Source organism: Sarcophilus harrisii, chromosome 3 (assembly GCF_902635505.1).
Source record: "Sarcophilus harrisii chromosome 3, mSarHar1.11, whole genome shotgun sequence".
Lineage (NCBI taxonomy): Eukaryota > Metazoa > Chordata > Mammalia > Dasyuromorphia > Dasyuridae > Sarcophilus > Sarcophilus harrisii.
Genome location: NC_045428.1, coordinates 574,698,305 through 574,770,216, shown reverse-complemented (window position 1 = coordinate 574,770,216; position 71,912 = coordinate 574,698,305). Strand labels below are relative to the sequence as shown.

The following is a 71,912-nucleotide window of genomic DNA, read 5'->3' as shown; positions in this document are numbered from 1 at the left end:
TTCCTTTCTCTAACTTCTGCCTATTGTTCAACTGGACGCCATCTTGTTTCCTACTACTCTAGTTGCAGATGCAATTTCTTCTATACTAGTATAAAGTGAGTAGATAAAAGAGCTGAGGGACAGGAGAGAAGACAAAAAAAAAAAAAAAGTCAGCAGGTAGAGTGAGCCTGAATAGGCCATGACATCCATACTCAACACTTCAAGGTCCAGAATTCTTTTTTCCCCCCTCATACTTCAGATTTTTTTGGGTAAAAATAAGAGTTCCAATACCCTCTTTCCCCAGTGCTGGCTAGAATCCTATTCCTTAGCCACTTCTTTCTATGTTCACCAAACCAAAGAAGTTCATTTTGTTTTTTTAGCTTTTTATTTTCAAAATACATGCACAAATAATTTCCAATATTCACCCGTGTAAAACTTTGTGTTCTAAATTTTTTTATCCCTCCTTCCTCAACCCCTTCCTTAGACAGCAAATAATCTAATGTATGTTAAACATATGCAATTCTTTTATACATATTTCCACAATTATTATGCTGTGTAAGAAAAATCAATCAAAAAGGGAGAAATACAAAATGTAAACAACAACAACAAAAAGGTGAAAATTCTATGTTGTGATCCACATTCAGTTCCCACAGTCCTCTCTCTGGGTATAGAGACTCTCTCCATCACAAGACCATTGGAACTGGTCTGAATTGTCTCATTGTTGAAAGAGCCACATCCATCAGAGCTGATCATCATATAACTTTCTTGTTGTTCTGTACAATGATCTCCTGGTCCTGCTCATTTCACTCAGCATCAGTTCATGGAACTCTCCAGGCCTTTCTGAAATCATCCTGTTGGTCATTTTGTAGAACAATAATATTCCATGACATTCATATACCATAACTTAGTCAACCATTCTCCAACTGTCGGGCATCCACTCATTTCTAGTTTCTTGCCACTACAAAAAGGTCTGCCAGAAACATTTTTGCACACATGCATCCTTTTCCCTCTTTTCCGATCTCTTTGTGATTACAGGCCCTGTAGAGACACTGCTGGATCAAAGGGTATGCACACTTTGATAGCCCTTTGGGCATAGTTCCAAATCGCTCTCCAGAATGGTTGGATCCCTTCACCACTCCACCAATGATGTATTAGTGTCCCGATTTTCCCATATTCCCTCCAACTTTCATCATTATCTTTTCCTGTCATCTTAGCCAATCTCAAAGGTGTGTAGTGGGTACCTCAGAGTTGTCATAATTCGTATTTCTCTGATGTAGAACATTTTTTTCATATGACTAGAAATGGTTGGGGAATGACCTGTAAGGAAATTCATTTTCCTGGTCATCCAATGACATGGAAAAAAAACAAAGAAGGCTTGAGATATCACTGGAAAAGTGTAGAGTATCCTTCTTAAAAGTCATGTAAAAGAGTGAACATGAAGCATTCTCTCATTTTCAAATTATTTTCCATGTGGAGGGGGAGGCATCATATATATTGATATCACTGTTCAATAGTATTATCACCTTAGGGCAGATTTGCACTGGGAAATACCACACAGTTGCCAGCCACTGGATTAAATGGACGGATAGCCTGTTTGTCAAATTTGTAAATAACAAGGCTGGGAGGGAGGGATGGTTCCCTGAATTCAGTGCACTTTTAAGGGCCAGAATTCTTGCCATTAATCAATCCTGAACATGTACAATAAGTGTTTCCTGAAATCTAAATGAGGAACCAAAGGTGTTATTGCTTGAGCTTTCCCCATTGTAGCACTCGGTTCTAGGGAGGAATACAAAGACATTTCACTACCCTGAACCCCAGTTTCCTCATTTGTAAAATGCAGATCCCAATCACAAATGTGCAATTGGGGGCCAAATTACATGAGACTTAATTGGAAGCATTGGAGAAGAGATAACTTAGTAAGGGGGAAAGATGGGGGGAATGGTAATGTCTTCAAATATTTCAAGGACTATGATATGGAGGAGGGATTAGCTTTGTTCTGCCTGACCCTACAAGGCAGAACCAAGAGCCAGGGATGAAAGTCACAAAAAGGTGTGAATGAAATAAGCATCTATTAAGCACCTACTTTGTGCCAAGCAGTGTGTCAAGCTCTTTATATTTGACTCACACAACATCCTTATGAGGTAAGTGCTATTAGTATCTCATTTTTTTTTACAACTGGGGAAACTAAGGCTGAGAAAGGCTAAGTCATTTACCCAAGGTCACACAGCTAGTTGATGTTTGAGGCAAGGTTTGAAAGCAGATCTTCTTGACTCAACTGTGCCATTTAGCTGCCTCAAATATTTCAACTTGACGTCAAGAAAAGCCTTTTAACAATTAGTCATCCCAATTTGTAATGAGATGCTTTCTGAAGCAGCAGAATTGTAATTATCCATCATACCTGGAACAAGTGGCACAAAACATACAGTAAGGGCTGAGAAATGGGTCCAAATGAAGAAGGTCACATCGGGCATGGCCTGTCCTATAGTTTTCTGGTTTTGATGAATTATTCTTGCCAATTGGATACTAAGCTCAGTTGCTTACACACTGCTGAAGACATGAAAGCTCTATCAACATCCTTTAAATGTCAGTGCCCTAGAAAAAAGCCTCAGTTGCTTTACCTCAGTTGCAGCTCTAGGTGGTAGAAGGTTCCCCATCATTGATATTCTTTAAACAGATTTTATGAAGTTTCCTTCCAGTTCTAAATTGAATCTTTTGAACTTATAAAGAATCAAAATGGATTGGGGACACCAGAGTACAGTGAAAGAAGGGAGCCTTTGGGGTAGATGATGGCATGCTGACTGAAGAGTAGTCAGAGATTGGACCGTGAATACCCACACCATCTAGCTACTAGATGGAGTAGATTCCCCCTTCATGTCCATGATTTATCTCCTGTGATACCATTATAGCTCTGCAGAGAGGACAAGGCTGTTCTTCCCTGCAGGCTACACACAGTCAAGAAAGAATAGAACCAAATTAAGTTTAAAAATCTACCAAATGCCAACTGTGTGGGAGTTTTCAGCCTACCAAGTGACATCATTTTCTTAACCCTGATAATATAGAATTATAGCTTCAGAAAGGAAAGGGTCCCAGAAATCTCCTGATTTGTCATTTTTACAGATGAAGAAACTGAAGCTCCCAAAGGATAAAGGTCATCCAACTCTTCTGACTCTAAATCATATCATGGGGAAAAAGTGCAGTACTTGAAGGACCAGATTTAATATCCTGGAACCTGAATTCAAATTCTGATTTTGCCACTTAACTACCTGTGTAATCTTGGCACTTAATCCCTCCCTGGGACTCAAGAAAACACAGTTCACAATGATAGAAGTTCTTTGAGAACAATAATAAGGTCAATCAGTTAATCAACCAATAAAATAAATATTTATTAAGCCCCTGCTATGTATAAGGCACAAAGCTAAATCCTAAGGATACAGAGAATAAATGAAATAATCTCTGAACTCAAGGATCTTGCTGTCTACTGGGGAAGAGGAAGCATTAATATTTAAATATGTGCATGATATGAATAAATAAATGAAAAATATTACAAAAATACATATTTAGAATATAAAAACAAAAAAGTTAAATACAAGGTACTTTGGGAAGGATGGTACTGGCAGCTGAGAGGAACAGGAAAACCTCATGTAGAGGTATGTTTTGAAGGAAGAGAGGGAGGAAGTATATGAGTTGAAGGGAGTGTATTTTAGGCAGAGGATACAGCCAAGGCAAAGGTTTGGCTGTGGGAAATGAATCTTGGTATATAAGGAATAGTAAATAGAGTTCCAGAGCTAAATTGTTCAGTTTGGGGTAGGGACCCCAATATAGAAGAAGACTAGAGATGGAGGAAGGGTCCTGGCTGTGAAGAGTTTTAAATATTCAACAGAGATATTTATATATCTAGAGGTACTAGAGAGCCCCTGGAGTATTTAGCAAAGGAATTCACTTGGTCAAACCTGAATTTTAGGAAAATCCCCTGAGCAGCATTGTAGAGAATGGACCTGCGGCAGTCTGGGGAATTGTTCCTAGACCAGAATTAGTAAGAGCCTGAACTAGTCCCACATGGCCAATCAGAAATTAGGAGAAAATACGTCTCCAGATAATATGTAACTCATCTGAAAGTCTAGAATTTTTAATAAACTAAAGAGATAATGATAATGAGCATAAGGAAATTGGCTTTTCAGTAGCCCTTCTCAAGAACACTTCCAGTTTGTAAAGCAAAGTGCAGCAATAACACCCCTGCCTTGCATATATAACATCCCTCTGCTACCACTCCCCTAGTAGGACACAGGTTTGAATCCCTAGAGAAGAGGCTGACTACTGATCACAAGTTGATTGTAGGGGACTGTGATTTTTTATTAACTTTTAAAGTTAACTTTTATTTTTATTTATTATTATTATTTTTATTAATCCCCAGTGGTGTGTTCTCCATCGACAATCAGCCAGTTGTCCTCAGTAGCTTCCAGAAAAGAGGTTTAATGGCTAATATAGAAATATTTTTGCATGACTGCACATGTATAATCTATATTTCTAGATGAGTTACATACTATTTCAGGGGTTCTCAAACTACGGCCTGTGGGCCAGATGTGGCAGCTGAGGACGTTATCCCCCTCACCCAGGGCTATGAAGTTTCTTTATTTAAAGGCCCACAAAACAAATTTTTTGTTTTTACTATAGTCCGGCCCTCCAACAGTCTGAGGGATAGTGAACTGGCCCCGATTTAAAAAGTTTGAGGACCCCTGTATATTTGAAGTACCTTATCCTAATTTTTGGTTGAGCATATGAGTCTAGTTCAGGCTCTCATTGATTTTCTAGAGCCTCAAGTTTCTCCAATCTATCCTGCCAAGGTGATTTTCCTAAAATGCAGGTTTGACCACGTGAATCCCTTTGCATTACTCCAGGGGCTCTTCATCAACTCCGGGATCCAATATGAATGTTTCTATTGAACATTTAAAACTCTTCACAACCGGCCCCTCTAATCTTTTTCTAAATTTTCTTTAAATCTTGCTTTCTCAAGGGGGGGAGGGCAGAAGGAAAGGAAAAAATATGGAACTTAGTAAAGTTACTGAACCATTTAAAAAAGCAAAGGGTTTTACTGGGAATCTCACTGGGAAAGTGATAACGTCTTATAAAAAACGTTGCCTCCAAACCTGGAATGTAATTGCCCCTTACACACACACACACACACACACACACACACACACACACACTGTCTGGGGAGAGTGGGCTCAAGCTTAAAGTCCAAACATGATGAGCTATATAAGTAGAAAAGATGTGGGACAGAGTGTTGCCTTATAGCTCCAGGCTCCTTCCAGGGAATACTTTTTTTTTTAATAGCTTTTTATTGACAGAACATATGTATGGATAATTTTTCCAGCATTGACCCTTGCAAAACCGTCTGTTCCAACTTTTCCCCTTCTCCCCATGCCCTCCCCTAGATGGCAGACAATCCCATACATGTTAAATATTTTAAAGTATATATTAAATCCAATATATGCAGACATGTTTATACAGTTATCTTGTTGTACAAGAAAAAATAGATCTAGAAAGAAAGAAAAATCCCTGAGAAGGAAAACAAAAAGGCAAGCAAATAATAACCGAAAGAGTGGAAATGCTATGTTGTGATCCACCCTCTGTTCCCATGGTTCTCTCTCTGGGTGTAGATGGCTCTCTTCATTCCTGGAACTGGTTTGAATCATCTCATTGCTGAAGAGAGCCATGTCCAGGGATGCTTAGGTTCCCCTCAGGGTGAGCTCCCTTTTGGGTGGACAGCTCCTATGGACCCTGACAGTCAGTGCCTGTGTTGAGTCCACAGCCAGTATCTCTCCAAGGGTCACCAGATGTCCCTGAAGCTGCCTCTACCCTCCACGTCTCTCTATAAGTGTCTGCGGGTATTTCCCTTGGGTAGCTTCCTGCCATCCGGCCGGTTACTGCCATGTCACCATTTAGCTCTGGTCACCTCCGGGATCTGGGACCTCAGGGATTTCTGATGGGACCATTGGGTTCTCGGCCTCCACAAGGTCAACTGATACTTTCCTCTTAGAACACTCATCCTCCTAATATCGAGGGGAAATGGACCCAAAGAAATGCAAGCAGCTGCGTGCTCATGGCTGTTAGGTCCGGGTTGGAGAAGGGCAGGTGCCCTTCCCCCTGGCCCCGTCTCAGGGGGGCCATTCTGCCTCCTCCTGGAAACTGCAAAGGAAAGAGACAAAAGACAAAGGACGGGTCTTCTATTCTGTGTGCTTACTCAGCAGGCTCTGAGTCATCATTTTTCTGGCTCGGAGGCCAATTAGAAGACGTTTCTTTATCCTATAATACCAACCCCTGAGTCATCCGTTTGGTTGCTTGGATGGAAACCAGGCAGGGAATATTCTGCATGCTGCAAGGACTGGCCTTCAGAGGCTATTCTGCCCAAGGTGCAGATTACAAATGAACTTTTGACACATGCATACTCCATCTTATCTTCCCGGGTCCTGGAGTGCAACTTCTCGGGGACAGAGATTATATCTTATTTGCCATCGCATCCCCTGGATACCTAAATATCTACACTAGTGCCGGATCAGTGGAAACAGATAATGTTCCCCAAATCATAGATCTAGAACCGGAAAGTACCTCGGGTCCTCAAATCTAACTCCTTCTTTCTCAAACGTGGGGATGGGACTTTTATCGCTACTTTGGCTCAAGGAAGGCTTCAGCTCCCCTCAGGGATCTAGGGGTGCCCCTGGGGAGGTAAGGGAATCTCTTTAGTGCTTTTGACTTGAGCTCCCATTCTGGCGTATTCCTACCACTAGTACCAGTGTTAGATGCTAGTGATTAATGTCTTAATTCAGTTTAACCAATGAACATCAATTAACTTTTCCAAAGGGATGTGTAATTCCAAGTATAAAAGTGCAAACTTTTCTTCCCATCACATGAGTGGGGAGGACACATTCTCCCTTAGGGTGCCTTATTCTCTAGGGAAAATGGGCTCAAGCTTAATGCATTTTCTACAAAAATACAAAAAAGGAAACTGAGAACCAGGGGAGTGAGTCAATTTGGAAATCTTTGGCTTTTCCACCATGCCTCCAATACCCTCATCACTGGGAAATCATCATTTTGCAAAAGCTTATCAGCCTTGATATGTACAGCTCATCAGTGCCTTCTGCCCCTCCAATGGGGGGGAGGTGGAACTATAAAATCCTCAACCTCCTTTTAACGAGGGGAACCTGGAGAGACGTCCCCTCATTTCCCTCTGAGATGCATTCATTTTTGTATTTCTTCTACTTCTCTACCAAGTCCCCAATCCTCGCCCCTTTCCAGCTTTCTTTAATGTCTTCTCCCCATTAATTATAAGCTCCTTGAGGGTCATTCCTGCCTTTCTTTTTCATATTTATATCCCTAATGCTTAGCACAATGCCTGGTACATAGTAAGTGCTTAATAAATGATTATCAATTTCTGAATTGACTTACTTGAGAGCAAATGGAATGCTAGAGGGTGCAGTGGATAGAGCCCACCACGTTTGGAGTCAGGAAAACCTGAGTTCAAATCCAATCTCATATACGTAGTGGCTGTGTGACCCTGGACAAGTCACTTAACCCAGTTTGCCTCAGTTTCCTCATCTGTAAAATGAGCTGGAGAAGAAAATGGCAAATGGCTCTAGTATCTTTGCTCGGAAAGCTCCAAATGGGAGTCAGACACAACTGAGTTACAACAAAATTTCGCACTGGCAAGAGGTCGACGTGAGATACAAACCCAGAGCCCTTAACCCTAAATCTGAGGTCATTCTACTCCTTTGACATTGCTTGAACAAACACAGGGGAGACCCAGAGAGGAAAGTGGGAGAAGATGAAGCAGCAGATGTAAGCCCCATAGCCTGCCCTTCTTGGCCCACGGACGGCACTGGTTGGGGAGAGGCCCCTTGCATTGAGATCTTGGCTCCTAACCAGGGGACTGCAGTTCTCTTGCTCTGAATAATCCCAGGGGTTGGAGTGGAGAAGAACATTGTCCTCTGCCTGCAGCTCTGGGGTGGAAAAGCAGAGGGGCGCAAGGGCGGGCATACTGCCCCCCGATGCTCTGCCGGGCCCCCTTCCCAAAGGCCCCGTCCTCGCTGCTGACTGCATCACCTGCCCTGGGTTCTGGGAGGCCATTCCTCTCCCTCTCAGGCTGCATGTGCCTCCTCCATTTGGCCTGAAGGAGAGAATGCGGCTTTTTCTTTTGCCAGTGCAGGGATTTCTGGGGTGACTGCCAATGCTTTTATCTGCTCGTTTCATCTGCAAGCCAAGAGCTTTTGCTAGCTCCTTCGTCTTGAAACTTAAGGCAAAGGATGGAGGGTCCAGGTGCATCCGCCAGGGTTAGCCGGTGGGCCCTTCCCCGGCTTCCGCTCCCCTTTCCTCCTCACCCCACCAACCAGCTCATGCCCCCTTTCAGCTTTCTTTATGTGTCTTCCCCCAATAAATTATAAGCTCCTTGAGGGTGAGTGGTCTTTCATATTTATATCCCCATTGCTTAGCGCAATGTCCCGTACAGAGTAAGTGCTTAATAAATGATTATCAACTACTTACTCAAGAACAAATGGACAGCTAGTGGTGCAATGGATAGCGTGCGCCATATTGATGATATTCTTCCCTCTCACATTGGTGATAATCTCCTCTCTCTTTCCCAAGCACATTCATTGTGACTTCCTGAGCAACACTTCCTCTAGTACCAATGAGACCTTTGCCTCCTTTATCTGAGGGTGTCAAAGTAACCCCCCCTCATCCATTAACAGTCTCTCAAAATTGAGGGTGATGCTATGACTGCTCCATCCAATGTGGGAAATTGATGGACTCACCTACTTCGAGCCCCCAAAGTGAGTGAGATAGCCCAGTTCTAACCATGACAGTCCCTTACTTAAGGGAGGCTTTTCAGGGGTCCCCCTTTTTTAAATCACTGTTAATATAAAATACAGACTTCTTAGCCTGACATTTAAAGCTTTTCAGAGCCTGATGTCAACCCATCTTTGCAGATTCTTTCTTTTAATGCACTCTATAGTCTGATCAGACCAGCTTATTTGCTAACTCTCAATCTCATTATTCCATTGCCTTAAGGCTTAAAGCACTAAATAAATGCTATTGATGATGGATGAGGAGGAAAATGATGATATCTGGGTGGAAGAACAGCAGCATCTGGGAGTTCAGGAAAGACTTGGTCAGACAACAGTGTCTAAACTGCTTCTCAGAGAAAGAAATGAGGTAAGGTAGGTGGAGAGGGCACTTCAAGCATGAGGCACAGCCAGTGCAAAGGCCTAGAGGTGGGAACTGTAATGTTTTCAGAGAAGGTCAGTTCTGCTTGATTAAAGAGTTTGGGAGACAGAGAAGAGAGGGGGGCAGGTCTGAAAAGACTTTAAAAGCTAAACAGGTTTGTGTTTTAGTCTTAAGGCAGCAGAACATTAATTAAGTTGGAGAGTCAAATGGTCAGATTTGTGGTTAAGGAAAATCACTTCAGTAGAGGGACTGATGGGGGGAGAGACTTGAGGCAGAGAAGGAGACAGAAGAGCTTTGTTGTGGTCCATCCTGTGTTCTCCAAAAGGACTAATGACATCGCAGGCTAATGTCTTCATGTTTTAGTGGATTTTATTTAAGCGAGGCAAAGTCATCAGTTTCCCTCTCTCCTCCAGGGTCATTGGAATCCCATGGGACAACGTCAAGATGACTAAATTAGGGCCTCTCATGGGTCCCGGTTTGTCTGAGGCAATACCCATTCAATGACTAAGGGTGAGGTAAGAATAATCTAGGGGAGAAGGGAAAAGGGCCTTATGAGCCAAGTGAGTGGAGGAAAGAGGTGGGGTAAGAGAACTGTGGAGTAAGAGAACTGTGGAAGTAGAAATGGCAAGGTTTGGCAACTGAGGAGATGTGTGAGCTGAGGGAAGGGGAACATTTTCAGTCCAAGAAAATATCAAGATCAGGGGCCTGAGACACCGGAAAGATGGTGAGGCTCTGACAGAAACAGTTAAGTCAGGAAGAGGGGAAGCTTGAGGGGGAAAGATGTTGATGTCAGTTTTAGATCTATTGAGCAAAACCATTTCTGGGGCAAACAGTTTGAAATGTCCCATAGGCAATTTTCCCTATGGAAAAGGAGCCAGGACTGAAACTTAGGGCAGTGTGTGTGTGTTTGTGTGTGTGTGTGTGTGTGTGTGTGTGTGTGTGTGTGTGTTTGGGAAACATCTGCACAGAAATGATAATTAAACTCATGGGAACTGATGAAGTTACAGAGACACAGAAAAGAGAGTCAGAGAAAAGCAGAGAAAGACAGAGAAGGAGAGAGAGAAGAAACACATACACAAAGAGAAAGAGAGAGAAAAGAGAAAGGAGAAGAGAACAGAAGAGAGACTGACAGGAACAGAGAGAGAAAAGAGAGAAAGAGAGGAAAAGAAAGAAAGGAAAGAAAGGAAGGAAGGAAGGAAGGCAGGAAGAAACAAAGAAAGAAATAAGGAAGGAAGGAAAGAAGGAAAAATGAAAGAAAGGAAGGAAGGAAGATAAAAAGAAAGAAAAAAGAAAGAAGAGGAGAGATGGACATAGACAGGGAGAAGAAAGAAAGAAAGAAAGAAAGAAAGAAAGAAAGAAAGAAAGAAAGAAAAGAGAAAGGAGAGGCCAGAGATTGAAAGAGACAGAGAGGAGGAGGAGGAGGAAGAGAAAGAGAAAAAAGAAGATGAAGAAGAAGAAAAAGAAGAAAAAAGAAAGGAAGAAAGAAAAAGAAAAGAAAAAATAGAAAGGAGAGGAGAGTAAAGGGGAAGAAGGGAGGAGAGGGGGTAGAAGAGTGGGGCAAGAGAGAGAGAGAAAAAAGAGATAAAGAAAAATAAGATTGATGGGGGAAAGATTCCAATCTTTGATTCCCAACCCCCCTAGCTAATGTAAATTACCCTTTGACTCACAAATCCTGGTCCCTTTGAATTCCAATAGAAGGTCCGGACCTATCCCAGCCCCACCCGGATGTGAGCCAACTTTGGGGCTACACCCCAAAGCCCCTCGAGCTAAGTCTCCGACTTAAAAGGACCACACTGGGAACCCCTCTTTGCAGAGATTCCAAACATGGTCGCCATGTGAGGACCCTCTGTCCACTGGACCCTCTGTCCAGTGCCCTCTTTATCTCTACCTTCACCTATCTCCTACTTCTAAACTCAATAATAAACCTCTTTTATTAATCTAGCTCTCTGGGCCAATAAATGCTTTTATTGGGAATCCGCGCCGCTTCTAGACCTCATATACCGCCGTATCCTTGCGCCGAATCTAAGGGGGTTGCAGGGGAACTCTGTTTGACTCCCTGTACCCCAAACCTGCCACTAGACCTTAACTAAACCCTAATTTCATTTAGGTACCCCAAATGTAGACCTCAACATGTGGTCTACACCTCAACATTCAGTTCCTGACCTCGACCTGTGCTAGAACTTTGGGGAATCCTCACAGCTAGGGAGCATAATGCTAATTCAATTAATGTCTTGAACGAGTTCATTCAGGTAGATGGGGGCAGATTGGGGATTTGAACTTGGAGTTTTCTGCAGCTCCTCATACAGACTGATCTCAGGGTAGTTTGACCCCCCCCCCTGGTTTCCTCAGTGGCAATGTCCTTACATCTGGGACACACTTTACACAGTCAAATTTCAGATGGAAACAGGAAAGGAAAGCGGAGCTGGTCCAGAAGTCAGACAGGAGTCTGAGATGAGCACAGAGATAAGGAGGAAATCCTAGTTGAACAGGAGGAAGAAAAAGATTCAGTGAGATAAAAACAGAACCCCGGGCCAAGCCGCCATGTTGGGGGAATCAGGATGCTAGGCTTCCATTGGAACCTTGGGAATTACAGAGTCTGAACTCTAAGGGCTCTAAGAGCACACAAATAGTGGCAAAGGTAGAATTTGAACTCAGATCCTCTGACTCCATAACCAACTCTTTCCAGTGCCTCTAAAGTATTTTAAAAACGGTGTAGAGTATTTTAAGAAGACCTAGTTTCATTTCATGGGACTTCCTTACTCCTGAAAAAAATGTTGAGGCATGAATTTCTTTTATTTATCTTTCAAAGATGAGTAATTTCATCAATGTGGGTGGGTATTTCCTGCACTGATGCAAATGATGACTCTCCATGACTGAGCAGAGGGTCCTCATGAATTGCTGTGGTTGAAAATTTCATTGCCCTGGGATGAACTTGATAATGTGCCTTTTCAGACTAGAACTGGGCTGGGTAACTGAGGTTCTGTCCCAGACTTCTAAAATTTAGAGGGGGCATTTTTGATTTCCAAAGAGTTCTCCCGTTTGCCATCCTCATGCCTCATGGCCCTCCCCCTATCCTATGGCATGGTCTGTCATATTCAAAAGACAATTTCCCAGGACCCCTAGCTGGGCCCATTCTCTCCCCTTCTGGGTTCTGGCCCAATGGCCCAACTGCCACCATTCCTTTTTGACGGAATCCCAGAATGTTGACTTAGAAGGGTCCTCAGGAGCTATTTCATCTAACAGGTGCTGGAAAAGGAATCCCCATGATAACATACTTTATGAATATGCACTGGGTCTTTGTTTGAAGACCTCCCATAAGGGGGAAGCCATCCATCACTTCCTGGGGCAGCCCATTCTAGTTGAGACAGTTGTCTTTGGGAAATTTTTCCTGAAGTGAAACTTCAATTTCCCTCTTTGAACATCCTCCATTGCTCCCAGTTCTACCCTCTGGAACCCAATGGAATAATTTCTTCTTTCTGACAGCCCTTCAGAATCTTCTATTCTCCAGGCAAAACCTTCTCAGTTCTTTGAACTGATCCTCATGCCTGAAAGGACCCAATCTAAGGGACTGATTAGGAGAAATAGTCCCTGGAGGGCCGATGGTCAGAGGCGGTCTGGTTGCCCCGGGATTTAAATGCCAAATGGAGGAGTTTCCCCTTTGCTTTGGTAGAACTGATTAAAACTTAGTTTCCTCCCACAGAACTTTTAGGACCCTCGGGTCTTCTTCATTCTGTAGCATTAGTGCCGGCTGTCTTTTGGCTAAGAGAATTTCCTTTATTTATTTTTAATCATAGACAATTAAGGCTCTAATTAAAGTAGCCCTGGGTTCTGATGAGCCCTGCAGAGAGAGGGAGAGAGAGGAGAGGACTTACGACCTCTGCCAGGCAGGACTAACATTCAGCTTGGCATCCAGGAACACTCAGACTGGCTGCCACATTCACCTGACCCCTGCTCCGGGCCCTCCCTTGGCTGTGGCTGCAGGAGCTGTGTGGGGACAGAGAGACCTCCTGGGGGGCGGTTAGGAAATCTGAGGAGGCTCCCAGAATTCAGAGTGCTTGGCTGCCCGGAGCCCGACTCCCCTCCCCCCTTTCATTCTCCTACCAAGCTCCTGCTCCGAGCTGAGGGTGTGGCTGGCAGGGAGTCCCAGGACATATTTGTCCTGCTATGGGGCACCTGCTCCCCACGGTCCTGAGTAATTTCTCAGAAGGGAACATCCCATGCGGGAGACCTCCAAGCCATCCCTGTGGCCTTGAGGGCTCTGTGTGTGTGTGTGTGTGTGTGTGTGTGACTGTGAGTGTGTGTGAGTGTGTGACTGTGTGAGTGTGACTGACACTGTGAGTGTGTGTCTCTGTGTGTGTGTTTGAGTGTGAGTGTGTGTTTGTGAGTGAGTGTGTGAGTGTGAGTGTGTCTGTGTCTGTGTGTGTATGTGAGTGTGTGTGTGTGTATGTGTGTGTTTGTGTGAGAGAGAGAGAGAGAGAGAGAGAGAGAGGGAGCCCCAGAGATCAGAGCCTTCCCAGAAACCCCTTGCTTAATCTCCTGGCTGGTAACAGCCCTTGGTGAGAGAAGCAGGCAGGAGGTGAGCACAGGGAAGGGAGCGAGGGTGGAGGAGGTGACTTCATCCCCCCTCTTGGCTAGAACTGCTGATTTCTCTTGGACTCCTAACCCCCTTCTGTTCCCTTCCCCTTTGCCTCCTATAAGGGGCGGGGGCAGGGAAAGCTCGCTTCCCACCACCAAAAACTCCAGGTCCCGTGCTGTCCCACCTTCACTCAGGACTTGTGGGAAGGCCATGGGAGGAGGCCAGAATTTTAAAGCAAGGGTAGATTCCCATTGGCTTCAAGTAATGATCTCAGAGCTGGGGGGAACCTGAAGGTCATGTTATTGAACTTGAAGCTGGGGAAGTTCATAGTCCCCAGCAAATGGACAGTCTGGCTTCTTCTTGTATACATCTGGTAATGGGGAGCTCACTATCTCTTGGGGCAGCCCAATTTACTCTTCAGCAAATTTAAATATTAGGGAATTTTTTCCTATGTGGACCATATAAAGGACATCATGGAACCAGGGAGAGAACTTTTCATCTGGAATCAGAGGACTCAGGTTTGGATTCTGACAAAGCATTTGAGCAAATCTCAACCTCCCTAGACCTCAGTTTACTTGGAAATTAGACTCACTGACCCCTTAGGATTTTTTTGTTTGTTTTTTGTTTTGGTTTGGTTCTTGGCTCTAACAATTTTAAATACCAAAAAAAGGGCTAGTTTCAGGTTAGTACCTGGTACTTTAGGGTAAAGCCGATAGGTGAATCTCATTAATCCAGAAATTCAGAATATGCTTTATTTATTGATTGATTTATTTTTGTTTGTTTTTGAGGTAATGGAGTTAAGTGACTTGCCCAGGATCACACAATAAGTCTCCGAGGCTGGATTTACGCTCAGGTTTTCCCCACTCCAGGGCCATGGCTTCACCTAGGTGACCATGACTTTATTGATTTATTTATTAAATAAAACTTTATTCCCAAATAATTTCACTTTTCAGGAAATGGGCCCAGAGGAGAAATATGCCCTGCCTGGTCACATAGTGAGTTAGTAGCAGAGGCAAGGATTAAACCCAGGTCTCCTGACCTGCAGTCCAATGTGCTTTCCTGTATATCACGTATCTGACTCCCTTTTGCCAACTTTGAGGTCACTAAGTCCAAGCAGAGAAAAGAGTAGGTGTTTGACCTCTCTGGAAAGTGGCCCTTTCTTTCCACTATTTCAGGCCTTTATCTTTCATCCTGACAATCGCAAATCTCCTAATTATTTTCTGTCCTTTAAGCTTTGACTTCCTCTAATTCATCTTCCACACAGCTAATAAAATGAACCTCAAAGATACAGTACCACTTAGTTTCCTCTTAAAAAACATTTTATTCCCAATTATACGTGGAAATAATTTGAAGATTTTTTTTATTTTCAGTTCCAAATTATATCCTTCCTCTCCTTCCTTCCCTATTCCCTGAGACAGTAAACAATCATATGGTTATACATGTACAATAGAACATATTTACATATTAGTCATTTTGTAGAAGAAAACTCAAACTAAAAAAAAAGAAAGAAGGAAAGAAAGTGAAAAACAGTATGACTTGGTCTGCATTTAAATATCACCAGCTCTTTCTCTGGAGGCGGATAGCATTTTTCATCATGAGTCCTTTGGGAGAGTCTTGACTCATTGCGTGGCTGAGAATAGCTAAGTCATTCACAGTTCCTCATCATACAATATTGCTATTATGGTACAATGTTCTCTTGGTTCTACTCACTTCACTCCGCATTGCTTCATGTAAGTCTTTCCAGGCTTTTCTGAAATCAGCCTGCTCGTCCTTTCTTATAGCACAGTCGTATTCTATAAAAATCATATACCATAACTTGTTCAATCATTCCCCAACTGATGGGCATTCCCTCAATATCCAACTCTTAGTTGCCACCAAAAGAGATGCTATACAAGATTATGGTATAACTATGTATACATATATTGGATTTGACATATTTTGACATGTTTAACATATATTGGATTACGTGCCATCTGGGGGAAGAAGTGAGGAGGAGGGGAAAATTTGGAACACAAGGTTTTTTAAAGGTCAATGTTGAAAAATTATCTATGCATATATTTTGAAAATAAAAAGCTTTAATAAACATTTTTTAAAGAGATGCTATAAATAGTTTTGTATATGTAGGTCTCCTCCCCCCCTTTTTTGGTGATCTCTTGGGGATACAGACCCAATTGTGGTCTTGCTGTGCAGAGTTGAATTGTCCTTTGAACATGGCTCCAAAGTGCTCTTTGGAATGGTTGGATCACGTCATAACTCTACCAACAATGCATTAGTGTCCCAGTTCTTCTACATCCCCTCCAGAAATTATTGTTTTTCTTTTTTGTCATATTAGCCAATATGATAGGGGTGAGAGATGATACTTCAGAGTTTTTTTTTTTTAATTTTCATTTCTCTGATCAATAGTAATTTGGAGCATTTTAAACATTTAACTATAGATAGATTTGATTTCTTGTTCTGAAAACTACCTGCTTATCTTTGACCATTTATCAAATGGGGAATAATTTGTATTCTTATAAATTGGATTCATTTCTCTCTATTTGAGAAATACAGTCTTTATCAGAGATACTTACTATAAACTCCCCTTCCCCGTTTTTCCACTTTCCTTCTAATTTTGATTGCATTGGTATGGTTTATGCAAAAATCTTTTACATTTAATATAATTAAAATCATTAATTTTATATTTGGAATGTTCTCTATTTCTTTTTTGCTCCTAAACTCTTCCCTTCTCCATAAATATGATAAATAAACTATTCTATGATCTGTCTCCTAATCTGCTTATGATATCTCCCTTTATGTCTAAATCATGTACCCATTTTAACCTCATCTGGATATGGGGCAAAAGGTTTTTGTCTAAACTTAATTTCTGCTATACTTTTTCCAGTTTTCCCAACACTTTTTGTCATATAGTGAGCTTCTCCCCACCACACACACACACACACACACACACACACACACACACAAATCTTAGATTGCTGGATTTATCAAACATCAAATAATTATGATCATTTACTACATTGGTATTGTAGACCTAATCTGTTCCACTGATCTACCATTCTATTTATTCACTAGGGTCACATTGTTTTGATGATTATCACTTTATAATGCAGTTTGAGATCTGGCTCAGTTGGCCACATTCCTTCACATTTTTTTGATTAATTCCTTTTATTGTTTTGAACTTTTGGCTCTTCCGGGTGTTTTATTTTTAACTCTATAAAATAATTTCTTTTTGATTGGTATAACATTGAATAAGTAGATTAATTTAAATAGAATTGTAATTTTTAGTATACTGGCTCAGCCCATCCATGAACAATTCATTTTTCCAGTTGTTTAGATTTGACTTTATTTGTGTGAGAAATGTTTTATCATAGGTCTTGGGTTTATCTTGGCAAATAGACTCCCAAGTATTTTAAACCGTCCACAATTCTTTCAATGGGGATTTCTTTTTCTATCTATTGTCTCTGGGCTTTGTTGGTAATATACAGAAATGCTGATGATTATTGTGCGTTTATTTTATATCCTGCAACTTTGTTAAGCTTGTTAATTATTTCAAATGCTTTTTAGTTGATTCTCTAAGTATGCCATCATATCACATCTGTAGAGAGTGATAATTTTGTTTCCTCATTGCCTATTTCTAATTCCTTCCATTTCTTTTTCTTCTCTTGTTACTATAACTAGCAATTCTAGTACTAAAATAGTAGGGATAATGGGCATCTTTGTTCCACTCTGATCTTATAATTGGGAAGGCTTCTAGCTGATTTTCACGGCAGGAAATCTTTATTGATGAGTCCTTATTGATGATTTTAGATAGATACTGCTTATTATTTTAAGGAAAATGCTATTGATTCCCATGCTCTCTAGTGTCTTTAATAGGAACGGGAGCTGTATTTTATCAAAAGCTTTTTCTACATCTATTGAGATAATCAGGTTACTGATGGTTTTGTTACCTATGTGGCCAATTATACTGATAGTTTTGCCGCTATTGAACCAGTCCTGCATTCCTGGCATAAATCCCACGTAGTCATAGCGCATAACCCTGGTGATATTTCATTGTAATCTCCTCACTAGTATTTAATTTTGATTTTTGCAATAATATTCATTAGGGAAATTGCTCTACAATTTTTTCCCTCTCTATTTTAGCTCTTTCTGGTTTAGGGATCAGCTCCATATTTGTGACATAAAAGGGATTTGGTAGGACTCCACCTATTTTTCCATACAGTTTATATAGTATGGGATTAATTGTTCTTTAAATGTTTGGTACACAATTAGGAACACTTTGTTCCAGCCAAATCAGATTCTATCTCGAGTTACGGGTATTTTCATGCCTAAATACCTTTCTTTTTCAACTCTCTGCTCAGTTCAGGGATCACTTCTTGGATGAAACCTTCCTGGAGAACAATCTTTTCTTCCCAAACTTCTGCCTCATGACCCTTCCTGTTTGTGGTTTTTCCTTCCTCAAATTGTCTTAGATCTATTTATCTGTGCAAATATTCTCCCCCTCCCCCAAGCAATTGAGGTTAAGTGACTTGCCCAGGGTCACACAGCCAGGAAATGTTAAGCGTCTGAGACCAGATTTGAACTCAGGTTCTCCAGACTTCAGCGCTGGTGCGCTATCCACTGCGTGTAAGTATTCTTGAGGTAGAATATAATCCTTTGGAGGGTAGGAAGGGTGTTGTTCCCCACATCCAGCACAACATCTGACTCTTGGTCCGAGAGGAGTTAAAAGAAACACCTGAGGCAGGTGCCCTTTCTGTTTCTCTCTGTCCGTTTCTGGCTATCCCTCCTCTGGGTTTCCGTCTCTGTATACACATACACACGAATTATACATACATATATATATATATATATCATACATCTACAAGGGATGGGTTACTGGATAGGGAGAGAAATAAATATATTTGGAAACGATTTAGGGCATGTTTTCATAGCTTTGATTTCTTTATCTTCAAACTGCTTGCTCATATCCTTTGACCGTTTATCAATTGGGGAATGATTCCTATTCGCATCCATTTGACAAAGCTCTCCGTAGATTTGAGATGTGAGACGTAAATCAAGGACCCCCCCCCCAAAGATGGGAGTGGACACAACGAAGGACCGTATTAGCGGTCCCTTGCAGGGAGAGATGCTACCTAGAGAACAAGGAAACTTGTCCAAGCGGGTACAGCCAATCAATCACTCTGCAATGATGAGGCGCACAAAGTATCCGAGGCAAGACTCGGATCCACGTTCCTCTGGCTTGGAGGTCTTAGCGCTCCCCGGCAGGCTCGTGGAGGGGTGGGGGGTCGGTGGGTGGGAGAATTCTCAGCCTCTCCCGGCACTTTCCGCCCGCCCGCGCGGACTAGGAGAGCGTAAGGGAGCCCCAAACCAAAGATTTTACTCTCAGGGCCCGCCCCCTTCTCCGGGGCCACCCGCGAAAGGGCGGGGACGGCCCTCCCGGCTGCCGCGGCTGCCTCCAGCCCGGGCCCCCCAGTGTGCGCCTTGGCCCGGGTTCCCTTGTGCTTCCGCACCCCCAGGGTGAGTACGGTCCCGGGCTGAGCGCAGGCACCCTCCCATTGCTGCGGGCCCGAAGAGGAGCGCATCCTTTGGGGGGGGGGGGGAGACGCAGACGAGCGGTCTGGGGAGGAAGGCGGGAAGTGGGGTAGGGGAGCCCCTCGTTGATTTGTGGCCCTCTCCCACGCGTGTGCAGAACGGTGCTGGGAGACCTTTGCACCTGCTGGGGCCAGGAGCCCGGGTGCACTGCGCCAGGGGCTTGCTGGGCGTTCTGGGGCTAACCTCGCCCCGGGGCTGGCTCAGAGCTCGCGGAGCCCCCCACCCGACCCCCACCCCCAGGAGGCATTGAGGGTGGGGGCCGGCATTTCCAGAGCTGCTCCCGGGCCCAGCCTCAGCACCGTGAGAGTCCCCGTTATCCGGGAAGCTGAGCGCCTGCCGGGCTCCCCTCTCCGGGATGGGGACCAGATCTCTGGGCCCCTGAAATGCGCAGGCTGAGCATCAGTCCGCGCGCCCACGCTGGGATCGGAGACCCTCGTCAGAGGCTCCCAGCTCTACAGCTGAACTGAAAGTGGGTGTGGGGGGGAAGGGGAGGAGGGAACAGTCACGTGGGGCGCGGTGGCCACTGGTGACAGCGCTCACCATTCGTCCACTCGGCCCTTTCCCCCGGGGCCCTGGACTGAAAACCCCTCCCCACCCCCACCCCCACCCCTGAATCAGCGGAATCTCCGCTTTAAGCAGGGAGATGTCCCGAAGCCCGCCGGGCCGGCGCGGGGCTGCCGCTGAGCGTCTCAGGCGCTCCGGGTCCCCGCCGACCCTTCGCCGGACCCCTCCCGCCAAAGGGCTTATTTATAAGTGAGCGGGCGCGTCGCTCCCAGTGACACCCCAGCCTCCGCACTCTGGCCGATTAAAACGCTCCCTGGGCAGGTCCGGGAGAGCCTTCCCGTCCCATTCCGCGGCCGACTCTGATAAGCTGCAGCCCACCCCCCTTCCTCCCAGCTCCCTCCCCGCACAGTCGGCTTTCGCTTCCTTCCTGTGGCGCAACCCTGCGCCGGCGGCCCTCAAGTAGCGGCATTTCGGTGGGAGGTGAAACCGGGCCTCTTACTGTCAGGGACCGAGGGGCCTCTCCCAGGCTTTGGCCAATTCAATCCCATAGGCATTTATTAACCGCCTACTGTATGCTCGCGCCCCGGGGATACCGACACACAAAAACCCACCTTGAACCCACAGAGGAAAGAGCCAAATTCAAATCCTTGCCAAGCCATTTACTACCAGTTTGACCTTGGGAGCCGCTCACTTAACCTCTAAGCAGCTCAGTTTCCTTTCTGGTAAAATGAAGGTGTTGGAGCGGATGACCTTCCAAGTCTCTTTCCGCTGGAAATCTGGGATCCTGAGGGGATTTAAAAGATTTACTGGCTTCCCTAAGGTTGTAGAGCGATTAAAGGCTAAAGCTAGAATTCAAAGTCGGGTCCTTGCCTGCAAAAAGCTTTTCGCAGGCTGTGAGGAACCTTAGCAGTCCTCAAGTCCAGTCTCTTCGTTATAGAGATCTTTTCGTTTTTCGTTCCACAAGGACCATGATATCAGGGAGGGACACCACGACACGTAGATGAGGCCGGAGGCTCTGAGGTCAACTGGCCTGATCAGGATCACATAGCTAGTAGCTGACTGTGTGGTAGAATTTGAACCCAGGTCCTCAGTCTCAAGTGAACCAACTTTCCATGACTTTAGATACCAGAGCCTCCATTTGGCCCCGGACCCTCTGAATTCAGTGTAGTCAGTGTACTTTCCCACCGATGGTTAGCATCTTCCTCGTGTTGTCTATTTTTGTAATTCTCACACCTAGCCACATATATGGCGGTACATACATATCTGCCCATGCATATTTGTAAGTATACATATGTATATTTTGGTCCCAACCTGGGATTCTCTGGTCTAGGTAACTCTCCATCACTGCAGATCTTTGGATCATAGATCTCTGGGACCTCAGAGGTAATCTAGGTCAACCCTTTCATTTTTCAAATGGGGGAAACTGAGTACCAGGAAGTGCCTTTTTCAAGGTCACAGGGGTATCAGTAGCAGGTTTTTGAACCAGGTCTTCTGATTCCAGAATCTTTTACCTGTACCAAGCTGCCTCTATTAGCAACTGTTCTTTTTTTAAAAGTCTAATTAATTATTTTATAATATTCATTTTTAAATGTTAAGTTCCAAATTCTCCCTCCCTCATAGAGAAGATAAACAATATGATATCCACTGTACAGATATTGGTGACACTTCTATAACTTATTTCATTTTGGGTGTCACAGCCTATGCCTCTGAATCAGAACTTGAATCCAAGTTTCCCCGATTGTGAGGAAACTGTCTATCCACGAAGACAGATTGCCTCTCTCTCCCTCTGTCTCTCTGTCTCTTTGTCTCTCTGTCTCTGTCTCTCTCTGTCTCTCTGTCTCTGTCTCTGTCTCTGTCTCTGTCTCTGTCTCCCTTTAACATGGTAAGAGTTTAACATCCATTGCTTTAATTGAATTGAATGCCTGGCAGGGCTTGTATAATTTTCTGCTTTGTTGTTGGCAGCCGAAGCTCAATTTTCCACCATTTTAAGTGCCCCCCTGGCAATCAGCCGGGGGTGAAGTGTCCTCTACCAGGGTAAAGGCTGATGCGGTTTCGAGAGCCCCATCAGCCACTGAATGGGTGCCCAGATGCCTCTGCAGAGTTGGGGGGGGGGGGGAAGGAGAGCTGCAGTGTTAGCACATAGAATGATGCCACCTTGTGGCTCGAGGCCTGCTCAGATCCTAGAACTAGTTAGGACTCAAGGTCTCCTCCTGAGTGTGTGGAGGAAGGGAAGAGGATGGGTCTGGTGGGCTCCCGGTGTGGGAACTCCTACCACCTCAGAGCATCATCTGTAATAGTTGGCCATGAAGACATATTCTAGCCATAGTTTCCCACCAGAAACTATTATTGGGACTTTATCTCTTTGTCTTTCTTTTTCCAAGGCCTAGAATGTGCATGCTGAATTAAATTTAAAATCTTAAGGTGTAATTCAGGACACTGTGATTCATTTACGGTCACACATTTTAATGTGTATGTCCAGGCTGGGACAGGATTTGAACTCCAAGGCATGAATCCAAGGCCAACATTCTAGTTACTACACCAGTGGTTTTCTTTATTTTTTATTTTTTGGTTCCACAATCCTTTTCAGTAACAACAAAAATGTACTGTGGAGCCCCCACCCCCACTGTCAGAGATAACTGAATATACTACTCATTTGTTCAGGCAATTTCCTCATGTCTAATTCTTTGTGACCGAACTTGGGGTTTTCTTGGCAGAGATACTGGGTTGGTTTGTCACTTCCTTCTGCAGCTCATTTTATAGATGAGAAAACTGAGGCAAAGAAGATTAAATGACTGGCCCAAGGTTAAATCACCAGTGTCTGAATTCAGATTTGTTCTCAGGAAAATGTCTTTCTGGTGCTCTATGCACTATGGCTGGCACCCCTTAAGCTGCCATACTATTCGTAATATTCTGTAATTATTTACTATTTAAAGTTCTATTGAATTTTTATTTTTTGTTTCTTTTTAAAAATGAAACCTTTTTATTTTCAAAATATATGCATGGATAATTTCTATTTATTTATTTATTACAGCTTTTTATTTTTCAAAACAGTGGCAGCTAGATTGTGTAGTGGATAGAGCACCAGTCCTGAAGTCAGGGGGACCTGGGTTCAAATCTGGTTTTAGACACTTAACACTTCCTAGCTGTGTGAAGTCACTTGGGCAAGACCTGGGCAAGTCACTTAACCCTAACTGCCTCAGCAAAAAACAAAACAAAAACAAAAAACAGTGGACAATTCTTCAACATTAGCCCATGCAAAACCCCGTGTTCCAATCCCCCTTCTTACCCCATGCTCTCCCCTAGATGGCAGATAGTCCAATATATGTTAGCCATGGTAGAAATACTACATGGATAATTTTCAACATTCACCCTTACAAAATCTTGCATTCTAAATGTTTCCCCTTCCTGTCCCCCTCCCTCTTCCCTAGATGGCAAGTAATCCAATATATGTGGAATACGTGCAATTCTTCTATATATATTTCCACAAATATCGCGCTGCACAAAAATAAAGAGAAAGAAAACAATTCCATTGAATTTTTAGCAGGAGTTTGGGAACTGCCAATTGGGGACCACCATGCTGCTTCCTGTTGGAATCTCTTAGGGTAGATTTAAACCTGAAAGGGGTTTTTGAGCTCATGTAGTCTTCCCCTCATTGTATAGATGACTAAATCAAGAATCCCAAGGGAGGTTAGGAAAAGGACTAACATCAGTAGTTAGAAGCTTGCTTCTTGCATCTTCCACCTCCAAATTCGCAATTTATTCCGCAGATCCAGGCTTGTTATATTTCTAATTCAATGGAGCAAACATTTGTTAGTTCAGCACCTGTTCTGTGCTGAGAGAGACGCATCGGGACATATGTTAGAGACTCAAATCCTGCTTCTCGGCACCACGGGGGAATTATTTAACTTGTCTCTGCCTGAGCCACTTCCTAGGATTTTAAACCTAGAACTGATGCTTCTGTGCTCTGGGAGAGGGCGCTACTGACAGAGCCCCTTGACAAAAGTCGAAGGTGCTGTGAGGGTCTTGGTCCTCGGGTATCTACTGAGGCCAGATGTGCACAGATAAAAATTATTTTTAGAGCTTCTGTACAGACAAAAATAATGCACCTAAGAGAAGAAAGTTGTCCGATAGGGAAAATTCTTTTGTCTCATATTTCTTTGATGACAGTTTGGTAGCCAAGAGATAGAAAAATAAATATAGAAAAAAATAAATACACATATATGTGTGTATTTATTTTTTAAAGAAGTATTTTCAGGAGGGATAGTGAGAGCTGATAGAGAGATACTGAGGTGAGGGGAGAAAGGAGGGAAGCTGAAAGAGATCGTTTTGGGAGGGAGTCATTGGAGCCATGTTTTTAAAAGGAAGCTGGGGAGAGGGGAAGGGTAGGATGGAGGAGGGCATTCTAGGCTGGGGAGAACTAGTTTACAAAGGCTTGAAGGTGGGGGTTGCAGAACCGTGTTTGCAGAACAAACAGGTTAATTTATGGTTTGTTTGTGTTTTACATTCACTATTATCTTTTTGTTGTTTGCTGTTTTAAAAAATTGATTGATGTTATTTTTTTAAGATCAGGATCACTTCCTGAAGATTTCTATCCCTCCCCACTCCTCCAATTGAACCTTCCCTTGTAACGAAGAAGTAGAGTTTAAGCAAAACCCTGATCATGGTGTATGTGGCTTTCTACACCTGTGGTCTATGTGCTGGAGGCAGGCCAATTGGACTAGACTGGAGAACGTGGGAAGGGGAGGAATGGGAAATAATGGGAAAGGTAGATGGGAGCCAGTGACAGAGGGCTTTAATGCCAGCCTGGTGACTTTGTGTCATCCTCAAGGAAATAGGGAGCTTCTGGTGATAGGAGAGCAAAGGAGGGACATGGTCTGTTTTATGTTTTAGAAATATCACTTTGGCAGCTGAGTAGAGAACTGGATTAAGGAGATTGGGGTGGTAAAAGCTGGAAATTATGATGGGAAGGCAAGAAAAAGGGAAGGAAGACCTGAACTAGGGTGGTGTATAAGTTTGTAGAGAGACAGAGACAGAGACAGACTCAGAGACAGAGACAGACATAGAGACAGAGACAGAGACAGACACAGAGAGAAGAGACAGACAGACATACAGAGAGACACAGAGAGATGCAAGAATTTGTAGTGACTCAGTGGATAGAGCACCAGCCCTGAAGTCAGGAAGACCTGAGTTCAAATGTGGCCTCAGACCTACCCTGGGCAGGTCACTTGACCCCAATTGCCTCAACTAAAAAAAAAGAAGAAGAAGAATTTGTAGTGGCAGGTTTGACAAATTCCATATTTAATGGATTATATTTATAAGTGCTTTTCTATATATGTAAGTGCTTATACTTAATAAGCACTTACTATGTGCCAAGCACTGTGCTAAATGCTAAGTCTACAAAAAAGGGGCAAAAGCCAGCCCCTGCCTCAAGAAGCATACCCTCTAACAGAGGAGACAGCATGCAAACAAACGTACAAAGCAAGTTATAAACAGGATAAATGAGATAATTAAGAGAGGAAAGTCACTGAAATGGAGAAGCTTTGGAAAAGGCTTTCTGGAGAAGGTGGCATTTTAGTTGGGATTTAAAGGAAGTCAAGGAGATCAGTAGGTGGAGAGGAAGGGGGTGGGAAGTGTTCTAAGCAAATGTTTGGAAAAGGGAGTTTAAGGAAAGGAAGGATGTTCTGGGCCAGATCTCTGAACTTGAAACAAGGGATTTTTACAAGGTACTAAGTCAGTGGAATTGATAGAGACAATAGTTATCAAATTTAGCCTGGTTCAGTATGATTGATTTAATCCTACAAGGACATGTTATGGGCCAGAACTTGAAACAAGGTACTAAGTGGAATTGAGGAGACAATGGTTAAATCTAGTTTAGCAGTGATTTAATCCTACAACAAATAATGGTTTCCTAGTGATTGGTGTATACTCAGTGTGGGATATATAAGGAGGAGCTCTCAGGGCCAGAGTAGACAAGTGTACTAGAAGCTCTCGGAGGCTGAGACAGATTCATTCCATCGTTCACCTTTGTGGTGACTGGAGGCTGAAGCACAAACCTTTGGATTCAGGGAGAACAAGGGAAGACAAAGAAGTGGTGGCAGACTGTCCTCCTTCGCTTCTCCACTGAAACAAAGATCCCGAAGGCCTCCAGAAAAACTAGCAGAGCCCCAAGTGAAGGAGACAAAACTTTGAAGGAGACAATAAAGGATTTGGACTTTAACTCCTGGCTGTGTTTGGGAACATTACTGAACTGAAATGGAGGCTGCTCCCAGAAGCCCCCAAGAAACCTCCCACAGAACATTTGCATTTTAGAGAAGAATATTACAGAAAGAGGCAAAGATGACTCTAATGTGGAAAACTTGTGTGACTGGAAGGATGAAAGTCCCTCAACAGGGATGTAGGAAATAGGGATTTTTTGGGGGTGTTATACTCTGTATGCAGATAATGGCACAAATACAACCCATATCAAAGTTCTTACCTTCTCAAGGAAAAAGGAGGGAGGGAGAGAATTTGGAATTCAAAAAAAAATGTTCAAAGTTTTTGTTTACATAAAATTGAGAGCAAATAAGATACTAAAAATAAAAAAAATAAAATGTATCCTTTGCAGAATATGCTTAGAATATTCCCCTTTGAGTATGTGTAAGGGGAAGGGGAGAGGTCTGTAGGCGTGGGGATGTTCCAGGGTTTGGCTCCTGTTCCAGATCTGGCCTGAGCAGCCAGGACTGCTTTGGGAAGATGATGAGCTGGGAGAAGGCATTCAGGCCGGCCGTTCTGAGGACATGATGTACCAGGGTGGGGCTGACAACAAGGAGGGAGACCTGGTGCTATGACTTTTTTAATAGATGGGTTATATTTAACATCAGAAAATTCCCCTCTCCATGGCAGAGAAGTGTTTGTTTGGGGGTAAGCCGAGTCCTGTGTATTTTAGGGAGCTTTGGGTCACACATTTTTCACTGGAAGGGAGCTGTCCTTGCTTTCAGATGTTGCCCAGTGCCTCTGGGTAAATGACCCTTTGGACAAAGGCTCTCACTGGAACAGACTCGTTCTAAGGCAATTTGGCCAAGCCCTGTATCATCACTACCCAAATAGAAATGGCTGACAGCTCTCCTCCCCCACTACCCCCTTCCGTCTTAGTCCTGTTTGTAGGTCACCATGGGAGGAAGCACACGTGCCTGTGATTCTTGGAGCCTGATCCTCTCTTGCTTCCTTATAAGCCTTCCAAGGGATCTGATAAGCTGTCATCAAGTGAGAATGGGAAGGGACTTTGGGTAATAATCAATCCCAATCTTTTATTTAACCAACTCCAAGCCAGGTTTGGTCATTTACCAGATGGGATACCTTGGCCAGACAAGCATTTATTAAGCGCCTACTGACACACAGTGGAGACTAAGAGGCTTGCTCGGGGTCACAGGAGATTGTAAGAATCAGAGTTAGATTTGAATCCATAAGCTAGGAGTCCATCGCTATTTTTCCCCCTGTACCAATCTGGTTGACTCCCCTTTTTGATGTAGGTGTACTGGAGAAAAAGCCCTGGACCTCTAGTTTTGAATTCTGTCTCTGATACTTATTGACAGATCAGGAAATTGAGACTCAGAGGCACAAAGTTAATAAGGGGCCCAGAGTGACTTGCAAATGGGCAGGTGTTTGGTGATCCCATTTTGGGTTTTTCCTGACAGAGATACTGATGTGGTTTACCATTTCCTTGTCCAGGTTAATTTTACAGATGAGGAAACTGAGGTAGACAGGGTTAAGTGACTTGTCCAGAGTCACATAGCTACTAAGTGTCTGAGGCTGGATTTGAACTCAGGAGGATGAATCACCCCCAAGCTGCCTCATGGGCACATAGTCATACTCTGCACTATCAAAGACAAGAAAAGTAGGTGGTAACCATGGTGGCAAGGACTATAAATGGCAGACAGATGACTTTTCTATTTGATCCTCGCAGCTACAAGGAACCCCTGATCATTTTCAAGTAGAAGAATGACAGGGTCAGATTAATTTGACAGCTGAGTGGATGATAGAAATGAAAGGCTGATCCTACTTTAGACCATGATGAGCAAGAGCCTCAGTTTCCTTATCTATAAAATTACCTGGACACTTGATCTCCCTCCATTGCAGAGTTCATTTGAAGAAAACAAATTACTGAATCATCCAGAGATTATTAATCACCTATTATGTGGCAAACATCCAGAACGTGATGTTAAAATGCTGAAGAAATGGGAATTATTCCCATTCTCAACTTGCAAAACTATCTTCATTGCTCTTTGTACAGTGTGTCCTTGGGGACCTTCAGAACCATGGTCTGGGCTTTCTTCGCTGATGCAGACTGGAACCTTTCGATGCTTCAGCAGAGTTTTTGAAGCCAAAAGCTCCATCAGGCCACATCCAATCTCTCGGTGACCAGTGTCTCCAGACAGAGCTTTGCTGCTCCTTGCCAGGCCTTTGCCCAAAGCCTTTCTGGTCTGTGGGACTTGGCTAGAACTTGGGCTCTGTTGGCATCGTGTTGGAGAGTCCAGGTTCACCTCCACTGCTGGGGGCATAGTTGGGCAGGAAGACCCTTTGGGAGAGGAGTACAGGGCAAGGTCCGTGTTCCAATCCAGCCTCTGCCATTTGTCAGACATGGTACCCCGGACTGTCATTCAATGAGCATTTATTAAGTGCCTACTGACACAGTAAATGTTTAATAAATGTTGGTTGATGTGTTGGTGACTAAGTGCTATTATCACTTGTGTTTAGTTTGTTCATTTGAAAAAGGAGAGTTAACTGGGCCTGTATCCCAAAAAAGAAGGGGCAAGGACCTATGTGTGCAAAAATGTTCACAGCAGCCCTTTTTGTGGTGGCAAGAAACTGGAAACTGAGTGGAAACCCATTAGTGGGAGAATGGCTGAGTAAATTGTGGTATATGAAAGTTATGGAATATTATTGTTCTTTAAGAAACGATCCGCAGCATGATTTCAGAGAAATCTGGAGAGACTTACAGGAACTGATGCTAAATGAAGTGAGTAGAAGGAGGAGAACATTGCACACAGCATGATGCTAAATGAAGTGAGTAGAAGGAGGAGAACATTGCACACAGCAACAAGATTATGCCATGATAAGTTCTGACAATGTGTGTCTTTTCTCCTCCTCCTCCTCCTCCTCCTCCTCCTCCTTCTCCTCCTCCTCCTGCTCCTCCTGCTCCTCCTCTTCCTCCTCCTCCTCCCCCTCTTCCTCCTCTTCCTCCTCAGAAATTGGGGTTAAGTGATTTGTCCAGAGAACAAAGAGAGACCTTTCTTGTCTGTATTTGAGATCAAATTTGAATTCAGGTCCTCCTGACCTAGCTGCCCTACATAATAGACTCTTAATAAATGTTTGTTGACAGAGGGAGTTTCCTCATCTGGCAGCAACTTAGACCAGAGAAATCACTGGTTTAGAAGTCCTATCTCCTATTGTTACAGATGAGGAAACTGAGGCTCCAGCAATTATTGTGAGAGGCAGGACTTTCTGGAGCTGACCTTAGCCCACATGGTCAGCGTGCTGGTACTGCTCTCTCAAAGTTTATCTTCCCCCCCCCCCCAAAAAAAAAAAAGAAAGAAAAGACTTGGTATTTCATTCCTATGCACACTTTTAAAAGTTCCAGGGCAGATGAGGATTCAACAGAAAATGGCCCTCCCTTCCTTCAACTCCCAGCATCCTCCCTGCTGGGGCAGTGAGGGGGAGTTGGGAGGAGGGGCCGGGTCAGGTGGGACCTTTCCCTTTTAGCCCCTCCCTTGCTGGGAATGGAGTCAGATCTGTTTCCTCCTCCAGTTTACAGAAACCACCCTGTTAACTAACTGGGCTGAGCCCCAGGCTTCTGTTTGGTCAGTAAGGCTGATCAAAGAAACTTTCACTTCTAGTGACCCTTTGCCCTCTGCTTTTCTCACTAGGGAGAGCTGAGGAGAGGAGAGTGGAACCCCAGCGGGAGCTTCTGGAGGGGCCAGCACCCCCACAGACCCTTCGGGAGCCTGGCAGTCCTCATTTTTGCAAAGGTAAGTCTGTTCGCCAAAAATTTGGATGAGTTTTCTCAAGCCCAAGGTAGAGCGGCAGAGGAAACTTCCCAGGATCCTCTGGGGAAACAGGAATCAACTGTAGTCATTGTAGTAGAGAGATAAGGATTCTCCTTTCTCTGACAGGACCTGGGTTCAAATGCCACTGTATAAACTTGGGAGTTTATAACCTCAGTGAGCTTTGGTGCTCTTACCTGAAAAGTAAAGGGGTTGGACTTGTCCCAGGTCTTGGCCAATGATTTTATGATTTAGAGATGAAAAGGACTCAGATATCCTCTTCTACAGTTGCTTTACAATGACTTGTCCAAGGGTCACATAGCGAGTAGCAAAGTCAGAATCCTCCTAGTCCAACATCCTCATATATGATTCCTTTTGTGACTTTGGACAAGTCACTTAATAATAATACTAGCTAATATTTTTTGTTGCTATTGTTAAGTTTTTTATATTTGGGGATATTTATTGTTCAGTCATATCCGACTCTTCATGACTCCATTTGGACAAAGATACTGGAATGATTTGTCATTTCCTTTTTTAGTTTATTTTATGGATGAGGAAACTGAGGCAAACAGATGTGAAATGATTTGCCCAGGATCATCCAGTTAGTAAGTATCTGAGGTCACATTTGAACTTGGGTCTTCTGGACTCTAGACTTGGCCCTATTTGGGCTTCAGTTTCCTCATCTGTTAATTGAGGGATAATGGCTGTTTTCCATCCCTTTTGACCTCTATCTTTAGAATCCCCGGTTTTGTTAAAAACTGAGCTTAAATTCTATCATCTCCCAAGGGCTTTCTTGATTCCTTCCCTTCCCCACCTACTCTCTGTATAGAGCCGCAGACAGTGGGGGAACTCTGGGGGAGGTTTAAGACCCTTCAGCCCAGAGGGAACCTGCTGATGATGTCTGGTTCGGCTCCCCATTTTCTCTTTGGTGTTCTCATCTTTTCTGAGATGTCAAGGCGGACATGACCATCTTTTCTACTTGAAACAAGGATACTTACAACAAGGTGTTAATCGATGAGATTATGATTCTTTAGTATTAAGTACTTTAAGTACTAAGTGCTTAGCATGGTGATGTAATAGTTTTCTAGTTCACACATATTCACTAGGCTGTAATGATGTAACAGAGTATATAAGAACTGGGGACAGGCAGTCAGACAGAGGTCAGTCTCAACCAGTCTCGGTTTCCTCTGGGCTGAAGGGTCTTATACTTCCCCCTGAGTTCCCATACTATCTGTGGCCCTCTACATCTCTCCCCCTAAATATGTTTTTATCTTTTATCTATATTATATCTATATTATCTTTTATCTCTATATATCTATGTTATAGATATATTATATCTATGTTATAGATATATTATATATTTATACTATATCTATATTATATATCTATGTCTATCTATATTATCTTTTATCTATATACATATTATATTATAAAATTTATAATTTATATATATTTATCTTTATTATATATCTGTCATATTATTTCATCTTATATAAATATCTATTATAGATATATTATATATTTATACTATATTTATCTATATTATATATCTATGTCTATCTATATTATCTTTTATCTATATATAATATATCTATGTTATAGATATATTATATATTTATACTATATTTATCTATATTATATATCTATGTCTATCTATATTATCTATATCTATATTATATATTATATCTATAATATCTATATTATCTTTTATCTATATCTATCTAGTTATCTGTGTTTGTGTCATTTTCCCCTATGGGATGTAAGTTCTCTGAGGGCAGGAATTATTTTATTTATGTCATTATATCCTGAGAGCAAGACTTCTTAACCATTTTTGTGCCCTGGGTTCCCTATGGATCCCTTCTTCGATTCTAGTTTTTAAATGCATAAAGGAAAATATAGAGTATGTAAAATAGAGAGCCGCTAGGTGGCACCATAGTGGATAGGTGTTGAGCTTAGGCTCAGGAAGATCTCTTCCTGAGTTCAAATCCAGCCTCGGATACTTTATAGCTGAGTGACCCTCGGCAAGTCACTTAACCTAGTTTGCCTCAGTTTCCTCATCTGTAAAATGAACTGGATTCAGGGAATGGCAAACAGCTCCAGTGTTTGTTTTTTTTCTAAGAAAACCCCAAAAGAGGGCATGGAGAGTCAGAGACAAATGGAACAACTCAACAATAACCACAATCCAAATATATAAATTATATATAAACAATTGGTTTATATTTCCTTTACAACCATAGATATTTTCCTATCCAAGCCCTTAGACCCCCTGAACTCTATCCATGTTCTTCTCCATTAGATTGTGAGCTTCCTGAGGGACGGCAATCTTTTGCTGTTTTTTGGCAAGTTCAGCACATGGAACCTAGTTATCAGTAGTAAGTGATTAACAGACTCTTAGTGATTGATTGATTGATTGGTTTGTTAATTGATTCATCCCCTTTGAGGCCCCTTCTGGCTTTAAATCTGTGGTGTTCTTATAATGCTCAGAAATGTGAAGCGTCTTGTCCAGGGTCCCTTCTTTACAGCAGAACGAAATGCCCCAATAATTCCTCCTGGATGAGTTGTCTCTCTCCACTGACCTGCAGGTTTTCCGGCAGAGAAGCTTCTGTAAAGTGAGCCACAACTATATCAGGATTTCTGGTGCACCTGCAGCATCCCTTTGGAACGATCTTTTGTCGTCAGCCTCCTTTCCCAGTCTTTTATTTAGATATATATTTTTTGCACCATTGGGTAGATATGAGTGGGATTAAGCACTCCCCTCACTACGGGAATTCTTAAAAGGATTTTTGGAAAAGGAAAAAGTCCTTCTGTAATATGGATAGTGATGGCTTTATCATAGAAATCATGGGACCTCCGAGCTGGGAGCCTTAAAACACAGAATGTTGGAGATGGGAGGGTCCTTAAAACATAGAGTGTCAAAGTTGGAAAGCCACTTAGAATATAAAGTGTCAGAGCTGGCAGAGGCTTTAGAACATGGAATATCAGAGCTGTAAAGGCCTTTAGAACACAGAATGTCAGAGCAGGGAGGGCCCTTAGAACCCAGGATGTCAGAGCTGGGAGGGCCCTTAGAACACAGGATGTCAGATCTGGGAGACCTTGCCAAAGAGATTATCATGTCTAGTCCCCTTCATTCTGGATAGAAGGACACCAAAGCCCAGTGATTTTGCCCATGGTCCCTCTGGTCACTGGCAGACCTCGCAGGTGTGAAGCCCAGTTCTCCTGGGCACTAGTTCATTCCATTTCCTTTGGCAGCATTTGAAAAGGTTTTTGTATGTGGGTTCTGTGTTTATCTCCTATTATCCAGAGGGAGGATTTCTCTTTTGGGGTAGATACAAGGCCTGGAAATTCAGAGATTTAGCTGTAGCCCGCAACATGCCTCCTGTTTGCCCATCTAGTATTTGGCCAGGTGGGGCCAGAAGGATGGGGAAGTCTGTGCTTCAGAAAGGGAACCTGGGAGCTCGACTGTGTCAGGGATTAGACCAGAGACCTGAGTGACAGAGAGCTTGTAAATGTCCTAAAGACTTACCCATGAGCTGCCTCCCTCCTGGTTTCCCTGGCTTAATACTAACCCTGGAGCTCATTTCTCTGCCTTCTTTTCCTGATTCTGCCTTAATCTTGATGAATGACTTAAAGCAAGTCTTAGTGCCTCAGTTTATTTTCCTTATACTAGATTCAAGGTAATTTGGGGTAGAGGGGGAGAAGGTATCATGGGGAAAAACTTCATGTATAAGGTAACACTTAAGCTGGGCCCTAAAGGAAGCTAAGGATTCTTAAGAGGTGCATTCTAGACTGGGGGAACGGTTGGCTCAGAGGCACAGAGATGAAGCTACAGAGTCCCGTATAAGGCAAGTATAGTGGGATTATAGAATAATCATCTCCCCCATTAGCATGTGGGCTCCTGAAGGACCAGGACTGTGTTTTTTTGCTTTCTTTATGCTTCTAGAACTTAGTACAGTTCCAAGACACAGTAAGAGTTTAATAAATGCTTGTTAATTTACCAGCTTATGGTAGCTGGAGGATCTCATGATTCTTCCATTTGTTTGGTTATTAAACATAAAGCTTTAAGAGCAGCTAGGTGGTACAACAGATAGAGCAGTCCTGAAGTCCGAAGGATCTGAGTTCAAACTCGGCCTCAGACATTCATTAGTCATGGGATCCCAGACAAATCATCTAACCCTGATTGCCTGGAGAAAAAAAAACACAACTTATTGCTATATTTTGTTTTGATTTCATCAACAATGTCCAATGTGTCTTCCAGATCTCTCCATCTTCTGTCTCCCAGAGAGCCATCTCTTAAAACAAAGGGGGAAAAAAGAGGGGAAAAAACCCAGTTCATCAAAGCTAACCTACATTTGAAAAATGCTGATATTATCTGCAGTGTTCCATAACCATGGTTCCCCCACTTCTACAAAGCATTGTGGGGTGGGCAGGTGGGCAGAGAAGGGAGGTGTGTGGCTCTGTCTATACCCTCTTCTAGGACTGTGAAACACTATTCGCAGATCAGGAGGCCTTTCCCCTTATAAAAGAATTTATTGGTTTCAGAAAAATAATATTTGGACCTGAAAGACTTGGAGAGATTTTAGGGGATTTCTGTACTTGGGTAGGGAAAAAGTAATTTTCAGTAATGTCTGGCATTTGGTATTTCCTTTAATTATTTCTAAACATTATTCTGAGAGGCCCACACGTATCATATTAACCAGACTGCCAAAGGGTTCCATGACACAAAGATGGTTAAGAACTGCTTTAGAGGTCACAAGTTAATTTAATTCCATCTGGTGTGCATTTATTAGGTGCCTACTATAGGCTAGGAACTTTTTGTTAAATACTATTACTCAAGAGCTGAGCTCCTCTATATTTCAGAAGGTTTAATCCCTCTCTTTTCTTTTTTCATCTTTGGCTAGTGTTCAGAAACAAGGGAAAGGAGAGTGGGGGATAGGAGGGGACAATGCCCTTCCAGCCTCTTCCTCCATCCCCTTTCTCTTTTCTTTCCCCCACTTCAGTAGACGAATGGGGTTGCCGGGTCTGCCTGCATCCCATTCCTTGGTCCTCTGCAGGTTTCTCCTCTAGAGATCTCTCTGTCTTGGAGAGAAGGAAAAACCTGCAAGGTCAGTGAGGAGAGAAGCAGAGAGGGGAAAGGGAAAAAAAAAACTCAACCACTCTCAGAATAGCCAAGAGAAACAACAGCAGCAGCTCTGCCAGATGGCAGACGCAGGGTACACCTCACTGCACATTCCCTAGGCTGCCTGGTCACTGGGGGCTGCAGGGACCTGGTTCTTGGCCAGCACCTTGGAGAGAGGAAATTGGGTGCTGCAGTTTCATCGGCTGCAGGGTCTCCAGAGGCTCATCCGCAAAGGAGCTGTCTGGCCAAAGCTGGTCCTGCTTGGATTTTCCTTTCGTTGATGGAGCTTTTGTTAATAATCACTTGCATTTTAAATTTTAGCCTTTGGTGTCCTCCAGCATCTCTTATGGGCTAGGGACTGGATTTGCGATTTCATTGATGTAGGGGACTCTTGAAGAAGGAAAATCTCTCCACCAAGAAAGGTTAGCATCTTTTAGGGCAACTTATCATCTCAGAGAGTTGCCTAAAAGGATTGAGAACTTAAGTGATTTTCCCAGGATTATTTAAGTGGCAGAATTTGAACTCAAGCCTTGGTTTCTAAGCCAGATCACATCACACATTAGTAACTCAGGAAAAAAATAATAATTTAGGAATAAAAAGAAAAAGAATAATTCCAAGACAGCCAGGTGGTTTCAATGGATAAAACACTAGGAGGACCTGAATTCAGATCTGGCCTCAGACACTAGCTGTGTGGTCATGGGTAAGTCACTTAAACCTAATTATCTTTTTTAAAAAAGTAACTCAGCAAACACTCCCCCTACATATTCTTCAATACAGTAACATGGGCCTTCTTAATGTTCCCAGAGCAAGATAGTCCATAAGACCTTCTATCTCCAACTCTGGCTGCCCCCCCCCCATTTCCCATCTCTGTGTCTTTGTACCTACAGTCTCTCATGCCTGGAAACCTTTTCTTTCACATTTCCAGCTAAAATCCCAGCTTCTACAGGAAGCCTTTCCCAATCCCCCTTAATGTTAGTGCCTTCTCTTTCTTGAATATCTCCCATTAATTTTACACATATCTTATTTATACACAGTTGTTTCCATTAGTCTGTGAGCTCCTTGCATGCTGGGACTGCTTTTTGCCTTTCCTCTTTATCCCCTGCACTTAGTATAGTCTTTGTCACATAGTAGGTCCTTCATAGATGTTGAATGACCATTGCTAACCAGAATTAGACAATATATGCAGTATTTCACATCCAGAACCCGCAGCCTCCTGAAAGAAAGAAAGGAGGTCCTCTATTTCTAGGTCCCATTTTAAAATTTCATTTCCAATGACTTCTCAAGGATATTGCAGGAGGAATCCTTGCTCAGGAGATGGAAGAGTAAGTAGAGAATGGGAGGAATTGGGAGTTAGTGGATGTGGACTTAAGTCCCAGCTTTGCTGTTTATTTAGTGTGACCCTGGTAAGTCATCTCTCGGGGCCTCAGTTTCCTTCTTTGTAAAAGTGAGAGGATGGGATAAATGACTTCTAAAATTCCTGCTAGTTTAAGACCTGTGTGAAATAGGCAACGGTCCCAGCTTTGAGATGTCCCTTCCTGGTCTGATACAAGTTTGGACCCTTGAACCTGGCTATCCACCCACCTCATTTGTTAAGGTCTTAACCTTACCCTACTTGCCCTCTCTGTAACCTCTCCTCCCTCCATCACACACTTCAAAATGAAGGTGGAGGACAAATCAAAGAGATCTGATACTTGAAAAGGGAAAAGTTATTATGGGGTCACTAAGAATGAAAATATACCCTGAGAAGCTTAATTTGGAGTCAATCAAGAAGCATTTATTAAGCACCAACTAGAGGCCAGACACTGTGATGTGTTGGGGGCACCTTTCATGCTTTCTTTTGACAAGCTTTTATTAAGCATCTACTGGATGTCAGTCTCTGTGCATTTCTTTAACAAGCGTTTATTAAACACCTACTAGATGCCAGGCACTGTGCTAAGTATTGGGGGCACCTTTCATGCATTCCTTTAACAAGGATTTATTAGTTATCTACTCTATGGCAGGACACTTACTGTATGCTAAGTGCTAGAGATACTTTCATTCCTTTGTTGAAGCATTTATTAAGCATTTATTGTATACCACTTGCTCTTTACTAGAATCTAGAGCAGGGGTCCTCAAACTATACCCCGTGGGCCAGATGCAGTAGCTGAGGACGTTTATCCCCCTCACCCAGGGCTATGAAGTTTCTTTATTTAAAGGCCCACAAAACAAAGTTTTTGTTTTTACTATAGTCCGGCCCTCCAACAGTCTGAGGGACAGTGAACTGGCCCCCTATTTAAAAAATTTGAGGATCCCTGATCTAGAGAATAAAAAAAAAGCAATCAATCTCTCCCCTCAAGGAACATACATTCTAATGGGCAAACAATTTGTACTTATGGATCCAGGAAGGGATATTAGAACACAGGAAGTCAGAGCAGGGAGGGCCCTTAGAACCCAGGAGGTCAGAGCTGGGAGGGCCCTTAGAACCCAGGATGTCAGAACTAGAAGGGTTCTCAGAACAGGAACTCTCCAATCTGGGAATCCTTTCCTCGGGATCATGCTTGGTCTCAGCAGCCCCCGTTTTCCCTGCCCTGATTCTTCTCTTTTTGCCTTGGCGTCTGGCTTGGTGCACCGTATGCTGATACAGGTCACTGAGCAGCTGGGCAGAGCCAAGCCCTGACTTTGGAGCTGGAATTTGGTTGAATTCTGTCTCTTCTTTTCCCTGCCCAGGAGCCCTTGGATGAATAACTGCCCCCTCTCCCCCCGGGCTTCTGTCCCGGGTGCACCGAATCCCTTGTGGCGGTGGCTGCTGGCTTGCCTCTTCCTCTTGCCTGGCTCAGCCTCTGCCAGGGGCAGCTCCCAGCCTGAGGCTCCTGCAAGGTCCCTTCTCTGCCTGGACCCCAGGCTGAGCCAGAGCCCGCTTGCTGAGAAAGGTGGAAATCTAGAGGGATTTCCCAGGTAACAAAGTGCTTATAAAAGTTACCTGGAAGTTCCTCCCCAGGCAGGAAGGGCTTAGGCTGCTTTTGCCTCGCCACTCCCCAGCTCCTGACCTCCTCTCATGTCCCCCCGCTCCCTAGGGCTCTGGGTCTCGCCATGCTGAGGATCATCATCTGTGCCGCCTGCATCCTGGGGTCCGTCTTAGCCCAGGAGCCCCCAGGCCATGTCTCCATCATCCTTCTGGGAGCCACCGGGGACCTGGCCAAGAAGTACCTGTGGCAGGGGCTGTTCCAGCTCTACCTGGACGAGGCGGGAAATGGCCACAGCTTTAGCTTCCATGGGGCGGCCCTGACTCGGCCTGAGCAGGGCCAGCGGCTCATGGCCCAGGCTCTGGAGAGGCTCTCCTGCCCCCCTGATGTGCAGCCCGAGCGCTGTGCCCAGCTCAGGGAGCGCTTCCTGCAGCTGAGCCGCTACTGGCAGCTGCAGACGGCGGAGGACTACGTGGCTCTAAGGGAGGACATTGAGACCCGGCTGCAGCAGGAAGGGCTTCGGGAGGCTGGGAGGATCTTCTACTTTTCCGTACCTGCCTTTGCCTACTTGGAAATCGCCCAGCATATCAACAGCAGCTGCCGGCCGGGCCCGGGAGCCTGGCTGCGCGTGGTCCTCGAGAAGCCCTTCGGACACGACCGCCGCTCGGCCCAGGAGCTCTCCAAGGAGCTGGGGACCTTCTTCCGAGAGGAGGAGATGTATCGCGTGGACCACTACCTCGGCAAGCAGGTAAGGGCTGGGGTGGGTCTCTCTGTACCCACTCAGGTCGTGTGTGGCTTTGAACAAATGTCTTCACCCTTCCAGGCCTCCAACCTTGAAAATTATGTGATACCTGCTGTTTGCCTCTGCCGCGGGGGGAGAGAGGGCAGCAGGGAGAGAATTTGGTGCCCAAAATTTTTAAAAAGTTACTGTACAAATATGTAAATATTTGTATTTATTTATAATATAGATATAATATATCATACATGTCTGGGGCCATGTAGTATAATAGAGATATTTATCATATGTATATACATAATTTATCATTTAATATTCATATTTATATGATTTATCATATGTATATAACATATTACTTATATTGAGTACATAGTATATATTATATAACATATGTGCATTACATATGCAATATAATACCTATGTACATTATATATTTGTATATATATTATGCATTATATGGCCAGCCAGGTGGGGTGGTGGATAGAGCACTCAGCCCGGAGAATGGGGAGTTTAAATATGACTCAGACACTTACCAGCTGTGTGATTCTGGGCGAGTCACCTCACCCTAATTACCTCCGTTTCCTCATCTGTAAAATGATCTGGACTAGGAAATGATAAACCATCCTGAGATCTTTGCCAGAAAATCTGAAATGGGACCATGAATAGTCAGACACAACTGAAGAAGAAAATGTATTGTATGTATAATATAATGTAATGTAATATACTGTGTTGTGAAAAGGAAAGAGAAATATCAAAGGGAAGGTGTAACAGAAAGGAAAGGGCCACCTAGGGAAGGTATGTGGTACCAGGGAGAAAGGCTGACTGGAGGCAGAGGAGCTGGTTCAAATTCTATCTCAGCTCTTTGCTACCTGGGTCATCTTAGATCCATCCCTTAATTTCCCGGAGTCTCATCTTTCTCGTTTGTACAGGGAGCGGTCAGTTTGGCTAGACTCCTGGGCTCTTCCAAACTTTGAGGTGCTGGTACAGAGGAAAGATTTGGGAATCTGAGGCCTTGGAGTTGTGTCCTGCCTCTGACACTATCTGGGTCCATCTGACATCTGGGAAAATGAGGGAGTTGGATAGACGACCCCTGAGGTTCCTCTGATGTGTTAATTTGGGGGCCCATGTCCCTAAGAAGCAGAGTCTTATAATTTAATACTGGCTGTGTGAGCCCTTAATTTCTCAGCCCCATTCTTTGCCTCCCAAGGATCTATAAACTCTCTGCCCCCCAAGGATCTATAAATGTCTAATGGCTAATCTGTCTTGGTAAAGGGAATTTCCATGGGAGTTCCCTCAACTGAGTCCATCATCAGACCAGACCAAAAGAACAGGTTGCATTATTAGTGAGGGGTGAGTCCTGCCCTTCTACCAGTGCCAGTGACCGGTGATCACCCCCAGAAGGGAAGTCAGGAGCCTTCGGGGGCTTTCCCTTGGCTTCCTCCTCATGGGTGCGGTGAGCTCAAGCCCTGCTTCTTTCCTGACAGACAGTGGCACAGATCCTGCCTTTCCGAGACCGGAACTGGAAAGCCTTGGATCGCCTGTGGAGCCGGCACCATGTGGACAGGGTGGAGATTATCATGAAGGAGACGGTGGATGCCGAGGGTGAGTAAGGGATGGAAAGAGAGAGGGAAGGAGGAGGGAGAGGCCTTCACTGGACCTTCCCTGTTTCTGGTCCTCCTCCTTAAGTCTCCCACTGGGGGGTGGAGGTGCCAGGAGCCTGGAGAGCTGACTTTGCTAAGAGCACCACAGGCTGGGAAGATCCTTCCAGTCTTCTCTTGTATTTTCAATCTGTCAACAGTCAGAAGCTGGTGGCCAGAAGCTGGCATCCATGGTTGTCCGAAAATCTAGAAGGAGGCCTCCCAGAGAGCTGGGGGCAAAGCAGGCCTCTCCCAGTGCTTTATGGGAAGATCTCAAGTATAGGGAGAAAGCTGGCTGCATTTGGAGTCAAATAGGTTGAATCTCCTCTCTTCCCTTTGCTAATTTGAACCAAAGAACCACTGAATTTGATGTTGTCAGGGGCTCAGCAGTCATCCGGTGCGCTTTAATCCTCCCCAGTGATGCAGGAGCCCCCATCGCTCCACGCAGACTGTTCTGCTTTGGGACAGCTGGAACCGTTAGGAAGTCTGTCCTGACGCCAAGCCTACACTGGCAGCTTTGCCCCTGCCCCTCGTCTTTCTCCTGGGGTTAGTAAAAGGTCAAGGCTGCTCCCTCTTCCGTTGTCCTGCCTTTCAATTCAATTCAATCATTTATCACCACTTTCTATGTGCCAGGCACTGTGCTAAGTGCTGGGGAAACAGATAATTCAGCTCAATAGACATTGATTAAATGCCTACTATGTGCCAGGCAGAGAACCAGGAACTATAGAGGCAAATAATTCAATTCAATATACATTAAATGCCTACTATGTGCCAGACAGAGTGCCAGGAACATAGAGGCAAATAATTTAATTCAATATATATTAAATGCCTCCTATGTACCAGGCAGAGTGTCAGAAACTATAGAGGCAAATAATTCAATTCAATATATATTAAATGCCTACTATGTGCCAGGCAGGTTGCCAGGAACATAGAGGCAAATAATTCAATTCAATATATATTAAATGCCTATTATGTGCCAGGCAGAGTGCCAGAACTATAGAGGCAAATAATTCAATTCAATAGACATTAAAGGCCTATTATGTATTATGCTAAGAGCTCTATATACAAATAAGAAAAAGAGATAGCCCCTGCCCTCAAGGAGCTTGCCATCTAATGGGGAAGACAGTATACCAAAAACAAAACAAAAATAAAAATAACAAACCCCTAAACCCCACCAAAAAAAAAAAAACAAAAAACAAAAAACAAATCAAACAAATCTAAAAAGGGCAGGGGAAACGGACCCACATTTATTGGAAAATGAAGCTACAGGGAGGCTGTAAGCCCTCTCCTCCAGCCCTCTAATCAGAGGGGAGAATGCATCAGCCAGGGGTGGAGAGGCAGAGATGGGGAATGGTGTTCTTGGAGTCTAAACCAAGCTAAGGACACCTAACAAATCTCTCCGGAGCTTTTTTGTCAGTTCTCAGAATCCTCAGTTTCTTTCAACCAAAGCTCATGTGGTCTGGACTCATGTTATTTGCCCCCCCTTGCTTGTGCCTCTGTTTCCCCAGCTGTCCTAAGCTCGGCACAGGTCCCACCTTCTGTAGGAGGCCTGGTCCCTGCTCCCTGGGGGCTAATCCCCCTGTGCATTTACCTTCATCTACTTCCTCTTTCCCCTGAACCTAGTCATTAACATGCTGTTCCTGTATTAGACTGATCATCCTTAAAAGAGGGAATCACTTTTGGTTTTCCTCTGTATCCTCAGTGCTTAGTATAATGTCAGGAACATTGTTATTTAGTCCGTCTGATTTTTCACTGACCCCGTGGGCTGTACCATCCATGGAGTTTTCTTGGCAAAGATACTGGAGTGTTTTGCCATTTCCTTCCAATGGATTAAAGCAAACAAGGTGATGTGACTTTCCCAGGATCATGCAGCTAATAAGTTTCTGCTCAGATTTGAACTCAGGGCTTCCTGACTCCAAGTCCAGCATTCTATCTAACTGTCTCTGACTGATACCCAGTAAGTACTTAGCAAATTTATGTTGATTGATCAATTGCCATCTATCTGATCGGGGCCCATCCTCCCCTTGGGAAATTGATTTTTTGAATCTAAATGTGAGACTTTACATTTATTTCTCTTGAATTTCATCTCAGCAGACACCTCCCAGTGCCTTAGAAAGTTCCCAGATTTGACCAGAGAAATCACCAAGGTCACAAAGTTCCTTAGTTAGCCCTCTATGGACTTGCTGTTATTGCTTGATTTCTGGAACGTCCCTGCTGTTCCTTGCCATTGCCTTAGCCAGCCTAGTTCTTGCTCTCCATTTCCAAAGTCTGGTTGCCCATGAAAGGCCTGGGTGTGGGGGCCGGCTACTGCCGTCCCCTTCCTTCCACCGAGAGTGGAGACCAGGGAGCCAGTGCCGGGCGTGTGGGCGCTGCTGCTGCTGCTGCTGCTGCTGCGGAATGGTGAGCATGGCTGCTCCCCCTGCAGTGATGCTGCAGATTTAGTCTGCAGAGTTCAGCAGACAGTGAGGTATTCCTGGCCCGCATGCTAAGGAAGCCCTCTTGGCTCAGCCTCCCTCCCTGGGTCTGCGCTGGAGGGGAGGAGCAGGGGTCCCCGGCGCTGCCCTCCCGCAGGAATCGGCTCTTCATTCTCCATTCTCCATCCTGTCTGGCTCCCTCCTCCTCCTCCCCCTCCTGCTCCTTCTCTTCCTCCTCCCTCTTCTCTGCACTGTTTTCCTCCTTCCCTCCCTCACTTTTGTAATCTTTCATTAAGGACCCCCGGGAGCCCTTGTCTGCAGAGACCATTTATATATGTGCTTTGGAATCATGGAAAAGGAGGAAGAGAGCCAGGGAGTCTCAGTTTGGGGACTCTGGGATCAGGATAACAATTCATGTCTTTTAATAGTACTTGAAGGTTTTATAACAATATTTTATACTTTATACTTTTATAACTATGACAATTTTTGAGTGTTTTCTGGCTTATAAAAAATGTTCCCCCCCCCTTTTTTTTCTCCTAATTTAATTTTTTTACTCCTAAACTCTTACTGCATTAAGGGCCATGTGCCAGAGTAAAAGTCAGTGGACTTTTGTGTGTATCTGTGTGTGTGTGTGTGTGTGTGTACACAGACCTATATATATGTTTAGTCAGTCATTCATCTCATTATTTCATTACTTGCTTGCTCTTACTCTATTTATCTGTTTGTCTGTCAGTATATTTATTTATTAGCTAAGCCAGTGTTTTCAGCTCCCCTCAGTAAGCACAGCTGATCAAGCCCTTCTCCATAACTTAGAGACATGCTTGGGGGCCTGAGACATAAGGCAGTTAGTCCAAGGTCACGCGGCCACGTATTAGGAAAAAAATTTGAACTCCAGTCTTCTTGCCTCGAGGTTAGCCCACATGCCTGTTACTGTACATAAGGTATGACAATCCATGAGCACGATTGTCAGATTTGTCCATTGTGGTGAGACCTTGAGATTGGGAACAGATGTCAGTCAGTCAGTCAGTCTGCAAGGACTTATTAAGCGCTTACTTTGTGCCAGGAACTGGCTCTGAAGAAAGCGGAGAAACCCAAAAGGTCCCTGGGCAGCTCACACCTTAGTGGGAGGACAGTAGGGAGCCACAGGCAGTTATTGAGATCATGTTGGCAGCTGATGGATGACGGGTGGATGTCATTTTCAAGGCCAGGCTTCTTACTTGAAAAGATGATCAAACTGAGACTCGGGGAATGATGGGGCTAGAGGGGGTTGCTGCCCAAAGTGCGTCTGTAGGCTTAGAAGGCAACTAGGAGTTCGAGGCAAGCGGCAGAAAAACTGCCCAATTGGAGAGGGAAGGAAGCCACTAGCTTGGCCCATGTATGCAGTAGGCAGTTAAGTGTTGCATTAAGCTTAGAGCCAATAAAGACCGGAAGTCAAATGCTGCCTCTGACACTCCCTATTGGGTAAGTTACATAATTTCCCTAAGATTCCTCATTTGTTGGACTTTATTTTGTTGTTCAGTCACGTCTGATTCATCGTGACCCCGTTTTGGGTTTTTGTGGCAAAGATTCTGCAATGATTTGCCAGTTTCTTCTCCAGCTCATTTTATGGATGAAGAAACTGAGGCAGGCTGAGACTTGCCTAGGAAATATCTGGGACCAGACTAGCTGACCTCCAAGCATTCTTCTAGCTCTCGACTTGGATCCTGTGGTCCCTGGAAGCACTCAGCAAATGAGTCATCCTCATTATTGTGCTCCCTCTGCCTAATTATGTCTCTTGGCTGTTCTGCACCCCAGCAAACTCTCAAGCGCTCCGCAGAGGAGCTGGGCTTTCCCTGGCACCTGGTGTCTCCGGAGAGCTTGCATGGGGGGTGATGTTGTGCAGGAGCTCCTGCAGGGACGTGTCTGGGAAAGAGTGAAGGCTGCTTCCCTCTGCATCCCTCTGCCGAAGTCTGTAGTTGACTTTAGAGTATAGGGAAAGAATTGTGGCTCAGGGGAAGGAACAGGGAATCTTAAGGCTAGCCCCTGGGTTTGAATCCCTGTGGAACCCTGGGTAACCTTGTGCAAGTTCCTGCCCCCATCTATCATCTGTAGGAAGATGGGGTTGGACCGAAGATGTCTGTGGTCTACAAAGGAGAGAATATTTGGGGAGCGCTCTGCAAATCTTAACTCTCTATAGTGATAGCATGGAGAATGAGGGTGAGGATGAGGATGCTGGCTCTGGGAGCCATGAGGTGCGGAGGAGACATCCTGGACTTAAACATCCCACTTCTAATACTTTATGGCTGTGTGACCAGGGACAAGCCTCCATTTCCTTGTGTGAAAATGGGATAGTAATATATATCACTCAAGGTGGAGGCTATTGGCCATGGAATCAGGAAGTTCCAGGGTCCAGGCCTGCCTCCCACGAAATTTGACTGTGTAATCCTGGACAAGTCACTTAACTTCCCAATGCCCTGAGCAGCTCGTGAAGACTATAAATTATAGAGGAATAACCGATTGGTACAGGAAATTTTCATATAGGAAGCTTCTTCTTCCTTAAAAATCATAGATCCAGACTAGAAAAACAAACATAAATCTATCCCGGCACTTAGCCCCATGGCTGTTCAAAGTAAGTTTAATAAGTGTTGACTGACTGACCAATGAGAGTGCAAACTTGAATGTGCTGTTTTGTCACATTCTAAGTGTGGGTTTTTCCATTTCCTGACTTCAAGTATTTTCATCAACTATCCCCCGGACTTGGAATTCTTCCCTCCCCATCTCTACCTCCTGGCTCGACATCTCTATCTTCCTAGACAAAACCTTACATTCTGCAGGAAGCTTTTCCCATCTCCCTCAATTCTAGTGGTTTCCCTTTGTGTTGATAACTTCCCATTTCTCCTATTTCTTATTTGAATACACTTGCTTGTCCGTACTCCTCCATTAGATTGCAGTTAGAAAGACCTGAGTTTGAATTCTCTTACTCTTACTAGCTATATGACAATGAGTAATTCACTTACCCTGTGTTTGCCTCAGTTTCCTCATCTGTAAAATGGGAATAGGACCCACTTTCCCAGGTTGTTGTGAGGATCAAATAAGACAAACTTTAAAATGCTGTATAAATCTCAATATTAACATTACTATAGGTCCAGAGCTAGAAGGTCATCTAGCTGAGTTCCCTAAACTTTTTACTGGGCCCTGACCCCATGTTGCCTCTATCAATACAGTTGGCACTTTCTCCAAAACTCAAAAGGCTTCATGATTCTAGTATTGCCAAAAGTATAATGAGAGGTGATGGTCTCGAGTCACATAGCCAATGTCAGAAATGGGATTTGAATTCATGGCTTCATAACTTTGAGTTTGACTTTTTTTTTCTTTTTATGCTATACTTTATCTAAAAATATTGTTATTTTTCATTAAGAGATTAAGCTGGCAATTGGTTATACTTTGAGAGCCTCACGTGGGCCCCATTCAGGTCAGCATGTTTCCTAATGACCTCAGAGCAGGCAGCCACTTGGGAAAAGTCCCTGAATTACAGATTCTTTCTTAGTAGATGCTCCCTAAAGGTCATCCTTCCTCCTAGAGTCCAGCCTTGTGCCTTAAGCTGGCCTTACAACTGTCTCCAAAGCAGAATTAGTGACTTAAATACTGGCTTGAAAGTCAGGAGACCTCAATTATTTTTTATCAAAAAGTTTCATCATTTATTTATCTATCTTATCTATCCATCCATCCATTAATTTATTTGTTTGTTTATTATGTGTTTTGTTTTTATAGCATAGTCACTTCTGGATATATGTGATCAAACATCGCCCTGACCAAATTAACTCTCTCTTGTAACAAAGAGTGATAGACAAAACTTAACAGAGGAATCTCCAACGTTCCTCACCTGGCTCCCCAACTCCCTGTGAGAAGGAAGGAGGTGCTCTTTCATGCCTTCTCAGGGACCAAGACTGAACTCCACAGTTAATTCTTCATTTGGCTTTGATTTTGAATTTTCTTTGTTTACCTTGTGGTGGTCATTACTTAGAAGTAATTTAACAGATTCTGCTCACTTCTCTTTGCATCAGTTTATACATGTCTTTTCATGCTTTTCTGAATTCCTCGTATTTGTTATTTCATCACATTATACACCTGATTTAACTCCTTCATTTTATAAATGGATGAAAGGAAAGAAGAAAGAATTGAAGAAGGGAGTAGAAAAGAAAGGAAGGAAAACAGAGAAAGAAAAAAAAAGGAACAAAGAAAGAAAGAAGGATTGAGGGAGAGAGGATAAAAGGAAGGAAGGGAGAGGAAGGAGGGAGGAAGAAAAGAAAAGAGGGAAGAAGGAAAGAAGGAAATGAGGTAGGGAATGTAGAAAGGAAGGTAGAAAAAAAGAAAAAAGGGAGGAAAAAAAAGGAAGGGAGAGGGGGAAGAAGGAAGGAAATATTAAGGATCTGTTATGTTCTAGGCACTGTATACTTTACAGATATTATCTTAATTGATTTTTGCAACAACTCTGGGAAGTAGGTACTAGTATTATCCCCATTTTATAGATTAGGAAACTGAGGCAGATAGAAGTAAAGCAATTTGCTCAAGATCACAAAGCTATTAAATATCTGAGGAGGAAAATGAGACCCCCCAATTTGTTGAAGGTCCCATAGTTGCTTGAACTCAAGTCCTTTGATTCAAAATTGGTCCCTCTTTCCATTGGTCCATCTTTCTGATGGGACAATAATATTCCATTATATTTACATATCACACTTTGTTCAGCTATTCAATCAATAGATTCCCAGTTTGTTTTCAGAGCTTAGTTAGCACAAAAAGTGCTGCAGAATATTTTGGCAAATATAGGGCCTGTTTTTGCTCTCTTTGGGCATATGCCCAGTGGTAGAATTTCTGGGTAACAAACTTCTTTTTTTCCCTCTCCCTGCTGCTCTGTGACTGCCAGTGCCCTATTGTGCCTGTTTGAAAAGTAGAGATGGCAAGAGTTAGTTCCTGCCTTTCTGAGCCAAGATGGCGGAATACCTCCATACTTCTATGAAGCTAAACAACATGGGTATTCTTTTCAATGATATGGATTGAAATCTGATCATGCCTCTTTTATCTTGGATGGGTCTTGTCTATTTGCTCCCATAAATCCTTTCCAGGGGTCCTCCCAATGTGCTCATGGCCTTCTCACTCTCTTGTCCTTACATGGATGCAAAATTATTAATCCTTTATTTATCCCTCATTCTTCTTGTGGGATTGGCCCACTTACTTTCCTGAACTGACATTTTGTCTTCTGGTTTTATTTATAGCACACTCAGCCACAAAATCACCTGGACTGATAGGACTGAGATCAATAGATTTTGGAGCTGAAAGAGAGTGATCTTGAAGACTGACCCTTTCGATTTACAAATTGAGACCCAGAAATAAAGCATCATTTGCTACAGGTCACACTAGTTAGTATGTAGTAGAGATGGCATTTCAACCCAGCTGACTCCAAATTCTTTCCACTTCCTGGCCATTACCAAACCTTCTCACTTCTAATATTTTCTTTGTATTTTCTTTCCTTATTAGAGTGAAATTTTCTCGAGGGTAGGGATTGTCTTGTTTGCTTGTTTTTGTAAGCCTAGTTGTTTTCAGTCTTGTGCAGTGATCTGTGATTCCATACTGAGATACCAAATGGTTTGCCATTTTCTTTTATGATTTGTTTTACAGATAAGGAAACTGAGGCAAACAGGGTAAAATGACTTTCCTAGTTCCTTACAACTAGTATGTATCTGAGGTCAGATTGAGCTCAGGAAGATGAGTCTTCCCAACTCTTATCTTGTCACCATGTCAAAGGACAATGATCTCACATTGCCAGTTCTGATAGTTAAGTTCTTGCTTATAGATGATCTAAAAAAGTTATATAAAACAATCCCCTGTCCTGAGTGACTCCCTTCCATTCCATTCTTTCCATGATAATCAACTTACAGACAAAGAAGCTAAGGACAAATGCCAAAAATCATGCAGCTTTTAAACAATCTATAAGCAAAAACTTAACTCTTTAAGGGATTGTTTTTATCTGTGTTTTTTCCAAGTACATGAAAAGATATCTATAACATTGATTTTTTAAAAAAATTTTGAACTCCAAGTTTTATCCTTCTCTGTCTGTTTCTTTTCCCTCCTTCCTAAGATAGTTAGCAATTTGATATACCTTATATATGTGCAATCCATGTAAAACATATTTCATATTAGTCATATTGAAAAAGAAGATACAGATTAAGAAAAAAAGTGAAAATAGTCTACTTAAATCTAAATTTAGACTCCATCAGTTCTTTCTCTGAAGGTGGATAACATTTTCCATCATCAGTCCTTTGGAATTGTCGTGGGTCATTGTATTTCTGAGAAGAGCTAATTCTATCATAGTTGATCATTGCACAACATTGCTGTTACTGTGCACAATATTCTCTTGATTCTACTCACTTCAGTTTGCATCAGTTCATGTAAGTCTTTCTAGGCTTTTCTGAAAACATCCTACTCATCAGTTTTTATAGCGTAATAGTATTCCATTACATTGATATAATGCAACTTGTTTAGCCATTCTCCAATTGATGAACATCTAAGGGATTTTCTTAAAACACAATTTGACCAGGTCCCCTCATGCCCGCAAAGAACTCCAGTGACTTCCTCTTCAGTCTAGGATCCATCCTCAATTTGGCATTCAAAACTCTTCTTGGCTTTCTTTAAGTCCTAACCAAACTCTCATTTTCTACAGGAAGCTTTATGCAACCCATCTCAATTCCAGTGCCTTCCCTCTCTTAACTCCTATTTATCTTGTATTTAGCTTATTTGCACATATTTGTTTGTTTATCTCTCTCATTAGACTGTAAGCTTTTTGAGGGCAGGGACTGTGGTTTTATTTTTTATTTTTAGTTTTCAACATTCATTTTTGTAAAACTAGTGTTCCAAAATTTTCTCCTTCGCTCTGTTACTTCCTCCTTTCCCAAGACAGCAAGCCATCTGGTATAGATTAAATACATGCCATTCTTTTAAACATGTTCCCATATTTGTCATGCTGTGCAAGAAAAATCAGATCAAAAAGGGAAAAAAACATATATTCAAACAAACAAAAAAGGTGAAAATACTATGCTTTGATCCACATTCAGGCTTGATGATTCTCTCTCTAGATGTAGATGGTATTTTCCATCCTAAATATGTTAGAATTTCCTTGTGTCACCACATTGTTAAGAAGAGCCAAGTACATCAAGTTGATCATCACCTACTCTTGTTGTAACTGTGAATAATCCCTTAGTTCTGCTTATTTTACCTAGCATTAGTTCATGTAATTCTTTCCAGGTTTTTCTGAAATCAACCTGCTCATCATTTCTTATAAAACAATAATATTCCATTACATTCATATAGCATAACTTTTTCCCCTACTGATGGATACCCACCCAATTTCCAGTTCCTTGCTATTGCAAAAAGGACTGCTACAAACATTTTTGCATGTGTAGATCCTTTTTTCTTCTTTTATGATCTCTTTGAGATACAGACCCAGTAGTGAGACTGCTGGATTAAAGGGTATGCACAATTTAATAGCCAAGGCACAATTCCAAATTGCTCTTCAGAATGGTTGGATCATTTCACAACTCTACCAACAATGTATTAGTATCCCACATTTCCCACATCCCCTCCAACATTTATCGTTATTTTTTCCTGTCATCTTAGCCAATCTGAGAAGTGGATAGTGGTATCTCAGAGTTGTCTTAATTTGCATTTCTCTAATCAATAGTGATTTAGAGCATTTTTCGCATGACTAGAAATGGTTGTAATTTATCAGTCTGAAAATTGTTCATATTGTTTGACCATTTATCAATTGAGGAATGACTTATGTGTGGTTCTCTGTATTTTAGAAATGAGAACTTTATCAGAAACACTGTTTGCCAGCTTTCTGCCTCCCTTCTAATCTTGGCTGCATTGATTTTGTTTGTGAAAATCTTTTTTAATTTAATGTAATCAAAGTGATCCATTTTGCATCTCCATAATGTTCTCCAGTTCTTCTTTGGTCACAACTTACTCTCTTCTCTGGCATGTAGACTATCTTTTTGCTCTTCTAATTTGCTTATAATATCACCCTTTATGTCTAAATCTTGAACCCAATTCTACCTTATCTTGGTATTGAGTATTAGATATTGGTCAATGGTGTTAGATGTTGGTCAGTGCCTAGTTTCTATGATACTATTTTCCAATTTTTTCAGAATTTTTTGTCAAATAGTTCTTATCCTAGAAGCTGGAGTTTTTGGGTGTATTGAACACTAGATCACTATAATCACTATTGTATCTCATGAACCAAACCTATTCCACTAATCTACTATTTTATTTCTTAGCAAATACCAGATAGTTTTGATGATTGACAGGAACTCTTTTTTGCCTCTTTCTGTATCCTCAGATGCACAGTGGCACATAGTAGGTGTGTAATAAAAATTTATCGATCTACTCTTCACCACCTGACTCCATCCTTCCTTTCTAGCTTTATTAGGCTTTATTCCCTTACATGTTCTCTCTGGTCCAATCCAATTAGCCTTCTTGAAATTCTTCATCTCCTACCTCCCTGCCTTTGCATTGGGTGTCTCCAATGCCTGGTTGTTCTCCCTCATTATCTCTGCCTCTTGGAGTCACTGGTTTCCTTCAAGACCCAGCTCAAACACAACCTTCTGCATGAGGTTATTACTGGTTCTCCTAGACCTTTTTTCTCCTTCTTTCCAAAAACTCCCTCCCTCTCATCTGCTTTGTATGTTTTATAAATATTGACTTAAATATGTGAGGCAGCAAGGGGGCATCGTAGTGCACACAGCATTAGGTCTGAAGATCAAGGAGACTCATCTCCCCGAGTTCAAATCCAGCCTCAGATACTTCCTAGCTGTGTGACTGTTAACCCTATTTGCTTCCATTTTCTCATCTGTAAAATGAGCTGGAGGGAGAAATGGCAAACTACTCCAGTACCTTTGCCAAGAATACTTCAGATAGGTCACAAAGAGTCAGACATGGCTGAAATGACTAAACAATTTAGGTGCATGCTGTCTTCCTTATTAGAATGTAAGCTTCTGGAGGGCAGGGACTTGTTTTACTTTTGTCTTTGTATCTTCAGGACCTAGCACCTAGTGAGTGAATATTTAATAATTGTTTACTTATTGAACAATGGATTAGTGACCCCTGGAAACTCCTTTACGATGTATCCAACAAGCGGTCACCCAGCCTTTTACTTTCGTCTCTCTGCTGAGGAGGAGCTCACTCCCCTCTCCAAGGTAGCTCCTTCCAATTTGGGGCAGTTCAAGTTGGAACATTTTTCCTTGCATCGTGCTTAAATTTGCCTTTTTGCAACTTCTTGTCCCTTTGCTCTGAGAGCTTTGTCTTCTGGGACCAAACAGAATAACACTCCTCTTTCAACTTTCAGACACATGATGACAGCTTGGCTCAATCTTCTCCTCTCTGGGCTGAATCTCCCCACTTCCATCCTCATATGGCATGGATTTGAGGCCCTTCCATATTCTGGTTGCTCTCCCTCCTCCTCTCAAGCTTATCATTGTCCTTCTTAAAATGTCATCCCCAGACCTGACCGAAATATTCTAGCTATCATCTGAGCAGGGTAGATGATAGAGGCTCTATCACTTCTTTATTCCTGGAAATTGTGCTTCTCTGTCTCAATCCTGATTCTAGCACTTGCATGGCCATGGATAAGTTCGTTATCCTCATCAACTTTCAATTTCTTCATCCATAAAATGGGGATAAGAAATACATATGGGATAACGCATACTTCACAGGATCATTGTGAGAGTCTCATGAGCTAATTGGTGTGAAGTACTTTGCAGAGCATGGTATAATGAATAGCATCCCAGATTGGAAGTCCAAGGTTCTGGGTTTGACACTGGCTTCACTTTAGACAAATCACTTAAAAAATCTCTTAGTCGATGAGGATGTTGGGCTGGGATTCTGTGACCTCATTTCCATGGGCCTCAGTTTCCTCATCTATGAAATGAGCATAATGATATTTAGACGCCTCATTATTAGGGTCATTCTGAAGTCTAGCCCTTCAGGGTCATTCTGAAGTCTAGCCCTTCAGGTACTCTAGAAATCTGAGTTTGTGTTTTTATTGTCAGCGGTCCTAAAAAACTGGACTCTCCTGTCAGGGAAGATGTATGTGGAGACTAATGTTACTTTTGCCCTTGCTTCCCTTTTTGGAGGGCTTCCTTTGGCCAGGAAGGGGAGGGAGGAAGAATTTCCCAGAATAGAGGAGGTTTGCACTGTCCACACAAGAAGGTCATTGGTCCGAGGGCCTGGTGCTGAATGATCTCAGCATCCCAGATGTGGAGCAGCTGTGCCATCTGCTCTCAGCATGGGTTTGTGAATAGGGTAGTACCAGAGTCAGAGGGGTCAGGAGAACTAGCTCCCCCCACCCTCACCCCCATCTGCTCTGCCTCCTGCAGGTGAGGAAGCATCAGTCAGCCAAGACCAGCTGCCAGATCTGAATGGCTGGTGGGGCAGTAGGAGAGCCCAGCCCCTTCCTACAGGAAGGATTTTCTCCTTTCTGCCTTGCTTTTCTCTATTTTTAAAGATCCCAGCAGGTGACTGACTGCAGGGAGAGCAGATGGGACTTGTTTAGAAACCTCTTCCTGATTCAAGAACAGACGTGTCTGAGGCAGAAAAGAAGGGAAAGTGACAGAATTATCAATCTAGACCCAAAAGGGACTTAAAAGGCCATGGGGACTAATCCACTTATTTGACAGACAAATACAGAGATTATGCAACTTGTCAAGGTCACCAAGACAGCAGATTGGAGAGATGGGGTTTCAACATAAGTTCCCCAGCTACAAAACAGGTGGTTTCCTGCTGTGAGGTCCCAGATTAGAATGATGGATAATTAACAAATCAATCAACAAACATTTATGAAGTACCATTTATTTATACAAACCCAAGGGCAGGTAGGGGGTGCTATAGTGCATCAAGACTCATCTTCCCGAGTTCAAATCCTACCTCAGACAATTATCAGCTGTGTGATTCTGGACAAAGCCACTTAACACCATTTGCCTCATCTGTAAAATGAACTAGAGAGGGACATGGCCAACCGCTACAGTATCTTTGTCAACAAAAACCCCCTAAAACCCCACATGGGGTCACAAACTAAACCTAAACAAAAAAAAAATTTTAAAAAAAACCCTAAATTAAACAGCTATAAAAACTAAATTAAAAATACTAAAAAACAAAAACAAAACCCAACAACATGAAACAAACAAACAACAAAAAAACTAAAAAACTAAAAACAACCTGAAAACACAATAAAAATACAATGCTTGATCTCTTAGTTCTTGGCATTTTCTCTGCTGATGTTTAACACAGTACCTGGCATGTAGGAGGCACTTATATGCCTATTGGTTGATGTCCCCGTTGCCTGGAATGCTCTTCCTCTTCATCTCTGACTACTGACTCCCCAACAGATACTCTTAAATGTTGCTTTTTTCCCTTCTGGATTGCTGAACCCTTCCCCAGACACTTTAGGATTTTAGGGCTAGATTTCTTTTTAAGAACCATGACTTAAACCAAAACCATTCTGATTCTCATTGATTGGCCACCAGTTGGTCCCAGGCCAAGCTCCATTTTGTAATATTCTCTCTAAAATGTAATGTTCTCTTCGTTTCAGTTCAGTAATCACCACAAGTGCAGCCAGGTGTTAAAGTCCAAATCCTTTATTATCTCTTTCAAAGTCCTATCTCCTTCACTTGGGGCTCGGCTAGTTTTCTGGAGGCCTTCCGGAGTCTTGGTTTCAGTGGGGAAGCGGAGGGGAGCCTGCCACCAATGCGGTGTGAGATGGGATGAATGTGTCTAAGTCCAAGGGCTTGTGCTCCAGCCTTCAGCCTCCAGCCTTCTGTCTGCTTGTCTCTGAATCTCACTGGCTGAGGCTTCTTGCTTATATGTTCCATACTGAGTACACACCAATCATTATATCACTAGGAAACCATTATTTGTTGTAGGATTAGATCAGTGCTAAACTAGATTTAACCATTATCTCCTCAATTCCACTTAGTACCTTGTTTCAAGTTCTGGCCCATAACATCTCCTTGTAGGATCAGATCAATAATATTGAACCAGGCTAAATTAGATAACTATTGTCTCTATCAATTCCACTGACTCTGCCTTGTAAGAATCCTTTGTTTCAAGTTCAGAGTTGTGGCCCATAACACCATTTGGTCATTGTTTAGGTCTCAATTGATTCAGATTGAATGTAAATATTAATCATATCTGCTTTGGTAAGAAACCCTGAGGGTCTTCCCCTCCTAGATTTATTTGGATTTTTTATTTTGGACTAAGTGAAAGAGGAGACTCTTTGCCTCCATTGCTACCTAGCCTTAATGACTGAATGGGTATAACCTCGGTCAAAACTGAGACCTTTTGAAGACTTTGGCTTAAAAAGGTCAAAGTCTCCCATTTCATCCAGAAAGAAAGAAAGAAAACATACTTTACTTTATACTCTGAGGTCCATTAGTTCTCTACCTAGAGGTAAGCAGCATGTTTTATGATGAATCCTTTGGAATCACAGTTGGTCATTGTGTTGACCAGAATTTCTTGGTCTTTTAAAGTTGACTCTGTTTTCTTATGGTTCTAGGGTATAAATTGTTCCCTGTTTCTTCCCATTTCACTTTGCATCAGTACATACAAGGCTTCTCAGGTTTTTGAAATCCATTCATTTCATCATTTCTTATGGTATAATAATATTACTTTCATATACCACAACTTGTTTAGCCGTTGCTCCATCGATCGGTTTTGTAACGGCTATAAATACTGTAATGCCAGAGAAACTGAGGCAAGACAGAAATTGATTTTTAATCTTTTAATTGTGGAGATTTTAGCTAGCCGACTGGGATGGGACTCATGTCCCAAAATCATTTTGGCCCTAAGCGACTGAAGCTGGGAACCTTTAGGGTTTGCAAACAGCTTATAGGGGAAACAAAGGCAGATAAGGGGAATGAGGACAAAAGCCATAATTTCAGGAAAGGATCATAACTTAGTTCTGGTCAAGATAAGAAGGTGGAAGGCAGGAGATAGTGAGGCAAGGGACAATATTCAAAGGGAGGGGGAATTTTCTTAGCAAGGATTGAGATAATGCACCTGGATTTTATGATACAGGGGAATGTAAAGTAGCCAAAGCTTCAGGGTTTTTCCTGACTTAATTCTCCCAGTCCTACTGGCAAGGAAAAAAGTGAGGGGCTATAATAATTTTTATTCAGGGCATAACAATACTTTTGTACATGTGCATCCTTTTTCTTTTTTTCTGATCATTTTGGGGTATAAACCTACCTGGGTCAAAGGATAAGCATTGTTTTAATAGCTTACTTTCTAGAAGGTTTGGACTAGTTCACAATTTCACCCACAATGGGATTATTTTTGTCATTTTCATTTTCTGTCATCTTCACCAATCTTATGGACATGAGATGGTACTCAGAATTGTTTTTAATAGGACTGCTTATATTCAATCCAGCAAATTAACCTCAGAGGTATTTCTTAATCACCTACTATGTTCCAGGCAGTAGACCGGGAAGGGGAGCTAAAGACAAAAGGGGAAACAAACAGTGAATAGCCTTAAGGAGCTTATGATCTATCTGGAAAATAACATATACAGTTGGGGATGCAATGTATTCAGGGGTCCTCAAACATGGCGGCGGGCCAGATGCGGCAGCTGAGGACGTTTATCCCCCTCATCCAGGGCTATGAAGTTTCTTTATTTAAAGGCCCACAAAACAAAGTTTTTGTTTTTACTATAGTCCAGCCCTCCAACAGTCTGAGGGACAGTGAACTGGCCCCCTATTTAAGAAGTTTGAGGACCCTTGGACTATAGACTAAGAAATTTTAATAGGAAAAGATTTACCAATACCTGGGGCTGTAATCAGGAGAAGCTTTGTGTAAGAGGGAGCCAGAAGATGAATGTGAAAAGAGTGCCCAGTTTTGGGGGGATGGAAAGTGAGAGAAGTGGGATAATAGGAACTGAGGTTAGAAGGGCAGGTGGGAGCCAGAATGCAGAGGGATTTCAGTGCCAGGCTGAGGATTTTGTATTCCATCCTTTAAGTCATAGGCAAACAGAGAAGATTTTTGATTAGAGATGGGGGCCACGACACACTAGAACACACCTGTGTTTTAGGAATGGTGGATGGATTAGAGAGGGGAGGAACAAAGCCAATTGGGACCAATTAGGAAGCTATTACAGCAATTCTGGTAAACCAGGATGAAACCCTGAATCAGGGCCCAGGCTGTGTGAATGAAGAGGAGGGAACCAATTGGGAGAGTGCTGTTGAGGAGAGCTTCTTAACTTGTTGATATCATGGACTCTTGGTATCTGGTGAGCCAGAATTGTGTTTTTATAGCATTGATGGATGTGCCAGATTTAAAGGTCAGTGAAAATAAAGACGGACTCCCTGAACTCTACCTGTGGATCCAGATTAAGATCTCTGCTAGAAACACTACCAGATTTAGGAGCTGATTGGATTGGCGGTTAAAGGAGAGGATGATTCCAGTATGGGTCTGAAAGGAAGAAAATGCTCTTGAGAAAAATGGGAGTGTTTGCAGTTCATTTCCAGATGCTCCGTGATATAAGGGAGGGCCCTGCAGGATGGATGGACAAGGTGAGGTTACTCTTACCAAAAGCGCTTCTCTCATCAGCCAGTTGGCCCCAAGATCCTTTATAGCCCAGTGAATCTAGCTCTGGGGCTGCTAGGTGGCGCCATTGTACAAAAACCTTCCTTTCTAGCCTAGTTCATTAAGTTCTGCGGCAGCTAGGTGGCGCCACAGTGCACAGACCTTACTTTATAGCCCAGTGAAGAAAGCTCTGCGGCTGCTAGGTGGCGCTCCAGTGCACAGACCTTCCTTTATACACCAGTGAATCAAGCTCTGGGGCTGCTAGGTGGCGCCATAGTACATAGACCTTCCTTTTTTAGCCCAGTCCATTAAACTCTGGGGCTGCTAGGTGGCGCCACAGTGCACACACCTTCTTGTCTAGCCCAGTGAATCAAAATGTGAGGCTGCTAAGTGGCATCACAGTGCACAGACCTTCCTTAATAGTCCGTGAATCAAGCTCTGGGGCTGCTGGGTGGCGCCATAATACATAGACTTCCTTTTTAGCTCAATTCATTAAGCTCTGGAGCTGCTAGGTGGCGCCATTGTACAAAAACCTTCTTTCTAGCCTAGTTCATTAAGCTCTGCGGCTGCTAGGTGGCGCCCCAGTGCACAGACCTTCCTTTATACACCAGTGATTCAATCTCTGGAGCTGCTAGGTGGCGCCAAAGTACATAGATCTTCCTTTTTTAGCCCAGTCCATTAACCTCTGGGGCTGCTAGGTGGCGCCACAGTGCACAGACCTTCCTTAATAGTCCAGTGAATCAAGCTCTGGGGCTGCTATGTGGCGCCATAATACATAGACTTCCTTTTTAGCTCAATTCATTAAGCTCTGGGGCTGCTAGGTGGTGCCACAGTGCCCAGTATAGCAGCCCCTTCCTGTATAGCCCAGTGAATTAGGCTCTGGGGCTGCTAGGTGGAGCAATAATACATAAACCTTCCTTTTTAGCCCAATTCATTAAACTCTGGGGCTGCTAGGTGGCGCCACAGTGCACAGATCTTCCTTTACAGCACCCTGAATCGAGGTATGGAGTTGCTAGATGGCACCATAGTATATAGACCTTTCTTTTTAGCCCAGTTCATTAAGCTCTGGGGCTCCTAGGTGGCGCCGTAAATCATACACCTTCCTTTTTAGCCCAATGCATTAAGCTCTGGGGCTGCTAGGTGGCGCCATAATACATAGACTTCCTTTTTAGCTCAATTCGTTAAGCTCTGGGGCTGCTAGGTGGCGCCACAGTGCACACACCTTCCTGTATAGCCCAACGAGTTAAACTGTGGGGCTCCTAGATGGCGCCATAATACATAGACTTTCTTTTTAGTTCAATTCATTAAGCTCTGGGACTGCTAGGTGGCGCCACAGTGCCCAGACCTTCCTGTATAGCCCAGTGAATTAGGCTCTGGGGCTGCTAGGTGGCGCCACAGTGCACACACCTTCCTGTATAGCCCAGTAAATCAAGCTCTGGTGCTGCTAGGTGGCACCACAGTGCACACAGACCTTCCTGTTTAGCCCAGTGAGTTAAGCTCTGGGACTTCTAGATGGCGCCATAATACATAGACTTCCTTTTTATCTCAATTCATTAAGCTCTGGGGCTGCTAGGTGGCGCTACAGTGGCCAGACTTTCAGTATAACCCAGTGAATCAAGCTGTGGTGCTGCTAGGTGGCGCCATAATGCATGCACCTTCCTTTATAGCCCCCTAGATCAAGCTCTAGTGCTGTTAGGTGGCGCCCCAGTGCACAGACCTTCTGATATAGCCCAGTGAGTTAAGCTCTGGGACTCCTAGGTGGCGCCATAATACATAGACTTCCTTTTTAGCTCAATTTATTAAACTCTGGGGCTACTAGGTGGCGCCACAGTGCCCAGACTTTCCTGTGTAGCCTAGTGAATCAAGTTCAGGGGACGCTAGGTGGTGCCATCGTGCCCAGACCTTCCTGTATAGCCCAGTGAATCTAGCTCTGGGGATGCTAGGTGGTGCCACAGTGCACAGAAATTACTGAATAGCCGAGTGAATCAAGCTCTGAGGCTGGTAGGTGGCACCACAGTGCACCGACCTTCCCTTATAAGCCACTGAATACAGCTCTAGGACTGCTAGGTGGTGCCACAGGGCAGAGCGATTCCTTTATAACCCAGTGAATTTAGCTCTGGGGCTCCTAGGTGGCACCATAGTGCACAGACCTTTCTTTATAGATCATTGAATCAAGCTCTGGGGCTGCTAAGTGGCACCACAGTGCACAGACCTTACTTTATACCCTAGTGAATCAAGCTTTGGGCCTACTAGGTGGCGCCACAGTGCACAAGCCTTCTTGTGTAACCCAGTGAATGAAGTTCTGCGACTGGTAGGTGGCGTCATAGTATACAGATCTTCCTTTATAGCCCACTGAATTAAGCTCTGGGGTTGCTAGGTGGCGCCATAGTGGTTGCTAAACTTTCCTTTATCGACTAGTGAATCAAGCTCTGGGGCTGCTAGGTGGCGCTATAGTGCCCAAATTTTCCTTTATAATAGTGCACAGATATTCCTTAATAGCCCAGTGAATTATGCTCTGTGGCTGCTAGGTGGCGCCATAGTGCACAAACCTTCCTTTTATAGACCAGTGAATCAAGCTCTGGGACTGCTAGATGGCGCCATAGTACATAGACCTTCCCTTTAGCCCAGTTCATTGAGCCCTGGGGCTGCTTGGTGGTGCCACAGTTCACAGACTTTCCTTAATAGCCCAGTTCATTAAGCTCTGGGGCTGCTAGATGGCGCCATAGTACATAGACCTTCCCTTTAGCCCAGTTCATTGAGCCCTGGGGCTGCTAGGTGGCGCCACAGTGCACAGACCTTTCTTTGTAGCCCAGTTCATTAAGCTCTGGGGCTGCTAGATGGCGCCATAGTACATAGACCTTCCCTTTAGCCCAGTTCATTGAGCCCTGGGGCTGCTAGGTGGCGCCACAGTGCACAGAGTGCCAGACCTAGAATGAGGTCCGCTCATCTTCCTGAATTCCAATGTTCCCTCAGACTCTTACTAGCTGTGTGACCCTTGGCAAGTCACTTATCCCTGTTTGCCTCAGTTTCCTGAAGGGAGCTGGAGAATGAAATGGCCAATCACTCCAACATCTTTGCCCAAAAGACCCCACATTGCAATTGTGTAGTGTTAGACGTGACTCAACGGTCAGATTTCCTGCAGTGAAATTCACCTGTTGCCTGTAACACAGTATCACTCATCTTCTAAATTTGTCTTTCCTTTGCACTCTTTGCAACTCTATGACTCAATAGCTCCCTGGTGTCTATGGAATGAAGTACAAAGTCCTGAGCCTGGCATTCAAGGTCCTTTCTAGTGAACCTCATAGCTCTGTACCCCCCACATTAGCTCTTTCCTCTCTCCTCGCTATCCCTTAGGCTTGTCATGCTCCCCTGTAACTCTGGGTCCCTGCTTGAGCTCTTTCTCCCATCTTCAATAAGTTCTATATATAACAATAGTTTCTATATAGTTTCGAAGCACTTTTGTTTATATTATTTCATCTGAGCCTCATGCAAACTCTGTGAGGATAGTTCTCATTCCCATTTTACAGATGTGGAGACTGAGGATCCTCCAGCTGCAGGAGCTAGTAAGTTTTGGAAGAAAGATTTACGTCAGGTCTCTCCCTATTCCAGATCTTACCCATTTCTCTTATTGTACATTAGCCCAGTGCCGGCCCATGTTATTGTTGTTGTTCACTTGTTTTCAGTCAAGTCCAACTCTTTGTGACCCCATTCGGGGCTTTCTTGGCAGAGATGCCGGAATGATTGGCCATTTCCTTCTCCAGATAATTTTACCAGGGAGAACTGAGGCAAACAGGGGCAGGTGGCTTGTCCGGGGTCACGCAGCTGGCTGGATTTGAATTCAGATCTTCCTGACTCTAGGCTTGTCTTTATCCACGGTACCATCCTAGATATTCCACCTGGTGCATAGTGGACACTATATAAGTGTTACCTTTTACCAATTATTATTATTAGGAGGAGTAGCAGGACTCTATATAATGTACTGTGCTAGGGGCTGGAAAAGATACACCATTTAGTCTGTCCTTGCAGCCCAGGAGGGGATAAATCCTGGCCCAGATGGCTATAACATGGACAAGGAAGGTAGGAATCAATGTCAGATCCAAGGGAGAAAGTTCTCATAACCTTCCCCTTTTTTGCTGTGGGGGGAGTGATTCAGGGGCGGAAGAAATCAAGCAGGTGAAAGAGGGGCCATTTTAAGTTCAGGGACCTGAGTGAGCAAAAGCTCAGCAGTGGGAAAGCACTAAGTTTGGCTGGTGTCAGTTTGGCTGGAATATAGACTATCAGACTATTTTTGAATCTTGGGGATGGGGGTCAGTGCTGAAACGTGAGTTGGAGAGTGTCCCGTAGCAGATTTAGGAGTTGGACCTTGATTCAGTGGGCCGTTGATGGTGCTGGAGGCTTGACCAGCTCCCTTCCCTTCCCCGTCTGGCCCAGTCTTCCCTCTGTCCTCCCAGCCCCACTGATGCCCTCTCCATCCCTTTTGCTTCTCCCAGGCCGCATCAGTTTTTATGAAGAATACGGAGTGATCCGGGACGTCATCCAGAACCACCTGACTGAGATCCTGATGTACGTGGCCATGGAGCTGCCCCGGAACCTCAGTGACCCAGAGGAGCTGCTCCGCCGTAAGCTGCAGACCTTCCGGGCCCTTCGGAGCCTGGAAAAGGGGAGCGTCGTCCTGGGCCAGTACCAGGCGTATGGTGGGCAGGTCCAGAAGGAGCTGCAGAAGCCTGCGGGCTATGTGAGCCTGACACCAACCTTCGCAGGTAGGTTCCCTGCTTGGGCTGGTTCGGGAGGAACTTAGCTGGAACTAAGGGCTGCCCTGAGCAGGAGCAAGAGACCTGGGTTTGAATGCTGCCTCTGATACTGTAAGTCATTGGACAAGTCATAGATAGCACCCTTGATGTCCAGCTGGAGGGCCTTTAGGGGCTATCTCACTTTAGAAGCCCAGGTGATTTTTCTCAAAGCCATATCGGTAGGAATAATAAGAATTTAAATTCTTATTTAAATTAAAATTAAATTAAAAATAATAAGGTTTAAATTCTTAAAACTAGTTGGTGCAGCAGATAAAGTGCTGGGCCTAGAGTCAGAAAGATCCTTCATGAGCCTCAGTCACTTACTAGCTGTGTGACCCTGGTCAGGTCATTTCACCCTGTTTACCTCAGTTTCCCCATCTGTTAGATGAGCTGGAGAAGCAAATGACGAATCACTCTAGTATCTTTACCAAGAAAAGCCCAAATAAGGTCACAAAAAAAAAACAAACTTAACAGCCACTTCCAAGCCCAAAGCTTTTTTTTTTTCATTGTATTCTGCTGCCTCTCACTCAACACCTTTTATCTCCATCTGAAAAATACAGTGATTTCACTGGATGAGCAAGAAGATATTTTCTATTTTTTTCCTTCTCCCTCCCCCCCCCACTTTAAACCATGGTAAGGCTATTTCTCTAATTTTTTAAATTAACAAGCATTTATTTCCCCCCCCCCCATCTTTCCCCACCCAATTGATTAAAAAAAAAAAAAACCAAGCTCTTGTAACAGATATATACATAATTAAGCGAAACAAATCCCCATATCGGCCACACCAAAAACCTTCTGTCTCATTCTGCATCTTGAGGCTGTGACCTCTCTGCCAGGAGGTAGGCAGCAGACTTATTGTTCCTCTGACATTTGGATCAGTCAGTTTTTTCAGCTGTAAAATGGGAGTACAATTGCACCTCGCCCACAGGGTGGTGGTGAGGGCCGAATGCAAAGACAAAGAACTATATTGAGACCAGCTCTTATTGCTGACGTGATTATTATAATTCAGCCTTTGGAAGTTATTTGTCTTTGCAATGCTGCTGGTGTTGTGTAAATCGCCTTCCTGGTTCTGCTCCCTTCTCCCTGCATCAGTTCATCCCAGTCTTTGCAGTTTCTCAGAATCTGCATCTTTCATCCAGAAGATGTTTTCCTGTGGCCCTGGTCTTGGTCCAGAATCTATTCCCATATGGCCACCGCTGACAGCCCAGGGGGATTTCCAGGAGGACTCTAGGGAATGTGTGAAATTTCTCTGAGATCCCTTTAAAAGGCCTGACCTGGAAAGCTGGGTTACTAGTAGTTATTTTCTGGTCAGAGAACCTGTTTTGCTGACCTGACGAAGTCCTGGCCTGATGAAGATGGATTAAGACCACCTGGACATCCTTCTGGAGCCTAGATCTAGCAGTCAGGCAGCTTCTCGCTCCCCAGGGGTTAGTGGAGTGGAGCGGCTGGACAACTCTGGGTGGTGGAACCTTCTTGGCCCGTCCAGTTAGACTGTGGCTGGTCGGTGAGGAGTGAGCTGGCCGGGCAGTCTGGACCCTCCTTCATTTAAACCCAATTCACTTGCATGTCATAGCATCCCCTCCCTGATTGCTCTTTGAGAACAAAGGACAAACAATAACAGTTTCCTGTGTACTGGCTATGTGACCTTCTTCTTTAGGGAACCAAGAAGACTCTCAGGGACCCCTCTCTGCCTCAGCTGAAGGAACTCCCTCACTGGGAATTCTCCACAAACCACAAGCCTAATTCAAATGCAAAACCCCACTCTGCTCTCTGTATTATAGGTTTTATTTCCCCCATTCTATAGAGGACAAAAACAAGTTCTAGAGAAGTAAATTAGCTACCAAAGGTCATACAGCCAGTCAGTGAAAGAGTTGAGATTTGAATCCAGGCCTTCTGGTTTCCAAGTTGAATGTGCTGTCCACCAAAGGATTCTTCGCTGCAATATTGTTACCATGTCCTACTCTTTGTGACCCCATTTGAGGTTTTTTGGGTAAAGATACTGCAATGGTTTGCCATTTCTTTCTCCAGGTCACTTGAGAGATGAGGAAATGGAGGTAAACAGGGTGAAGTGACATGCCCAGGGTCACACAGCTAGTATTTGAACTTTCTCATTCCACGTCTGGTGCTCCATCCACTGAGCCACCCAGCTGCCCCTCCTTAGTACTGTGCCTACCTAGCAATTAGTAAGTGCTTAATAAATGATGTCTGATTGATGGGGAAAGGAAGGGTTGACAGGAACCTCTCTCTGTTCCCCGCAGAGGTGGGGGAATGCATCATAGACTTCCAGAATTAACTGATGTCTTGATTCGTTTTGTTGAACTGTTCCTCTCCCTCCCTTATTTTTTGCCCCCAAGAGATAGTCGACTTGGAGAGGGCAGGAGAGAGGGATACACTTGGAAATGAGGCGCTATAAGTACAAAAGGGAAGGGAAGAAATGTAAAATTGTTTACATAGGAAGTGCTGAGAAGGGAGAGTTTGCAGGAATGATGAGAAAGTTACATAGGACAGAAAAAGAGCCTCGTGTTCTCTCCCTGATTGCAGGGGACAGATTTAGGGGTTATGGGTAGAAGTTAGACGAAGACCATGTACCAAGCTGAGCTCTGGGATACAGAGAAAGGCATAGGTTTGATGATAAAAAGCACTTCTCAGCTCTTAGTTCTCCTAAAGAGAAGTGAACTTCCTTGGGAGGTCAGTTAGCTTATATTTATAAGTGCCTACTGTGTGCCAGCTACTGGGCTGAACTCTGGGATACAGAGAAAGGCATAGTGCCTACTATGTGCCAGGCACTGGGCTGAGTTCTGGGATTCAGAGAAAGACAAAGTGCCTACTATGTACCAGGCTCTAGGCTGAGCTCTGGAATACAGAGAAAAGCATAGTACCTACTATGTGCCAAGTGCTAGGCTGAGCTCTGGGATTCAGAGAAAGATAAAGTGCCTACTATGTGCCAGGCTCTAGGCTGAGCTCTGGAATACAGAGAAAGGCATAGTGCCTACTATGTACTAGGCTAAGCTCTGGAATACAGAGAAAGACAAGGTGCCTACTATGTACCAGGCTCTAGGCTGAGCTCTGGAATACAGAGAAAGGCATAGTGCCTACTATGTACCAGGCTGAGCTCTGGAATACAGAGAAAAGCATAGTGCCTACTATGTACCAGGCTGAGCTCTGGAATACAGAGAAAAGCATAGTGCCTACTATGTACCAGGCTGAGCTCTGGGATAGAGAAAGGCATAGAAAGTCCCTGTCCTCAAGGAGCTTACAGTCTAGAGAAGACTCAGCCTTATCTACAGGATAAACTGCCGGGGTAACATTGGGGTGCAGAAGATGCGGATTTAGTGGGATTTGAAGGGAGCTGGGGCTGGAGGTGAGGAGGAAGACTTTTTCAGTGACTAGAGGCTTTGAGCACAGTCTTGTGGCCCCTCATTCGGCATGTGGTCAAGGGTGTCCCTCCCTCTTCCTGTGCCCCCAAGACCCCAACCCGATCCCAAGGCAGTCCCACGGTGCTGGGTACCTCTCTGAGTTTCCTGCCTCCCCCTTGTTTTTTAGGAGTCCTCCTTCAAATCGACAACCTGCGCTGGGAGGGCGTCCCCTTCATCCTGATGTCTGGTAAAGCCCTGGATGAGAGGGTGGGCTACGTCCGGATCGTATTCAAGAACCGGGCGTACTGTACCCAGAGCGAGAGCCACCGGGATTCTGGGAAGAGCCAGTGCCAGCCCAGACAGATCATTTTCTATATTGGGCACGGGGTGCTGGGCGGCCCCGCGGTGCTGGTTAGCAGGAACCTGTTTAAGCCCTCCCTGCCCACCAGGAGCTGGCAGGAGATCCAGGAGATGCCCGATCTTCACCTCTTTGGACAGCAGCTGGCTGATTTCCATGCCTACCGCCCCCGCCAGGAGAGGGACGCCTACTCCATTCTGATCTCCCACATCTTCCACCGACAGAAGAATTCCTTCATCACCACGGAGAATCTGCTGGCCTCCTGGGACGTGTGGACCCCGCTGCTGGACAGCATCGCCCAGGAGGTGCCACGGATATACCCTGGTGGGGCCAGCAATCAGCACCTGCTGGATTTTGAGCAGGAGGGCAGCCAGGTGGTCTTTGTGCAGCGGGAGGTGGAACAGCTAGTGTCCGGCCCCGGCCCAGGCCCAGTGCCTGGAGATTTCAGCATCCTCAGGTCCAAGTACCGCAACAGCTCCCTTGTCTCAGCCTGGCCCGAGGAGCTGATCGCCCGGTTGGCGTCTGACATCGAGGCGGCCGCCGAGTGGGCCGTGAGACATCGCGGGGAATTCCACCTGGCCCTCTCGGGGGGCGCCAGCCCCGTGGCCCTCTTTCAGAGGCTGGCCACGAGACACTACAGCTTCCCGTGGGGCCACACCCACCTGTGGCTGGTGGATGAGCGCTGCGTCCCGTTGACCGACCCCGAGTCCAACTTCCAGGGTCTGCACGTCCACCTGCTTCAGCATATCCGCGTGCCTTACTGCAACATCCACCCCATGCCCGTCCACCTGCATCGCAGGCTGTGTGTGGAGGAGGACCAGGGTGCCGAGCTCTATGCCAAGGAGATCTCGGCCCTTGTGAGCAACAGCAGCTTTGACCTGGTGCTCCTGGGCGTCGGCACCGACGGGCACACGGCCTCGCTCTTCCCTCACTCGCCCACTGGCCTGGAAGGGGACAAGCTGGTGGTGCTCACCGAGAGCCCCGCCAAGCCCCACCAGCGCATGAGCCTCAGCCTCCCCCTCATTAACCGGGCCAAGAAGGTGGCCGTCCTCGCGATGGGCAAAAGGAAGAGGGACATCGCCCTTCTGGTGAGCCGGGTGGGCCACGAGCCCCAGAAGTGGCCCATCTCCGGGGTCCTCCCTACCTCTGGTCAGCTCATCTGGTACATGGACTACGATGCCTTTCTGGGCTGATGGTGCTCATGGGCTCACCTGCCCTCCTGTCCTCCCCACTCACCAAAGAACTTGGTGCCCGATGGCCATACATTCCGACAGCCCCTAAAGGGTGGGGAGAGGAGCGGGTAATAGCTATGGATTGGATAAGATGAGGAGCAATCCAAAAAAAAAAAAAAAAAAAAAAGCTGGATTTAAAGCCAGGATCTGAGTTCAAATCCTGGCACTGATCTACTGTGTGACCCTGAAGAAACCATTAATCTACTCTGGGTCTCAGTTTCCTCATGTGTAAATGAGGGGGTTGGATTAATTGATCTCTCAGGTGCCCTCCAGCTTAAATTTGTGATGTGTTAACTACTGTGGTCACTTCCAACTCTGAGATTCTGCGATACTGTGATTCAAAGGGTTAATTCAATGACTACTATGAAGAGAAAAGTACCCAGCACTTCTGTACCTCGAAGGAACTTTTCTTCTCTTTGGGGAGAGAAGATGCCTTACATGAAAAGAATGAACTGCCACATCCAGAAGTGCCGGGATAATGTGGTGCCAACTGAGCCAGCGGAATGCCAAGAAGGTGATGTTTAGATGGGATGGGGCTAATCAGGGGTGGCTTCCTGGAGGAGGTGAGTTTTTAACATTGGCCTTGGGAAAACTTATAGGGAAAAGTCAGGGGAAGACACTAAGACTGAGAAATAGTGAGAATCAGAACCCAGAAATGAGCTCTTTGTCCCTGGGAAGGAGCACTTAAGTCCTTTGCCTTGGCTAGAGCAGAATTCTTACTGTGAAATGTTGAAACAGGGATGGAGAAAGATGGGAGGCCACTGGTGGTCAGCCAGATAGTACCTTCTGTTTCCATAGACCTTTCAATGTCTACAAAGTACTTTACAGGAGCTTTGTGAAGTCGGTGCTATTTTTATTCCCATTTTACAGACAAGGAAACTGAGGCTTACTAGTTGAGTTACTAGTAACTGTCTCAAGCTGGTTAGGTCCAAGCAATTTAGGCTCCACCCGATGGCCAAAAGGAATGAACACCAGGCTCAAAAACTAGCAATTGATGCTATAAGCCATGTCTTTCCAGTAGCTGCATTTTAGCAGCCAGGAGCTCTTGGCGTGGGTGGTCTCCCTCTGATCTGAAAGGAACAGCCACGTTCCTTTCTGCCTTAACCTGGATCGCCTGGACCAGGGGAAGACTGTGGGACAATAGCTGGACTACCGGCTGTCACTCAACCTTGCGATATCACTATCTAAGTGCCTCCTCCTGGCGAATATGTCCATTTGTGGGTGGGGGGGACAGTCCGGGATCGTCCTAACAGACCAGAAATTCTGGGCTGTGGTTTCATAAAATCTCAGGATTGTCTCCAGTCATCTCCAAGAGAGTCTAAACATTTTTTAAACAATTTTTTAATCCTCTTTTCTTAACATAGAGATAGAGTGCCCTAATAGGTAGACTTTCAGTCAACAATCATAGACACACACCAAGAGAGAGAAGGGAATAATAATGTATTGTATGTATATACACAACTGTGAATCATAACTATAAAGTGTTTTGTTTGCTGTATCATCTAAATGTGAACGTATATGTATAGATGCGTATGTGTGTACATATACTGATATGTATATAGATATATACCCATATATTTCCATATACATGTATGTATGCATATATACATATGTCTGTATAGATACACATATCTTTATATACATTATGTACATATACATACTCATGCATCTAAGTAGATATATGTATCTCTATGTGTGTATCTCTATGTATATATCTAGATATAGGTATATATTTACACACACATATGGTATATACAAATCCACATGCATATCTCCATATACATACATTTAGAATTCCTTTCTGAGCATTATGACACCAGAGAAGCTCTGAAATAGCCGGGGGAGAGAATCTCAATATACACAGTCATATGTAATACAGCCCTTTTAGGGAGAGGAGCTCTGGGGATGATGTCACAGCCAGATTGATAGTTGATAATGTTTGTACTTCCATCCAGGCTAATTATTCATAGGACCTTGATTAAGGCACGGAAGAGTTAACAGAGACAGGTATTCTAGTGTGATAAATGGCTTCCTCTTTTTGGAATTCCCCACCCACCCTTCTCCAGTGGACCCAAATAGATCAGACTTTTATTTCAAATCAACAGATGAATAGCCTTGACATGGGATCTCAGCTTCTGAGTTTTTTAATTGTTCTTCCCTGTTCTGTTCTGTGCTTTTCAGTTTTAGCTAGCTGGGATAAGAAGGAGATCAGATAATCTTTTGTTGTTGTTATAGACTTTATTTAAAAATAGCCTTAGTGAGGAAAAATCTTATTAATTTTCAAAATACATGAATTCACCCTTGCAAAATCTTGTGTTCCAATATTTTTCTCCCTTTCTTCCCTCCATCCCCTCTCTTAGACATCCAATATATGTTAAAAATGTGCATTTCTTCTGTACATATTTCCACAAATATCATGCTGCACAAGAAAAATCAGATCAAAAAAGAAAAAAAAATATGAGAAGGAAAAAAACAAGCAAGCAGACCATAACAATAAAGGGAAAATACTATGTTGTGATCCACGTTCAATCCCAAAAGCCTTCTTTCTGGGTGCAGATGGCTCTCTCCATTACAATCTATTGGAATTGACCTGAATTAGCTCATTGTTGAGGAGAGCCACATCCAACAAAATTGATCATCAGATAATCTTGTTGTTGCTGTGTACAATGATCTCCTGGTCCTGCTCACTTCACTCAGCATCAGTTCATGGAAGTCTCTTCAGGCCTTTCTGAAATCATCCTGCTGGTCATTTCTTATAGAGCAATAGTATTCTATAACATTCATATACCAGAACTTACTCGGCCATTCTCCAGGCCACTCCATTTCCAGTGAGGGTTAGATATTCTTAAAACTCCCTTCGGGCCTCAGTGTTCTAGGATGCTGGGATTGCAGGCACAGCCCCTCAGATCTGGAGGTCTCTCCAGGCCTACAGCTGAATAGGAGGACCCCCTGAGGGCTGTCCTCCTATTAGAGGACTTAGAGACAGTCCTAAATAGGATTGTTTTTTCTGATGTCAATTTCTATAGTGACCACTTGGTGGCATTAGTGCCCCAAATTTATTTTCAACTTTTTAGCAGCAATCTGAAGCTGCTGTGAATGTGACTCACACCCTGTCCCATTGCACAGGTGGGTGCATTCCCAGAGACCACCTATTTGGGGTCAGAAGTAGCTCAGGGGTCATTGGGTCTAATCTGCTCATTTTTCAGATCAGGAAACGGAGGCCTCTAGGAGGTGAGATCAGGTAGTGAGCGGTCCAAATCTAGAGTTCCTTTGTCCAGGGCTGATTTTTCTTTCCCCACTGGGGGAAACCAGTTTGTTCAGGCCCCTTGACCTGGAGCAGGCTTAGTATGGTCCAGAATTCCTTTCTGAGCATTGCAACACCAGAGAAATTGCCCGGGAGAGAGAGCCCAGGCTCAGGAGTGAGCTTGCTATTGATGTCAGCATGTCAAAGGGCTTGTGAGTCACCACGAATGGAGCCCAACCTCTCATTGCCCCATTCTCATTCAGCCATAGACTTTCTTGTCATCTCATGATATGTCAGAGGTTATGTATTGTAAGTCTGTGGGAATAAGGGGAAAGTAAAAAAAAAAACCCTAAAACTCTCTGTTTGCTTCTTTCCTGGAACTGAGCAGCTTTAGACTTCCAAGTAGAAACTTCTTTGAAGGAACTCTTTCTGCCACATGTGACCACTTCTCTGTGTCTGTTTCCTTATCCATAAAAATGAGGGAGTTGAAGTTAACATGGGAAGGACCCTTTTTCCTTTTATTAATTGCATCTCCAGTGCTTAGCATGGTGCCTAGCACATAGTAGGTGCTTAGTAAAAGTGTATTGGATTGGATTGACATTGAGCACGTTTCCTCAGCAGGAAGGTCAACGGGTCTGGGACCTTGCTTGTGTGACCCTGGGCAAACGTTCCCAACCTCTCTCTGGGATTCATTCCTTATCTGTAAAATGAGGAAGGGGCAGCTAGGTGGTGCAGTGGTTAGAGCACCAGCCCTGAAGTCAGGAGGAGCTGAGTTCAAAATCTGACCTCAGACATTTACCACTCTCCTAGCTATGTGACCCTGGGCAAGTCACTTAACCCCAATTGCCTCAGCAATAAATAAATAAATAAAATGTAGGGCTTCATAGATGCAGGGAAAGAAGGCAGACCCCCTCAAGGCCACACAGATAGATTTGAACCCGGAGTTTCCACCTCTGGTATATAACACTGCCTCTGTGGGTCTGTCTTGGTGGAGGAAGTTACTTCACCATGAGCTCCCCACTTTAATGAAATCACAGAGAGACACAGAGACAGAGAAAGGGAGAGAGAAAAAGAGACAGAGACAGAGACACAGAGAGAGAGAGAGGGACAGGGAGAGGGAGAGAAACAGAGACACAGATAAAGAGGCAAAGTGACACAGAAAAAAACCCAGAAAGACACACACACACACACACACACACACACACACAGAAAAACAGAGAGAGACTGAGAGAGATAGAGTAAGAGAAATTGGAATGGTTTAGACCAGCACTTCTTAAATTTTTTCCATTTAAAATCCCTTTTTGCTGAAGAAATGTTTATGTGATCCCAGGTTTATAGATATATAAAACAGGCATACAAATCAAACATTTATTATAATAAATCATAATTTCATGACCCCCACATTCAATTATGCACCTATATGGTGCTGAGAAGCACAATTTAAGAAGCATTGGAGGGGCCGCTAGATGATTCAGTGGATAGAGCACCGGCCCTGAAGTCTGGAGGACCTGAGTTCAAATGCAGGCTCAGACACTTAACACTTCCTAGCTGTGTGACCCTGGGCAAGATACTTAACCCCAATTGCCTCTCAAAAAAACAAAAA

The 71,912-nt window shown here is 44.0% G+C and overlaps 1 protein-coding gene across 2 annotated transcripts; it reads left to right on the top strand.

The window, feature by feature from the left end:
* The first annotated feature begins 29,784 nt into the window (after nucleotides 1–29,784).
* Nucleotides 29,785–67,209, top strand: H6PD (hexose-6-phosphate dehydrogenase/glucose 1-dehydrogenase). Of its 2 annotated transcripts, none has more exons than XM_031962917.1 (5): nucleotides 29,785–29,865; nucleotides 38,050–38,686; nucleotides 40,159–40,276; nucleotides 61,820–62,089; nucleotides 65,663–67,209. In XM_031962917.1, the coding sequence occupies exons 2-5, from the start codon at nucleotides 38,066–38,068 to the stop codon at nucleotides 67,024–67,026; spliced, it is 2,373 nt and encodes a 790-aa protein (XP_031818777.1). In that variant the 5' UTR covers nucleotides 29,785–29,865; nucleotides 38,050–38,065; the 3' UTR covers nucleotides 67,027–67,209. The 2 variants fall into 2 exon arrangements, with proteins under 2 accessions (XP_031818777.1, XP_031818778.1); XM_031962918.1 differs by lacking the exon at nucleotides 29,785–29,865 and adding an exon at nucleotides 32,940–34,986.
* The last annotated feature ends 4,703 nt before the right edge of the window (nucleotides 67,210–71,912 follow it).

Excerpts from the sequence above, each read along its gene's own strand:
- H6PD (XM_031962918.1), top strand. The coding sequence starts at position 34,823 with ATGCCCTTCCAGCCTCTTCCTCCATCCCCTTTCTCTTTTCTTTCCCCC. Across the intron at positions 34,987-38,049 it reads AGGAAAAACCTGCAAGGTCA|GGCTCTGGGTCTCGCCATGC; the intron begins GTGAGGAGAGAA and ends CCCGCTCCCTAG. Across the intron at positions 38,687-40,158 it reads ACCACTACCTCGGCAAGCAG|ACAGTGGCACAGATCCTGCC; the intron begins GTAAGGGCTGGG and ends CTTTCCTGACAG.